The 50,887-nt window shown below is 35.0% G+C and overlaps 5 protein-coding genes across 6 annotated transcripts; all 5 read left to right on the top strand.

The window, feature by feature from the left end:
- Nucleotides 1-11,307: 11,307 nt before the first annotated feature.
- Nucleotides 11,308-14,877, top strand: LOC141700506 (exocyst complex component EXO70E2-like). Its single transcript, XM_074504252.1, has 2 exons — nt 11,308-14,273; nt 14,491-14,877. Exon 1 carries the CDS (start codon nt 12,314-12,316, stop codon nt 14,264-14,266), a length of 1,953 nt encoding a protein of 650 aa, XP_074360353.1. The 5' UTR covers nt 11,308-12,313; the 3' UTR covers nt 14,267-14,273; nt 14,491-14,877.
- A 1,163-nt stretch (nt 14,878-16,040) lies between these two features.
- LOC141700507 (uncharacterized) lies at nt 16,041-20,562 on the top strand. The gene is made up of 5 exons (XM_074504253.1): nt 16,041-16,150; nt 16,946-17,086; nt 17,169-17,237; nt 18,638-18,744; nt 19,777-20,562. Exons 2-5 carry the CDS (start codon nt 16,954-16,956, stop codon nt 20,302-20,304), a joined length of 837 nt encoding a protein of 278 aa, XP_074360354.1. The 5' UTR covers nt 16,041-16,150; nt 16,946-16,953; the 3' UTR covers nt 20,305-20,562.
- Nucleotides 20,563-21,719: 1,157 nt separating this feature from the next.
- LOC141700504 (uncharacterized) lies at nt 21,720-34,294 on the top strand. Of its 2 annotated transcripts, none has more exons than XM_074504249.1 (14): nt 21,720-21,813; nt 22,835-23,088; nt 23,341-24,847; nt 24,933-24,964; nt 25,350-25,482; nt 25,678-25,775; nt 26,429-26,473; nt 27,750-27,855; nt 28,743-28,869; nt 29,968-30,083; nt 30,684-30,760; nt 31,319-31,453; nt 32,526-32,594; nt 33,758-34,294. In XM_074504249.1, the coding sequence occupies exons 1-14, from the start codon at nt 21,798-21,800 to the stop codon at nt 34,028-34,030; spliced, it is 2,988 nt and encodes a 995-aa protein (XP_074360350.1). In that variant the 5' UTR covers nt 21,720-21,797; the 3' UTR covers nt 34,031-34,294. The 2 variants fall into 2 exon arrangements, with proteins under 2 accessions (XP_074360350.1, XP_074360351.1); XM_074504250.1 differs by lacking the exon at nt 21,720-21,813 and adding an exon at nt 21,828-21,965.
- Nucleotides 34,295-40,634: 6,340 nt separating this feature from the next.
- Nucleotides 40,635-44,196, top strand: LOC141700505 (uncharacterized). Its single transcript, XM_074504251.1, has 9 exons — nt 40,635-40,982; nt 41,066-41,430; nt 41,537-41,641; nt 41,735-41,856; nt 42,118-42,352; nt 42,672-43,103; nt 43,204-43,819; nt 43,953-44,001; nt 44,122-44,196. The coding sequence occupies exons 1-7, from the start codon at nt 40,895-40,897 to the stop codon at nt 43,735-43,737; spliced, it is 1,881 nt and encodes a 626-aa protein (XP_074360352.1). The 5' UTR covers nt 40,635-40,894; the 3' UTR covers nt 43,738-43,819; nt 43,953-44,001; nt 44,122-44,196.
- A 2-nt stretch (nt 44,197-44,198) lies between these two features.
- LOC141700508 (uncharacterized) lies at nt 44,199-45,297 on the top strand. Its single transcript, XM_074504254.1, has 3 exons — nt 44,199-44,355; nt 44,516-44,623; nt 44,842-45,297. Exons 1-3 carry the CDS (start codon nt 44,201-44,203, stop codon nt 45,062-45,064), a joined length of 486 nt encoding a protein of 161 aa, XP_074360355.1. The 5' UTR covers nt 44,199-44,200; the 3' UTR covers nt 45,065-45,297.
- The last annotated feature ends 5,590 nt before the right edge of the window (nt 45,298-50,887 follow it).

Below are 50,887 nucleotides of genomic sequence, written 5' to 3'. Positions count from 1 at the left end.
TAGTGATGTATCCCGCATGTTAGTTCCATAGGTTACTCTCTTAACTCTGCTAATTTAGGGGGTATTAGACGAAAAGGCCTTAGGAAAGACTGGAGTTTTCTTGGGGATGCCTTCATAAAGGTTTTCTCTGGGAAAATTAGTAATTTTTGATGCCATAACTTCATCTCTTGTTAATATGTTCTATATGCTTGTTTTCTGATAGGTACTTTTACTTAGCAACTATGTGATGCTAGAATTAGGTTACTAGATTAGGTAACAAAGCTAATAGACCTAATAACATCTATTATGCTAGATTCTTTATGTTATTGGCTAACCATGTTGCTGAAGGTTTAGTCATTATCAATGAGAATAATAACCTCAAGTGCTGGGCACAAAGAGAAAAGAGTTCTTGCAGACTTATTGAGAATGATCTCAACAGCAGTGTGCAATTGGTATATTTACCAATCATGAATGCACCCCAGGTAGGTGAGGTAATTGCTTCTACAACTCCTACTTCTTCCAACCCCTCTATTTCTTTATCTTCTAGTGTGGCCATGAAATCTGTGTCAATGCCCCAACAGATTTCTACCAAGGTCACCAAATCTAAACTTTCAAAATCCAAGACAAAGAAAACCACCTCTGTTGTTTCTCAAAAGACAACAGTTGTAACAACAACCATTAACCCTGAGGGAAGTGATCAGGGTGTGAGTGGTGAGGGGAGGGGTGAACATCAAAGAAACCCCCAGGATAAGGAAGGAGAGTTGAGTGCTTCCCAAGCTAGCCAAGCCCCAGTTTCTCAAAAAGCTGTGGTGGTTGAAAAGGTTTCTAGCACATCCCTAGTAGCATCCTCCCAAAAGGATGTTACTATTGAAAAGAGTTCCCAACCAGGAACACAGAACAAAAGAGGGAGGGACACTAAAGCCAAACACTCACCTACAAAAGCTTTTATTAGAAGAAAGAAGGCTAGAACCCAATCTTCTACACAGGGTGCACACACTGCACAGATACATCCATCTGTCTCTGTGCCTTCTCAAACTCAGTTTGATGTGACTCCAATAAATGTGGAGTCACAGCCCCATTCTCTCACAATAACTACACATCAATCACCAAATACTTCTTCACCATCTCTGGATGTGGATATGTTATTCCCATCAATTCCTGATTCTCCCTCTTTACAACTCAGGGAGGAGCCCCACTCAAATACAGGTGATCATCATCTTTTAGATGATTTGTTGGATCACCCGCAAATTCTTTCAGATATAATTGAAGGATCTGTATCAACACATATCAAATCAATCTATACTGATTCAACAGTTATATCACTTTCAATTTCATCTTCTTTTCCTTCTTCAACGGATATCACTCATCCGTTGACAAGTGGTTGCTCTTCAACGGATAAGCTTAACAGCAGTTATCCGTTGATAACAACAGTTTCAACTTCAACGGATATTCCACATCCGTTGATAGTCTCTACACAAATAACTGAAATGATTAAGGGTGAAACCAGCCATTGCTCATGAGTCAATGATTGTGGATGATGCTGAAAAGGAAAGACAATTTCAGCAACATTACAAAGCTGTAATTGATAACATTTCCTTGGATGCTGACACTTTTACTCATCCTGTGACAGCCTATCAAATGTTGGCTGCTCAGGGCAATGAGGAGGCAGAAAGGACACTACATCTAGTGCACACAACAGAATCTCTTCAAAGGGATAAAGCTGCTATTAACAGGATGCCTTCTACAGCTGGTGAGCCATCTGAGGAATTTGGAGTAAATTCTGATGATGATGACTCTATTTCTTCTGATGGAAGCATGAACATAGGGGGAGATGAAGACCCTAGTTCCATTCCTAATCTACCTGAATGGGCCCTGACTAAGGAGCATAGAACAGGTGAATTCAATGTCCACTTGGTCAAACAAATCATCACTATTCAACAGGCCATTCAGAACACTTCAAATGCAAATATCAAGGCTATCCTCCAAGCTCACCTGGACTCACTGCATCTCATGAAGTTGCAGAAAGTAAAGCAAAATATGAGTCTAGATGATCTCAGGAAAGATATTGCTGACTTGAAATCCTTCACTTCAGAAAAATTGGATTCAGTCATGCCCTATGGTACTTTGCAGGACTTGGTTTCGAGATTGAAAAAGGAATCAGTTACTGAACAAAGGCTGGCCAAGTTGGAAGACAGAGTTCAAGGAATTGAAGACTCTGTGGCCACCCTTCTTCTCAACCAACAATCTCAAACCAATCTCCTAATGCAGCTGGCAAAAGCACAAGGCTTGACCCCTCTCCTTGATGATAACAAAAAGGGGGAGAATAAAAGGGAAGGGGAAGGAGAGCCCTCTACAAAGATTCAGATATCTAAAGTGCTAGTTCCTGCCATCACTACCTCTCCAATCATTCAAATCAAGGGAAAACCTGATGGAATTGATTTGATTCAGCTAGCAGCAGCTGAAATACAAATGAAAGAACAATGGAGGAAAATTGATGAAAGGTTACAATTGGTGTTTGGTTCTACACAAAATAAATCAACATCTGTGAAATTTAGCACAAAGATTGAACCAATCAACATGGAGCTCAAGCCAGTAGGGAGAAATAAGGTTGGAGAGACTTCTTTCAAGAATTTAAAACCTATGGTTCTAAAGCCTAACACTAGATCCAGTATGGACTCCACAAAGAATCCCCTAGACTTTGCTCAGATAAAGGAAGTAGACTTTCCTCTTCCAAAACCTGATGGAGACAAAGTTCTAAGTGCAAGCATCATAAAGAAGAAGGAGACCAAGGACAAGGGTGAGAGAATGAACATGGCCTTTATCTATAGAGAGGGAAAGAGTATCTGTGTGATGCAAGGACATCCCAAATTTCTAAAGGCTAAAAGGGAAGAAACCAGAAGGTTGAAGAAAGAAGCTGTAAAACTCAAGGCTGACAAAAGAGCACAAGCAAAGCTTGAAAAACAGCTAAAGTCAAGCCAAGTTGAAGAAATGAAAGGAATTGAAGTCAGGGGTGAAGAAAAGATTGCTAACTTAGATGAGGTTCTTGGGAGCATATTTGGTGAAAATATGGAGGAAAGAGAGGAATGGCAGAAGGGAAACAGAAGAAAGGCCAAGGCACACAGAAGGAGTGAAGATAACCCTGAAGATACCAAATCTATATCTAAACCACTACCTTCCATACCTGAACCTTTTGTTGCTGATCCCTCTATAAATATCCATGGTGAACCAATCATTCCAAAAGAGGAACCTATTGATTGGGACAACATCACATTGCCTACCTTTGTAACCAATATACCACTACCAAAGAAACAGAAAAGAAAATCTAAATCTACACCTCCCCTAACCTCTAAGAAATTCACTCAAAAACAAAAACCTAACCCTAAGCCACCCATTTCTAAAGATGATTATGTTCACATCTGTGACATAAAAGAAGCTTCAGACATTAATCTCTATCTGGATGAGCTGGAGGAAGTAAGGGGAATAGCTGCCTACAGACAGCTACCAGAGAGATTGGTTTTCAGATATAAGGGAGCTGGGGAAAGAACATGGCCTCTCTACAGGATTCTAAATGAAGGCTACTCTACCTTGATCAGAGTCTTTTCAGCCATCAAAAAGGATTCTGGCTTTACCAGAACAGCCAAGACTGAAATTCTCAACAAGATTGCCAACATAAGGAAGACTTGGAGGGAACCAAATGCTTTGCCCAGAACCTTACTCATACAAGAAAGGGGAACTAAAATTCACAAATCACCTCATTGGTTGATGGAATTTAGAGATGACAAAGGAGTCAGAAGATTTTTCAGACTTGAAGACCAACTCAAGATTGCCAGCAATGAAACTCTCAAGGAAATGCAATCTAAGTTGGATATCAGTGATGAAGATGAAGCTGAATTCTTCAGACAACTCCAACTCCAAATTGAGGAAAATGACAAAGGGCTAGGAAAGAAAACCAGGGAACAAAGAAGAAAATGATGATTTGCTCAGGCTAGAGGAGCACCCTTGGAAATACTGTAAATCTTCAATTACCTCCTAGTACATACACTTTTGCAGCACTTTTTATATTTCTACTTAGTTTCAATTCAAATATTTGTTAAGTGTTTTGTTATCATCAAGTTAACCCGGAATTTATGCCTACAGTTCTTATAGACATAAATAGGGGGAGATTGTTAGGAATATATGTGCATTAGTTTGATGATATGTTTAACAAAACACTTAAGTAGAAATTTAGTGTCTGTAGCCTCAACGGATAAGACCACTTTGGCTATCCGTTGATGGTGTAGCTTTACTTAGAAATAAGTCTAGTATTGTAGCATATTTCAGTCTCTGTATTTAAAATGTAATTCTTAGAAGTTGAGAGAAACTATGAGTCATGTTGACTACTAGATGATATGCAGATAGGAAGGCCAATTGTAAATATTTCATGCCTTGTAATTTTGTATAAATGAAGTGGTATCAACGGATGACTTAAAGACCTTCAACGGATGAGAAGCTAAGCTTCAACGGATGTCTCTAAAGCTTCAACGGATAACATCCTTCAACGGATGAGAGCATCAACGGATAAATGCATCAACGGATGAAAGCTTCAACGGATAACATCCTTCAACGGATGAAGTCATCAACGGATGAAAGCTTCAACGGATGTTCTGCTAATTAGCCGTTGATAAGTGGTAGTTGTACCTACAAACAGAGGCACATGGGTTGTCAGAGAAAACTGAGATGTGGTAGCCGAATTTCAGGATCAACAGAAAAAGCAGCCGTTCTTCTTTAGTACAAAGATGCAATAGTCAACAAAGTACTTGAGTGAACAGGAAAAGAAGCAAGTGAAGAACTTATTTTACTATTGTAATTTAATATTGTTTTTCACTTGTACACTTGGTAATATATAAACCAAGAAGAAGCTAGTAATTAGAGAGAGATTTTCCAGAGCTGTTAAGAAATATCTTGAGAGAAAATTCATCTAGTTTGTACTAGGATGCAGCTGTGATCAACATAGTTGAACACAGATTTTCTAATATACCATCTCTGGTGGAACAACAAATCCACCAGAAAAGTTTTTAAAGTTTGTTGTGTTCTTTACATTTTGTGTTTGAATATATATCTGTCTGCATTAGCTCAAAGCAATTCATACACTTGTTCATCTAGAACACACTGCTTTAATAAACTTCTCAAAACCTGAAAAAGTTTTGAGATTTACATTCAACCCCCCTTCTGTAAATCTCATTGTTAGTCCTCTAGGAATAACAGTTGTGTTTGTTAATCCCTACCTTCCCATTTCTATTAGATTTTCTTTTAGTTTCCTTTTTATCCTCAACCAATTTAAGCCTATTTTTCAACTGATCTAAAGTCATGTGTCATATATTCACCTTACTGGCATCTTTGGATGTGCTAGCTCCTTCTTTGACAAAGTTCTTGGAAGTTGAACCAAACTTCTTATTGAGATTTTTCTTTTTAGAATCAGTTGCCTGTTTTATTTGATGAGCCTTCAACGGATGCTCTTTTTCTTCCTTCAACGGATAACTTTCATCATCCGTCGATTCCACATCCGTTGACAATCCATCAATTAATTTTATCTTCTTTTTGTTTTTCTTCCAGGCATTCTCACATAATGATTCAATTTCCTGAACCTTGACAATCTGAGCACTAACATCCCTAGATGTTTTCCAGGTCTTGATTACCTCTTGCTCACTTTCTAACTGTTTAGAAAGAATTTCTACTTTCTTAACAACTTCTTCTAGTTCACTCTCAACAGTCAAACATTTAATTTTAATCTTTTCAAGCTCAATTACCTGATCCTCTAACACAGCATTCCTATCACTTAAAAACAAATTATTTTCTTTGATTCTTGTGTTTTCTTTAGCTAGTGATTTAAGGAAAACACGCAAATGATATAATTCATTGGACATATCATTTATGGCTTCATTATATTCAATCTTAGAAAGCTGAGAGAGATCAGTAGTAATTGCCTGGTTGCTTGATGAACTAGTTTCATTTTCATCAGAATTAGCCATCAGGGCTAGGTTGACATATTCCATATCATCATCTTCATTGGCTCCATCTGCTGCCCAATCATCTTGAGTCAGAAAAGCTCTTTCCTTTTGTTTGAGCAAATCGAAATATTTCTTTTTGTAATCAACTTGCTCAAATTTCTTCTTATCAGAGGATGGCTTTCTGCACTCATTTGCAAAGTATCCACTTAAGCCACAGTTATAACATTTGAACTTAGATTTGTCCACCATGTTCTTGTTTGACTTAGTGAATTTTGTATTTTTCCTGAATTTCATCTTTGCAAACCTCCTGGACAGAAAAGCCAGATGTTCATCAACATCATCAGAGTCATCTTGACTGGAATTGTCTTCATCCTCAGCTACTTGCTCCTTTCCCTTGCTTGATTCTAATTTGCTTGTGCCAATTTTGAGACTTGGCATTGTCTTTTCCTCATTCATGGCTTCAATCTTCTCATTGTCAGCTACAAGTGCAACTGATCCTCCTTTTCTCTTTCCCTTTTCCAACAACTCATCTTGCTCCATCTCAAATTCATAGGTCTTCAAAATTCCATATAATCTTTCAAGTGTGAAGTCCTTATAATCTTGAGAATTTCTTAGAGAAACAGTCATAGGCTTCCATTCCTTTGGTAGAGACCTCAAAAATTTTAAATTGGAGTCATTGACTTGGTACACTCTACCATACAGCTTTAATCCATTCAACAGTTTCTGAAATCTGTTGAAGGTATCATTCAATGATTCTCCTTCTTCAGAATGAAAATATTCATACTGTTGAATGAGAAGATGCATTTTGTTCTCTCTAACCTGCTCAGTACCTTCACAGATGAGTTGCACAGTATCCCAAACTTCCTTTGCAGTTTGGCTATTAATGACATTGTCAAACATATCTTGATCTAAGCCATTAAACAGAATGTTCATGGCTTTCTTGTCCTTGCGAATCTCTTCAATATCTTCAATAGTCCATTCTGCTTTTGGCTTGGGAATGAACTGTCCAACAACAACTGTTGCAGTAGCAGCTGTGGCCACCTTGTGAGGGATGTGAGGGTCATTTTCAATGCAGTTGATGTAGCTTTCATCTTGAGAGAGTAGATGTAAATGCATCTTCACTTTCCAGTGATGATAGTTATCTGTTTCCAGGACTGGAATCTTTATACCAATATTCTTCCTACTTATGATGGTAGCAGGGGGAGTCTTCTGTACACTCATGATGTTAGCAGAATAGATCTTTAAACTCTTTGTAAGTTAAGAGCTTGCTCTGATACCAATTGTTATTTCCAGTGGACTAACAATGAGATTTACAGAAGGGGGGTTATATGTAAATCTTAAAACTTTTTCAAGTTTTGAGCAGTTTCTAAGGCTAAGTGTTTTAGTGAACAAATGTGTGTGAATTGCTTTAAGCTAATACAGACAGATATATATTCAAACACAAATGTAAAGAACACAAAGAACTTAAAAACTTTTCTGATGGATTTGTTGTTCCACCAGAGATGTGTTATTTCGGAAAATCTGTGATTCAAATAATTAAATCACAGCTGCGTCCTAGTACAAACTAGATGATTTTCTCTCTGGATTTTTCTAAACAGTTCTGGAAAATTCACACTCTAATTACTAGCTGCTACTTGGTTTATATATCACCAAGTTTACAAGTGAAGACAAAACTGTAAAATATAAATAAAAGATTCTTCACATGTTTCTTCCTCATTTCTCTATCCAATGCAATTTAGGTTTAGCTGTGAATCTTTGAATACTTCCTTGTTTGCACCAGAATGGAAATGCTGCATTTTTTTGATTCCTCCTAGAGGCTGCTACATTCCAGTTTGTCTCTGTCAACCCATGTGCCTCTGTCAGCTCATGAATTATCACTATCAACTGCTATTGAACTAAGCATCCGTTGAAGCTTTCATCCGTTGATGGATTTATCCGTTGAAGCTTTATCCGTTGATGCATTAGCAGTTGAAGCTTTATTCGTTGAAGCACTCATCCGTTGATGGATGTTATCCGTTGAAGTTTTAGAGACATCCGTTGAAGCTTTGTTTCTCATCCGTTGAAGGCCTTTAATATCAGTTGATACTACTTCACTTATACAAAATTACAATGCATGAAATATTTATAATTAGTCCTCCTATTTGCATATCCACTAGTAGTCAACATGACTGATAATTTCCCACAACATCCAAGAATTACAACTTAAATACAGAGAATGAAATGTGCTACAATACTAAACTTATTTCTAAGTAAAGCTACTCCTTTCACGGATAGCCAGAATGGTCTTATCCGTTGAGGCTACAAACACTAGATTTCTACTTAAGTGTTTTGTTTAACTTATCATCAAACTAATACACATATTCCTAACAAGCTATCAATTTCACTATCAGATCTTCTCAAAAATATTATTTTTATATATTATATCTCAAAATATGTATAAATTAAAAAAAATTACCAAACCGTTATCTAATTTTCCTGACGACACTTTTTTCCAGCATATCAGTTTTATCGGCACTCCCAAATAGAGCAACACAAACACAAGTACCTCAAACCGTGTTCTAGAGAACATACGATTCAACATAGGGGTGAGCAAAAATCCGACAAAACCGAAACCGAAACCGAAAACCGCTAAAAAACGAACCGTATAAATCCAAACCGAAACCGGACCCTAAAAATTAAAAATCGGAACCGATTGCGCGGTTTTGGTTATACCTTAAAACCGAACCGAAAAGAACCGAAACCGATCCGACTATTAAAATAAATTAATAAATTAATAAATAAATTATATAATTTTTAAATTTAATAAATAGATAAATTTTATTATGAATACAAGTAATAAAAACTGAAGGTTTATTAGTATTTGAGTACTTGGGCTTCTAAGTATAACTAGCTCTATAACCCGTGCAATGCACGGACATGTTCTATATTACGTGAATTGATATTATTTTGACTGTAATTATTGACGATTTATTCCTATTGCTTCCTTATGGATCAATTAACTAAATATCTCTTTTTATAAAATTGAGGATGAAGGGGTACTTAACGTGTTTTCTCTCAAAATAAATTGAAAGTGCGGCAATGAAACCAAAATATACGAACAAAATATAATGCAAATAAAATCACAAATTTCTCATGAAAATAATTACACAAACTCATAAGAATGAAATATTACGAAGTTAATAAAGAGTTGCTACAGTTGTTTACATAGTACAATTAGTGATACAAAATACAGTGAATATGAGATAATTCTTAAGTTTCTTAGCAAAAAATGAAATGATTGGATATGTAAGTCGACATATTGAATATAATATTGTACAATTGACAATATGAATACATTTTTCAATATACTTCAATTTTTATGATAAATATATTAATTATTAGGTCAGTAATCCATGGTTATAGAAATTAGAAATTGGACTAAATTGGTTGAACTACCGATTTGCGATTTATAAAAAATCAGGAATTTATTGAAATGTTAAATCGGAATAAACCGGACAAATTTTTATATTCTTTTTAAAATATATAAGTAAAATAATTATACTTGAGATTTGTAAAATTGCAATGTTGTCATTTGTACATCCATATCAAGTTATAAAATTATTTTGTGTGTATTATTCATTAAAATAATAAGAGTATTAATCATCTTTACGCCTCTCTCTTCTTCTTCTTCACTTATCTTTCCGGTTTCCATTCGGCGGTTGTCTGGTTTATTCAGTTAAAATAGTTGTTCTTCACCAACTCAAGGCTGAGTATATTTCTTCTTCCTTTTTTTCTCTGTAGAGCCTCAAATCGTGTGTTTGATTCGTCGAATTTTTACCGAAAAATTGTCGATTTTGACCGAAAATGGCAAAAAAAAATTATACTCTGATTTTGCTCTATAATATCGTTTAGTTGCCTTCCGGCGAATTATCAACGAAATTGCCGGTTTCTGTAACACTGCAGTAATCTTATAAATCTTTTACTTAAAATAAAATCTTTAAACTGATTAATGTAAGAAAAATGATTCACCTTACTATTGTAAAACATTTCTGTAACCGCAATGAACTTGAAATTTTAATATTTTATCATATATATTCAAAATCTTGAAACTAATATTAGTTTATATTTGATTTAGTCATTAATAAAAATCTCAACTTTATTATAAAACCTTCTCATAACCCACTATTTTATTATTATACAAACAAAATATCTTTTATATTTCTTGGGTTTACCGCTCGATACACTAATATTGTAGTTTTCAGATTAGCTAACATATTAAATTTATTTGCTGAAAATAAATTTATTTTATATAGAGTCTTCAAAAAAAATAAGAATTTAATATATATATAGGCAAATATTATTAAATTTAAGATATCTAATTATATCTTTTTAATATTCAACAATAAATGGTAACATATATAAATTATTAATATTAATGAGTTAAGTGTAATTAACATTTGTTATTAAATATGACAATTATTTGTATTTATTAATAAGGAGTAATACTCCCTCTGTTTTTTTTTATTTGTCGCTTTGACTTTTGCACGTATTTCAATGTGATTTGACCGGCTAGTTAGAAATATGTTTTTAAAAATTTTCTTTTTGTGAATTAAAATATAAGTTGTCTACTTTTATTTACAAAATTTTTTTTTTATAAATGATAATTCTAATTAGCCGGTCAAAACACATTGAAATGTGTGCAAAAGTCAAAGCGACAAATAAAAAAAACAGAGGGAGTAATAACTTAGATGTAATTAATACGTGGTATTACATTTGACAATTAATTGTATTTATTAATGAGGAGTAAATTGATAATTTTAAAGTTGAATAAAATGTCTCATCAAACCCCTATTTGCTCTATTATATATATAATAATAGATGCTAACTGATCATAAGACTTCCATTTTTTTTAAGAGTTTACACGATGATTTAATAAGTAGAAAAATGATCTCTACTCTCCGTACATACATGAGTTTACTAAATTATACTCCCTCTGTCCCTTCCAAATGTTTACATTTGGGTGGGGCGCGGAGTTTAAGAAAAATGATAAAGTAGTGGAGAAAAGTTGAAAAAATGAGTAAAGTAGTGATACCGATTAATATTATATGTATAAAGTGGTTATAGTGGAGGAAAATAGTGGATGTAGTTAATTTAAAAATTATAAAAACTTTACTATTTTTGGAAAGTTTTGAAATGTAAACAATTGGATGGGACATCTCAAAAAGGAAAGTGTAAACAAATGGGAGAGACAGAGGGAGTATTGATTAGTAATTCTATAACCAAATCATTGTAAGTTAGCCGACCAGTGATATTTGATCCTAATATATAGGGTGAGGATAAATTGTTGTTTTTGTGTCAACACATGTGCCTTGCTTAGCAGTTCTTCTCTCTGTTTTTAATACAAATCATATTAATTTTGTTAAATTTATGTGATGCGGTTTTAAATTCGAAACCGAACCGAGATTTTCTAAATCGAAACCGAACCGATGGTTTCGGTTGCGATTTCGGTTTTAAATTTTAAAAACCGAGGACATGCGGTTTCGGTTTTATTTAAAAACCGCCCCGATCTCTCCCCTAATTCAACATACTAAAGAGGTACGCAGTCTCTCCACTGTAACTAAAAACCCTAGCTTTTAATCTTAAAAATATGTTATCACGTGTCTTTGTATATTTATGTACATCTGTTTTTATATGTAAATGTTTTTTAAGGGTTTTGGGTTTTTCATTTTATAGTGATCTGATTTACTTTTTAGGTTGTGGGTTTTTCATTTTAGATGTGTAATATAAAGTTGTAATCTTTATGCTTGTAATTTTAGTTATTTATTGTTTTTGCTGTCTATGATTGGTTTTGAGATGTGTTATGTTGTTTTGTAGTATTAATATTCTAAAAATTTCAAGACTCCAAAAAGATGCAGAAATCCTCATAATCTTCAAAAGGGTCAGTTTGTTTTTCTATTTTCTTCTTCTTTTACTTGTTCTTGTATGTTTTTACCTGTAAAGATCTTAACTTTATTGGGTATTTATCAATCTGTGCTTCTATTCAACTTGTTTTCAGTATCTTTAAGTTAGATTTTATGCTAGTTTTGTGATTTGTTCATTCAATTCTCCTTGTCTATTATTGGGTGTTTTACTTGAACACCCTCCAAGAATCTTGGGTTGTGTGCCATAAGCCTAATTTTTTAATTTTTTTTTCTTGAACTTTTTTTGATTGAATTTGCTTGATTGGTTGTTTTTTCTTGGGGGGTTAAACATTTTTGAGTTAATTTTTGGACTTGGGGTTTGAAAGATTAAAATTTGTTGTGAGGTTTTTTAATTCTTGAGTTGGGGTGTGATTGCAACCTACTTGTGGGTTTTGAATTGTTTATGATATGGAGGAGAATAGATCTGTGGTTCCATCTTTAGAAGGAGATGAGAATTTGATTGCTGCGGCGCAACATATTGTGAAGGCCTTGGAGACAAATAAGAACTTGACAAATGATGCTAGGAAGCCTTCGGTTGAGCTTGGTACTCAATTGTCTAGCATATCGAAAGCTCCGGAAAACAAAGAAGAGGACTTGAGTGATATTAAAAAGCGGCTTAATTTGATTCATGACAAAGTTATGAATTGGGAGGTAGATGGTAAACAGATGATGATATGGGATTGTGGACCTGATGAGGCTAATGATCATGTGAAGGCTGTGGATGAAGCACGTAGGTTGGCTGAAAGTTTGGAGAGCTTGAGTTTGAATAAAGATAGTGAAGAGAATGCACTTGCGAGGAAGGCTCATGAAGTTCTTCAGACAGCTATGACTAGACTTGAGAAGGAACTTAAGCACATACTTTTTCAGAATAAGCAGTCTGTTGAGTTTCGTTCAAGTGAAGAAGATACTTTGGATGATGTCTCAATTATCTCATTTGGAGATGATTCTGTTGATGATGAGCTTCAGAGAGACAGTGTCAGTAGAGGTGCAGAAGAATACATTATTAACTTGATTCATCGTGATGTTATTCCTGATCTTAGATGCATTGTGAATTTAATGTTTGATTCAAAATATGGCCGGGAGTGCTCGCAGGCATTTATCAGCGTCCGGAAAGATGCTTTGGATGACTGCCTCTTCATTCTTGAAGTAGAGAAATTTAGCATTGATGATATCTTGAGGATGGAATGGGGCACCTGTAACTCCAAAATTAGGAGATGGATTCAAGCTATAAAGATATTCGTGAGGGTCTACCTTGCTAGTGAAAAATGGCTAGTGGATCAGGTATTTGGGGAGCTCGAATCAGTTAGTGCTATATGTTTTGCAGAGTCATCAAAAGCCTCTATGATGCAGCTTCTAAATTTTGCTGAAGCTATTGCTGTAAGTCCTCATCAACCAGAAAAGTTACATCGGATTTTTGACATGTATGAAGTTCTAGCAGACCTTATTCCAGATATTGATACTTTATACAGTGATGAAACTGGATTAAATATCAAAAGTGAGTGCCAGGATGTTCTCAAGAGGTTGGGAGATTGTGCAAAGGCCACTTTTCTTGATTTCAAGAGTGCTGTGGCATCAAATGTGTCAACTAGCGCATTTGCTGGTGGCGGGATTCATCATCTCACGAGATATGTGATGAATTACTTAAGGACACTGACAGATTATAGTAATTCTCTTAGTTCTCTCCTCAGGGACAATGACACGGACGACCCCGCTTCATCTTCTCCAGACTCGAATCAAGCTACCGAAGAGGATAATAGCGTAAACTCCCCACACTATCTTTCTCCAATTGCCGTACACTTCAGATCCCTTACTTCAATCTTGGAACGCAATCTCATTGACAACTCCAAATTGTACAAGGACAATTCCCTGGGGTGCTTGTTCTTGATGAATAATATACATTACATGGCTGAGAAGGCAAAGAACTCCGAGCTAAGAACAATTTTAGGGGATGATTGGATATGCAAGCATAACTGGAAATTCCAACACCATGCAATGGATTATGAGCGAGGTACATGGAGTTCTATTCTCTCCTTACTCAAGGACGAGGGTCTCTATAATTCTCGTTCAAATTCCATTTCGAAAACTCTTCTGAAGGAAAGGCTGCAGAGCTTTAATCTTGCGTTTGAGGACGTGTACAAGAATCAAACTGGATGGACAATCCCCGATATTCAGCTACGCGATGATCTTCGAATCTCAACATCTCTCAAGGTGATTCAGGCTTACCGTACTTTTGTAGGAAGACACACAAACCACATTAGTGACAAGCACATTAAGTACACAGCTGACGATCTCGAGAATCACCTCATGGATCTCTTTGAAGGTTTCCCAAGATCACTACAACACAGTTTCCATAGGAAGTGATCTCAAAGTAATGTCATGTATTCAATTATCTTGTTATAATTTTTTTGCATGTGCTTAACAGTATTTATAGTACTATAGATCCTTTGCTGTAAAACTTATGGTTAATTAGAATCATAATAAGATTTATTTGGCTGGCATTACAGCAAATCTTTGTAATGTATGTGTCATAATTTTTGCACCATATCAGTGTGTTTAACCTGACTCAAGACTCGTTCTTACATCAGGTCATCTGATATACATTTTCCTCGAGTACCAAGGTTATTCTGTTAACAAACGGAACAAATTGCTTATGTCTGGCCAGAGCGGGTAGTTTTCGGTTCCTTTTGTCTAGTCATGATCACATTTCTTATGGTCAGGGAGGATAGTTTTTCATGCCTTTTGTCAAGCTATGTGATGAAGACTGTGTCAAGTTGTTTGGGATGTTTTTTTATGTAGTCTGCTTAGAATAGTTCTTAATGAATTGTCCAAGTGCTTGTAATGTGAGTTGTCTGGTACACCAATCTGCCATTCTTCTTGCAGATAGATTGTGTTTTTTTTGCTACATTCAGATAGATTGTGTTACAAAGGTGTTTTCAGTAGTCTTATTTGTTTAGATTAGTTTTGTAACTAGTTTCTGTGTGGACAAGACTAATTCACCAGTTGGTCTTTACTTTTGCTTCCATCTTTGAAGACTTTTTCACAGGCTTTTTAATAAAACGGTATTTCTAATACACATTAGTCACTAACTTCAATAAAAATGGGCTATTTTTATTGGTGAAATTGATGTGAATGCATGTGGCCCATTAACATTTATTATTCAACCAACAATAAGAAGAGCCCATTTATATGAGAGTTATGTGCCCTTGGGTACACCATAGAAAATCCCTTAATAAAATTTAACAATGGGCCGTCCCTGCTTATCTTTTTAAAAATGCAGGTCTTGGGTTTTTTTATTCAAACCAATGACCACAGGAACATGTTTACAAATAGTGTAATATATTATCACCTGCAGGATACATTTTTAAAATCCTTATGCAAGAATATTGTTTTTTAGTCTAATTTTTCATAATTTGTCAGGTAAAACATTACGCGATTTTAGTCGGACAAAAACAGTTCACCCGTTCGAACTCACGATATCTTATAATTAGTAAAACATTACGAAATCTTAGTCGGACAAAAACCATTCACCTGTTCGAACTCACGATAACTTATAATTGGTACCGCTATTTCCTTAATCGAAATACAAAGTGAAATATAAAGGCCCTTTTTGACAATTAGCGGTTATCTCTAATTGAGTTAGTTGTTTTAACTAGTTGATTTAGTGAGCAGTTTTAACACCCTATCAAAATGACAAGGTTAGCTATAGCCTATAGCCGATTTAATTATCTATTTTGACTTGCTAATTTATTGAGCAATTTAACTAACAGATTGAAGTTAACTGCTTTAAATGAAACAGTTTGATAAATAGATGTTTTATTTAGACTTTTGCATATATTTATAAAGATTTTTTGTATACAAGTGAAAAAGCTCTTCCAAGTAATTTTTTCAAAATCAGTTTTTTGAGAACAAATCACTATTTCTAAAAATTAACTACCAAACACTAATATAAGAAGTTTCATTCGGTCAAATACCAAATATTTTCCTCTACCCTAAAACTAGTATTTTAAATTTTTTCAATAAACTTCCTTAGGAAAAAATACTTATTTGTTGTTACTAAAATAAAATAATCTTAATCATTTCTTCGCAACCATAAATATTTTGAAATTAAAATATGGTCTGTGATAAACATTAAGTGAAAGGGTAGCACGCGCTTGTCACGTGCACCTCGTATCTGTAGTACTTAAACACAAACACAAGTACTATAAACCGTGTTCTAGAGAACATACGATACAACATACTAAAGAGGTACGCAGTCTCTCCACTGTAACTAAATATTATGTTCTGTTCTTATTTATATGTTATACACGTGTCTTTGTATGTATATGTGCATCTGTTTATATGTAATTGATTTGATTCATTTTTTAAGTTTTTTTTTCATTTTAGAGTGATCTGATTTATTTTTTAGGTTGTGGGTTTTTCAATTTTAGATGTTTTGTGATATAAAGTTGTAATCTTTATGCTTGTAATTGTAGTTATTTATTTTTTTTAGTGTTTATGATTGGTTTTGAGATGTGTTATGTTGTTTGTAGTGCTTGATTTTACTGGTGAATGGGGGGGTTAAGATTTTTGGGTCGAAAGTCGGAATCTTTAAGAGTTGTTGAAGTAATTCTAGATAAAAAGATCATATGCTTGACAATGGCAGTACTGATTATTGATGTTTATCAGTTTAAGTATAGGTTTTGTTTAAATAAAGACCTTGAATGAAAAATACTAAAATTCAACAACTAGACGTTATATTTACTCACTTTCTTAATGTCATATTTTTGTTAGGGGGTTAATTGTTGTATGTATTTACCTTGCTATATAAAGGGTTTTAACATGCTATGCTTATGTAAATTTGAAATTTTCAGTTTGTTGGTATTTTTGGTTCTTATATAAGGTTAGAGCCAGAACGATGGTATTGCAAAGCATGGTCGTGTTTATATTTATGCTTGTTATATGGCTGGAGGATGACAGTTTATTATGTGGAATTTTACTTTTGGTATATAACTTTAGGTTAGTGTGAGGTTTGAAATTGATACTTCTTTTCCTGTCGATTAGGTTGCAAAATGGCTTTGGTTAGTAGAATTGGAAATATGCTTAAACAGGCTAGCTCCAAGAATGTCAACATAGAATCGTCTCTTTCGAATTTGTCACTTTACCAGGCAGTAAGAAGCATGTCTTCCAAGCTATTTGTTGGAGGTGGGCAACATTTTCTGTTTCTTATGCTTATTATTGGCTTTCAATTACACTGTGCTTGTTTTGAATTTCTATTTTGCCGCAGGTCTTCCATATAGTATTGATGACGGAAGTTTAAGAGAAGCATTTGCACAACACGGGGATGTCACAGAAGGTATGAGTTTGTTTTTTCTTTTACCAAACATATTCTGATAATTTGTTATCAGACTGGTTACTACTCTCTTCATATAAGTATGTAAATTTTTGTTACCTAACCTTGCATGCTCAGTAGTTATATATATTTGTTGGTTTTTTCTTAGCGTTAGTCGTCCTGTAGCATTATCCAACGGGAACTTTCAGGAAATTATAAATGGGAGCAGTTCTTTGTAGGAAATTATAATTATTATAATAATTCAAATATCACTGTTTCCCCCAACTGCTTTACTTTAATTAATTAAACAATGCACCAGGACTCAATAGAGACGAATATAACCCATCATGGTAAGACTAAGAAGTAAGAACACATGTATTTAGGATAAACCAGATAACCCTAAGTTTTTAGATTTGTGCACTTCTATGGTCTATGGATTTTTTAGTTTCAACACGTCGACACTCATATGTTGGTTATAGCTCTGCTGTTTATATTTTCCACAGTTTGCTTTATGAACTTATAAAACCACAAGCGAATACTTCTTTCTCTAGGCTTCTTGCCACTGAATTGGTTAATATATTTAAGTAGGCAAAAAGATGTCAAAACTTAAAACCTGCAAGATGGTGAGACTAAATCTGGTTCCTGGATTTATCCCAAGTTTCTTTCACGAGGTAAAGAATAATGATCTCCTGTATTGTTAGAGGTGGATATGGAGGTTTTTATACAACTTTCTGAAACCGAGTCATTTTCTTTTGTGAACGATTGGTCATAGAACCCTTTGTAAGTGTTGGGGTGCTCAAGCCATTACCTACTCGCGTAATCTCACATTATGATAATAATTAAGCAGCAGCTAATGAGTACAAGTTATTTTCAAATTCATATTTTAATTAATAAATGTAAAATATATTTGTGTAAGATCATACAAATGAAATGTTTATATATAATTCAAAAATATAGTATTCTCAAAAATATGATTTTAATTTGCTAGAAAAATATCATCAAACTTTTATCAAAGTGTATAAATGTATAGAATTAAAAATTCAATTAAGAAACCAAAACAACCTAGCTGATTAATGTTTAGCCTAAGCCTCATTATTTAGTTGGTCAACTGATTATCCTCTATGTTAAATATATTCTAGAATATTTACATGTACACCCTTTAAGTTACCTTTGTATATTTATGGAATTTTAAATTCGAGCATCTCTTTGTGCTGGCTTCCATAATCTTTTGTAGTTGTTCTAAGTAATTTTTGCAGGGCACTATATTTTATTTTAACTATTAGAGTTTAGTTGAACTTTGTGTACAATGTATGCCTACTGTTTGAACTTAAACAAAATATTGAGTATCTTGTTATTATGCCAAATGAAGCTTATGTGTATATTCTATAACATTCTCTTTGTTTCATAATTGTATTATTTTGCAGCAAGGGTCATCATTGATCACTCGACTGGTAGGTCCAGAGGGTTTGGTTTTGTTACTTATACTTCGAGTGAAGATGCGGCAATTGCAAAAAACGCTATGGACGGCCAGGTATATGCATATATTTTCAAGACAACACTGTTTTTCTTGGTGATAATTATTTTTCAACCTGTATTCTATAAAATTGTACACAGATATGTTTACATTTCTGAAGTAAAGTTTAAAAATCTTTTCTGTAGTTAAAGAAAATTATGGTAACCTGTAATTTCTCTAATATATATGTCCAGCTGGTAACCTGTAATATCTTAAATATATATGTCCAGCAGTGTAAGAAAACTCTATATGTGAAAAATTAGAAATAACAAATGAACCTGTACAATTCTAGAATAACTAATATTTATGTTCAACCCTATTTCAGTAATGTTAACCAGGAAGCAGTGAATTATTGAAGGCCAGGGTAATATGAAATTTAAAGTAATTGAGCTGCTATAATTAAATTTGTAGTACTTGTCTCCTTTCAGAGTTAACATTAGATTATATTGATAATATTTGTTATGACATACCTTTGGTATATATCTGGGTTGCATTCTAGTGAAAACGTCCTTAAATAAAAAACTAGAGAGAACGCTACCGCTATCCTTTGTTTTTTTATAATAAGCGGATGGTTAACAGGTTGTAATTATACTGAAAAAGTTAAACAACAATTAAGTTATACATCATTTATTATTTACTCTGAAGGTCAGTAATTGTCTTCCTGGATAGTATCATTATAGATCAAATACATTGAGCAGTCTTTCTTTGTGCAGCAGTAAAAGGACAAAATTAGATTAAAAGAGCTGAAATTGTGACATCCGCTAGCATGGAAAACATATATCATAAAACATGATCCTTTACTTTTGCTTTAATCATTTTGCTAAAGGATGGATGAATATATAGCATTGGTAGCTTTGCACCAGTAGGTTAGCGGAATAGATTGAAAATTGGTAACACAGGGTTGTGAAGAACTACTTGATCAGGATATGTATTGTTGTTTGCAAATTTCTATTTACATTGGGGTGCACGCTACAGTACTAGATCTTCCTAAATCATGCAGTTTTCTGTGATATTATTCCATCTAAACTTCAAATCTACCAATGATATTAGGATTTACAAGGCCGATTTGTAAAGGTCGATTTTGCAACAGAAAGGGCTCCTCGTCAAGGAGGATATGGTGGTGGTAACAGATATGGTGGAGGGGGTAACAACTATGGTGGAGGTTATGGAAATAATGGCGGCGGCGGTGGTGGTTATGGAGGGGGTAGCAACTATGGTGGAGGATATGGAAATAGTGGCGGTTACGGTGGTGGAAATAGTGGCGGTTATGGTGGAAACAGTGGCGGTTATGGTGGAAACAGTGGCGGTTATGGTGGTGGAAATAGTGGCGGCTATGGTGGTGGAAATAGTGGCGGTTACGATGGTGGAAATAGTGGCGGTTACGATGGTGGAAATAGTGGCGGTTACGGCGTTGCCGGTAACGGTGATGGATCGTCTGCAGCGGGAGGTTCCAGCGGAGAATTTGGTGACACTGGCTTTTCAGGAACTGAATATGGTGGTACTACTGGTAATGAAAATTTCAGCCTCGATGGCGATGATGGTGGTCAGCCTAGTGCCGTTGAGAACACCAGGAGCTGATGGTTGTTCCTTGTTCCCTTTCCTTGTTCCCTTTCATTTGAAAATTTACATTCTGGCCTGCAATCCCTTAGAGAGTCATAAGGAGTAATTACAATAAATGATGACTATTTTATCTCTGTCATTAAGTAAGTTTAGAGGTCAGCGAGCTTTTGAAACCCTTCCCGAGACGTGACAAGAAATATAATCTTGCATCCAGTTTGTGTACGGTCTTCCATTTTTTACTTGGCATTTTATATTTGCATGAATCTTGTTTGCACATGTTTTTGTAGTACCTGATTTTCCAGCTTATAAGTTATATTTCGTTGCTGTAGAAAGTGAAAATTTTATCCCTGCCGGGTTTTCATCAAAGTAGAAGGAAGTTTTTAATGACAAAACTATGAGGAGGTTCCTCCCAATTTCTCCGCCGAAAAAGTTTCCGGCAGAAATCAATCTTTGTTTCTTCCCTCAACTCGGGACACCGTGCTACGGGTCGGTGCATTGTCGGATATTGTAGGAAAAATTCTTGTATGTCTCGAGGTCATCTCCAACATTTTTGATCCAAAAATTCAAAGAATATAGTGACCCGTAGTGCAGTGTCCTAAATTTGGATATTTGGATCACTGTCGTCGGAGATGTTCTTAGTTTCGCTGTTGCTTGTTTTATCATGGTTACCAAATAAAAACAAACTTAGCTAAACTAAAATAAAGACTGAATGCTGAGGTGACGCTCTTTCATTTATCAATTCAAAATTAAAAACATTTTTGGCTACTTTATTTTGTTTCGACATTTTGAAAAATATACATGACGAGAAACAGAAAAAGAAGATTAAAGGCAAAAGCACACCGATTATGATTTATATTGGTAAAAGTAAAGATCTCAAAAGTTTAGAAGCTTTCTTACAACTTTCGCATTTACGTCAACTGCAAGGGCCCCGTGACTGCCTGTACTTTGTACAATATATGAATATATCTAATATATAAAAGTACTATTATATTATTAATCTGATCTTTGCGTCTTTTTTTTTTATTTTTTTTTAATGAAGTTCCTCCTCATTCTAATTTCTAATTATAAGAAATAATAAAACAATAATGTACCCAGAAATAATCTTATGATTTAAAAAATTGAATAATTTATCAACGATTTATCGTTAATCGGTAAAATCAGACAAGATATTTTGACCAAATTTGGAGCGTTTTATCATAAATTTTGAAAAATCGACCGATTTTTATAATCATGTGTTTTGTCATTCTTTATAGTTAAATATTTCCTTTTTAATAATTTTGCTTTTACGCTTTATAAACAAGGGTATATTTTAATAAAAATATCGAGATAAACGAGAACCGAAACCTGTACCTCCTCTCGTGGACAATGAGTTGTGAGGTGGATATGATAAGGGGTAAATTTTATATTAAATGAACTATATAAACACATAAATCCAACCATGTGTTAATTCCTCAAAAAGCATTAAAATTTGGATAATTAGCCAATTTGGGTATTTTTAATTTACTACGAAAATGGCAGAGTTTCCATGTGAGCTTCCTCTACTCACTCCAATGTAGTCCACTCTCTACTCTTTCAACACACACAATACACACAACAATACATACAAAATATTCATGAACTTCACTGGATCAAATCAATACTATGTTTAGTTTAGCATCTTGATCACCACTTCAGTTCAGGTTAATTAATATATATATGCATGAAGCTTTAGTTTTAATAGTGAATTTAAGGATTGTATGTAACTCTGTTCTAATCAGTTTGTAGTGTTGTTTGTGTTTTATGTGATATATATTGTTGTTATGTTTACAAGCTCTTTTTTTTGCTAATTAATTACGCACGCACACGGTAGAGATCGAACTCTTGACTCGGGTACAAGAGCTCAACCAGTGCACCAACACTTATTTGACTTTACAAGCTCTTCTGCTCAATTATTTAAGTAGTTCGTTGAATTTACAAGCTCTTGTGTTAAATTATTTATGTAGTTTTATAGTTAACTAATATCTATAGCTGTTAGGTGTTAATATATTTGTTTGCAATTGTGGTAATAGTTTACTGAATTCTATTTGTCCAGGCAGTTTTAGCCATAATAGAGATTTAGGTTCCGTTGTTTCTCGATTTTATTTGATTTCCAGGTGTTTGTTAATATGTGGGGAACATTTCCAGTTTTTTTATTGTGTTTGTTTGGTTTAAGGATAATGTAGTTGTAGTTCTTTCCAGAGAAGGAAAGTACTTTTAAAATGTGTTGTGATTTTAGGAAACTAAAATTTTCCAAATAATTCGAACATTTCAGTCACCGCTATGATGAGAATTGAGAGCATTGTCTTCCTGGTAAATTTCAAATAAAGAAAAATAATTCATTTTCCCGAAGAATGTATCCAAATTCAAGTTATTTTCCTGAAGAACAAACAGAGCTGTAGTTTACTTATTAGAATTTAGATGCTACTGTACTCACTAGCAACATCTTTGTATGCTTCTTGACTTTATGATTCACCTTAAACTTTTTGTATATTAAGCATTAGTGTATGATGATGTTTGTTTTTGTTGACAGATAAAATGAATGCAATCTCGTTATCTGATTCAACAATTTGGAACCATTCTTGTCTTGGCTACCCTTTTAATTCTTTACCCCTGAGTTGCGACCACAACTTGTATTTTGGTTTTAAGTATCATTCTTTGACACACAGAAGTTATTTTAATGGGACGAGGTTCTCGAAGACTTCATGTTCGATACCCGTTCACAAGGGTTTTCGATGCACAGGAGATCTGCTTAGCAAATCGAGCACCACTTTCTTCTCTAGCAGGGTATGTGAGCAGTTATAAATGTTTTGAGCTAAGAGGTACATGATTTTTTTTACAGATTATTATGAAATCGGGGCAGATGACTTTACATTTGCAAATAGCTGTCCAAATATTATAAATGTAGAAAGTTGATTACTAATGCTGCCTGTACTTATGTAAATTACAGTTAAGAAAGTAAAAATTTAAGTATTTCAACAACTATATTAGGGTGGCTATGTGTATTTCTATTTGATTTCTGCATACTTTCTGCGACAGGGAGATTCCTTGTTGACCCGTGCTCTTGATGAGGGAGACGGTAATCCTTCAGAAAATGATGAAATATTAGAATTTAGTGAATTTGAGTTATCAACAGTTAGTGAAGAACATTACGAAGAAAAACCTAGAAAGAAAACTGTTGAGAGTGAGCGAGATGAGCTTTTGGAAGACTTGGCTCTATCCAACGCTAAACAACAGGAATATATGGCCACCATAATGCACGATAAAGAACGAGCAATCGCAGAACTCGAGGCAGCCAAAGCTTTGTTCAACAAGAATTTGCAGGAGTCAATCGAAGAGAAATTTAACTTGGAAACCAAATTGGTTCTTGCGAAACAAGATGCCGTTGAACTGGCAGTGCAAGTTGAAAGGTTGGCAGAGATTTCTTTTCAGCAGGCCACTGATCACATATTAGAAGATGCCCAGTTGAGGGTTTCTGCGGCTGAAACTTCTGCTGCTGAGGCAGCTTACCAGATTGAAGAACGAGTACGGAATTCCATTGAAGGCACCATAATATCTATTGTAGAGAAGTCTAAGAAGGCCATAGAGAAGGCTCTGGCTCTTGCAGAAACAGCTAGCGAACATACAGCAAAAGCAATGTCTATGTTTACAGATAGTGCAAGTCCTGTTGGTGAAATTGCTTCCATCCAGACACAGAATATCAAGTTACAAACTACCATCGATGATCTAAACTCTAAATTATTACTTTCACGGAGCGAGATTGATCTGTTAAAGCTGGAACTGGAACAAGCTCAAGAACGGGTAAATGCAATTGAACTCCGTGCAAGTGATACAGCAGAAGCATTGGCAGAATATCAGGAGTCAAGCAAGGTTAAATCTCTTCAGCAGGAGGAGGAACTTAAAGTATTAATGGAAAAAATGAAGAAGGAGGCAGGTGATAGAAAAAAGGCTGTTTCTAAGGTTATTAAGACTGAACTGGAGGCAATGAGGGCAGCAGTTGACTCTGCTAAAGAAGCAGCACAATGCAAGGAGGAGGCATACTTGAAAAGGTGCGAAGCTCTACAGAGATCTTTAAAAGCATCTGAAGTTGCTTCAAATATGTGGAAACAAAGAGCAGAGTTGGGAGAGTCATTGTTGTTGAGGGGAAGTCCACTAGGTCAAGGGGAAGAGGATGAAATTTTTGTTCTAAATGGTGGACGCATTGACCTGCTAATGGATGGTGATTCACAAAAGTGGAAACTACTCAGTGATGGTCCTCGTAGAGAGATACCTGACTGGATGGCACGAAGGATATGCTCTATCTTCCCCAAGTTTCCTCCAAGAAAGAAGGATATTTCTGAAGCTGTTACATCTAAATTTAAATCTTTGAAATTGCCCCTTCCTGATGAAGTTTGGTCTATTGCTGATGAAAAGCCAAAGGTAGGGGATACACTTATTGAACATGTGATTGAGAAAGAAATTATTGAAAAGAAGCGGAAGGCTTTAGAACGGGCACTTCATCGAAAGACCATTCAGTGGCAGAGGACCCCTGAACAAATAAAATTAGGTGAATATCTGCATCTTCAGCAAATTATATAATGTCCATGAAGAACTGATTTCTCAATATTAATTTAAATGATTTTACCATGCAGAGCCAGGAACTGGTACCGGAAGAGAGATTGTGGTTAGTTTACCTCTTGATACTAACTTAATATGTGGTGGATCTATTTTCGAAGTTCCTTTACCAGTTTCATACTTATCTTCAAACTTATTGAACGTTATATGCTCTTCTGCTAGAACTGCACATGAGTATGCTGATGTCAGAGCTACTCAAATGTATCTCTCCTACTAGCATCATGAAGGACCTGTACCTTCATTAATGACTTTAATTTTTAAGTTCATTAACAAATGTGTAATTTATCAAATTCATAAGCTGATTATTGTGAAAAAGGAAGTGTTTGTCCTTATACATCAATATCCTCTACAGCTTAATACATGGTTTTACCTTCTCTTTTTTTTCCTCTTTTTTTTTGCCTAAATACCCTTGATTTTTTTGTTTTTGTTTCAAGTTCCAAGGATTCAATTGGGAAAGCTGTAGAAAAAAGTGGTACCTTGAGCTGGCTCCAAAAGCTTCTGATTTATCCAGGTGTGGCATTACAGCTGTGTGGCTCCCACCGCCAACTGAATCTGTTGCTCCACAAGGTCTTTCACCACTTTTAAAGATCTATCTAAAATCTTGTTATCAATCTAGATGCTTGAAGAAAAGCACATCAATATGACTTTCTGATGAGATTCTATGGGGGAATATCATGATATTTCTTGATTGATACTGTACTAGTATCTTGTGGATGAGGAGTTAAATAATTTTCATTTTATCGAATTCTGAATGTCATGCAGGGTATATGCCTTCGGACCTGTACAACTTAAACTCGGCTTATGGTTCTAGAGACGAGCTGAAATATTGTATAGAGGAAATGCATAATCAAGATCTTCTGGTATGCTTTTATTTATAAGGATAATAATGGACAATACATATGAAGATAAAACCTTTTTGTAGAACCTTCGCTAATGGTTACTTGTGTCCTCTAGAAGGACACAGAAGACTTGGGGGAGTTATTATGTTACAATAACAATTTTTATAATTAAATAGCAGTTTCCACTTCAACCACCTATTGAATGGGCTAAAAGTGTAACCGTAATCTACAATTATCATACTTTTGTAATAGATGGTTCATCATTTTCAGATAATTATGTATGAAGTGTGTTCTTTATTAGTCAAGATACAGAGGAACACATGTGCAACAAGCTACCCATTCTTCCATGAAATTGGTTATATAACATTTTCAACATTTTTTATCCCCTAAAGCCTTCACAGTTTTAATTTTTGACTTCGCTTTAAAATGAGAGTTCGTGTCCTACGGATGCTGCCTTGCATATGTTGATTGTGTGGGGTAGATTTATTTGGATTTCCAAGGTTTGTTGTCCTCTTTCATGTTCTCAAGCTAAATTTGAAAGGCCTGGACCAGTCCAATTTCATGTTTAATCTGTTAGGCGACCATCTCTCCCAAAATTTTAAGGTGTCCAGAGAGGACCACTAATAGAATCTTATAATATATATTGCTTACAAATAATGCTAGTTCATCCACAGGCCTTGGGAGATGTTGTACTAAACCATCGGTGCGCTCATAAGCAGGTATTTCATTATTTCTTGTTCAATTCAGTGTTGTTTGCAATGTATAATCGTGTGACATACTTGTATGATAGTAGCACCTTTTTCTTTGTTTAAGATATCTGGCTGGCTGGTCAACAATCAGTGCTTCAGTTGACATACTTGTATGACTCATGCACAAGCAGATATAACTTCTTTTTGTATCCCGACATTGGTATTAGATTTAAATTGTATATGGAAGGCCAGAATTCAGAGCACCCTTGTATTTTCAGTAACTTATTCAGAGCAATTAAATAAGGATTTTGTTAAAAAAATGGAGTAACTTGTATTTGGATGCTATCTAGATATTAATTTTAATCATCCAGACTACGATATATCTCTGCCAAAAGGTGCGAACTATCAGTCTTTGCAATATTTACTTTTTTAAACCTAACAATTGGGAGGCTTGTAGGGTACATTTATTTGAAAAGTAATTGCTCTGGATCCTGATAACCTTTTGAGTTATGTAACAGAAATCTTTCATGATAAAAGTTCTGCAAGCCTCATACACATTCTGCGGTTTCATAAGAAATAGAGCTTTCGGTTATTAATTTGCCTAATTTCATCTCCTAGCTTAGAATTAATTACTTTTATGCGGGCTTACCATCATAGGTTGCTTACCAGTTTATATTAGACATAAAAATCTTCAATTTTATCATGTGCTGATATCGCAGGCATGTTATGATTTGACTTTAGCATGATCAAACTAATATTAGTTTTCCACAAATGGAATACCTGCAATCTCAACACCGTATATGTGGCTGACTAGAGTACTAGACTTGTGCGGCAATCCAAAAAAATTAAATTTCATTTCCTGTCCTCTACGGAATACTCCTTGTCTTTTGGCGTATCTAGTGAGATGCAAGCTGCTGTTACTGGTGAAGCTACGTGAGGAACAGGGCCCTACCCCTACTTGATCAATATAATTTTTTTTTTGAAGTACTCCACCTGATTTTGTCATTAGTTATGTGTAGATATATTTGTAAAAGAAGGCAGATGATATTTATTGATGATTATTAGGTAAATGGTCATTTAGTGAGATATGTCTCTAAAACATTCGAGAATGAGTATATAATGAAAACATCTCAAGACATGAAAAAGTTTGTTGTAACTAGATAATATATCTCTTGTTTTTGGTGTAAAGACACTTCGTGTTTACACAGTAGGTTTTTCTTACTTTATTTACCCCCACTATATGCCTCTCCTGGCTACACCACAGACTGTTATATTCTATTAGTAAATTACTTTCACATATTTGCAGAGTCCAAATGGTGTGTGGAATATTTTTGGTGGCAAGCTTGCATGGGGACCAGAGGCTATTGTGTGTGATGATCCAAATTTTCAAGGGCGTGGAAATCCTTCGAGCGGTATGAAATTTCGATCTGGTACACTTGTGTTGTATGTTATCACTTTTAACATGCATCTGGTACCTGCTGGAAATTAATGTTTCTGATTGTTAGATTTTCAAGTCACATTCTGTACACCAGGCTGACCTTTGATTAGCCACAAATTCTCAATAATTCTCTCAAAATTTAGCAATCTACATGGGGATAACTGATAACATTTTGCACTTTACCAGAAAGAAGGCCTATATTGTCACATAAGATTCTCAACAAGCTTGCAAGCTTTTTTCTTACATAACTACTAGTGACCTGAATTTTTAATCCCGATTCTTGAGGTTTAAAGAAAAAGGAGCAACTCTATAGTTACATGTACTAAAAACCTAAATGTAGATAGGAACATGAACATACTTGCTCTCACCAATTTGAACATTAATGGAACAATGGTTATGTGCAAGTTTTGCTTCCATGAGAGTGGAAAATTCCTTACGATTTTTTTTACTATTAATATTATTCTTGAAGTGCCGTGAAAGGAAAAGTGAAAAAAGTTGTTCCCAGGTTACCCACTTGTTCTGCTTCTTATTGGCTTGTTTTATGCTGCTAATTACCTTCTACCTTTAGAAGATTTCTCTATATTTGTAACATATATTTAGCAAGTGCCAAGTAGCATGGCTTAAATAAAATCTGCTCGAAACAGAAGGCTATCTTTTTTATAATAATTGTTCACTACAAGTCATAGAATACCCTCATAAAGGTATATTTCTGTGGTCTGTACAAATTAAGATGTATATCTTTTTTAAGAAATGCTCTAACATAAATGAAAAGTAGATCAGGTTCACGAGAATGAATTGTTAATAGTCAGGCAGCAATTGTATGAATGTGCTCTACTTGTCTGCTTCTGTTTTGAGCTGCAGGCGATATCTTTCACGCAGCACCGAACATTGATCACTCCCAGGATTTTGTGCGAAGAGATGTTAAAGAATGGTTAAATTGGCTGCGCAATGATACTGGTTTCGATGGATGGCGACTGGACTTTGTAAGGTAAGGTTTCATTTTAATAATAAATCAACATCTTTTATTTTATATTTTGACTCATTTTTTATTTTCTTTATCTTCTATTTTTATTTTTACAAAAACTTATGCCCAAATGGTTTTATCTGGTTGAGGTATTTAGCATCCAGTCATTTGTGTATTGACAAAACACTATTAACAGAAAACAAAAGGTTATTTTGGTGTATAACCTGAATGCTGTCTTAATTCAGTTATAATCTCCTTGTTTTAACTTGTGATTAACACCAAACCTGTATGTGAGAAATGGCGTGCAATCATAAAAGTCACCCATCCAAGGATAAGATAAACCAGAACCTACTTCAAGATTATTCGATAGCCTTTCAGTTGATGATTAAGTAATGAACAACCTTATATGAAAGAGTAACTTGTAGAACTTCTCTTCCCCCTATAAGAAACTGTTAGTGCAAGTTACTAACTGATGTAGGACGGTTGGGGAAAGGGGTTAAAACAGGTGATAAAAAACTATATCCGCAGTGAATCGGTGGAGTCACAAATAATCCTCAGATTTATCCAATAGAATTTAATTCATAATGTTCATCTCTATTCAATAAAGGAGATTACAATTGTTTATATAGAGCTCCTATGGTGAACACGAAACTTGTAGATAGGGGAATCATCATTAAATGAAACAAATCCTTTTATTATTAACTATTACCTATTACTGATTTACTACCATATATCTATTATCCATCATACTCTTAAGTAGATAATATAACTAATCTATATAATAGTAATATATTAACAAACAATTTAATTATTATACTAACAGTAATATTAATATATTAACAATCAGTTTAATTATTTTATGTTAAGAGAAGCCCAGTATGTATATCAATTATATGTGCTAACATTCCCCTCCCTCGAGAATCGACTTTGGATTTGAAGAGTGGAGCAGCGGATATGTTCGGTGTCCCAGATGTCCCAGATTTTTTCCGTCCATATTTGTAATGTAATTTCATGAGGTGTTGGGGTTCCTAGGACTCAAACTTGAGACTGCTAGGTCAAATGTGGAACTGAATCTCACCAATTTATTGCTGTGTACTAATACAAGATATTGGTTGCATGCAGAGGATTTTCAGGTAGTTATGTGAAAGAGTACATAGAAGCTTCAAATCCTTCATTTGCTATTGGGGAATATTGGGATAGTCTGGCTTATGAGGGCGGTAATTTATGCTACAATCAAGGTAATTGTTGACTGCACCATCTATCTACCATTTGAAAATTCCTAGATCTGTTTACAGTGAAAATCAGATAAACTCAAGCACAATTTACATCCCATAACTTGTTTAATGAAAGTATCCACTCTTACCATATTTCTTTCAAATGATAGAACATCTAACATCTAATAGAGGGAACATGTTTTTTTCAAACTTAAGCTATTTCATATACCTTAGTGATACTGATAACTTTATTTTCTTGCTTGAAATTGAATTGCATGGACTTCCACAGTCTCTGATCCAGTCAACCTATGACGTTTTTTTTCCAACTTAAGCCATTCTAAATACCCTAGAAATTTCCATGGTGGACTAGAATCTCATCTAATCAGTGATATTGTCTCAATTATTGTAGTACATTGTCATACTTTGTACATTATTTCCAGCTTTCCTATTATTGTTTTGAAACATTAAAGGCTTATATTGGTAATCAGGATTAGATGATTAAGAAATTAATTTGTACTCTTTTGTTTTAAGAAATATAGGGGAGACTTTTGTCAATTGTTTAGACATATCATCATCTGATGGCTTTATTGTTCCTCTTAACTATGATTTTGATTATGTCACTAGATGCTCATCGTCAAAGGATCGTCAATTGGATTAACGCCACAGGGGGCACCTCTTCAGCATTTGATGTCACAACAAAGGTACTTTCTGTGATATACTGATATCTATCTGCTCATACTGCTTCTTTATGGAGTAAAATGAGCATTATGAAACGTCATGATGCTTGTCTTTGTTAACTTGTCACTGATGGCAACTACACCAACTGTAACTGTGTTTAACTGCCTCAAAAGGACTTTTCCTGGATGCAACTCTTACCTATTCAGAGGTGAAAGGTTATCAAAAGCTGCACAATATCTTGCACTAAATAGTTCAGAGCACCTCTGGCCATTTAATTAAATACTCTAATGATAAACTAAAACTGTGCATGATTCTTGAAGCTTCCATCTTTGGTCGATTGTGCCACATCTTTTGACAAAATTATAACTATTTATGAAAGTTACCATCTATTAAATGTCTGGTTGGCCTTTGGTACTAGACTGCTCTGGTACTTTACCACCACCTATCTGTTTTTAATGGGTAAACAGTAACTTCCGTTGCCCTTCACTTCTTCTACTGCAAATTTGAGTCCATAAAAAGGTGCACCAACTGATCATCACTGTAAAGCAAACTTGCATCATTATGTTATGATTCCTCTGCAGGGTATACTCCACTCAGCTCTCCATAATGAATACTGGAGATTAATAGATCCTCAGGGAAAACCAACCGGAGTATTGGGATGGTGGCCTTCACGTGCTGTCACATTTTTGGAGAACCATGACACTGGATCAACTCAGGTCTTTCCCCACTCTCTTCCCTTTACCTTATTCTTTTGTGGGCTTCAGGTTAGGTAATTCACCTGTTTCTGCAAGTCAAATTGGTCTATTTTTTCTTATAATATACTGGCATTTAAAGTAGATAACTTTTGGAAAGATAATGAGTCCCTTTCCAGTTTGCAGTTCCAAATATATTGTTAGACTATTGTTACCTTTCACATTATATTTATTGGTGTTTCTTCACCATATTATCTACGTGGAAGGGGGTTGAGGGTTTGTATGTAGAGTGCTGGTGTTTTGACACCTTTAACAACCTAAATCAATCGTTAATATTTCCATTGGTCAGTGAGGACATATCTATTTTTATTATACTACTGAAGCGGAACTATTAAATCTCTGGTAGACTGGTAGTTGGCCAGTCGACCATTAGGCTGGGTTAAAATAATAAAAATGTGGATTGATTGGTCGTTTGGGTCACACCAAAATTATAAAAATACGGTCTTCTAAAAAATAAGATCTGATAGTGCATCCAGTGGCTGAGGGATTTACATTGAGGTCACGCGAAATTGTAAAGATGTTAACAGGGCATATCCCTCAACCCTATGTTGCTCGGACTCTTCATTTTACCTTTGAGTACCTGTGTCAGACACTCGGCACTTGGACTCGGACACTAATTTTAGGCCAAAAATATGTATATTTTTCAAAATATTGCCGAGTCCGATAATTGGACCTGTGTCCATGTCGGACACTTCTAGCCGAGTCCGGGTAACATAGCCTCAAGCTTGCTTAGCAAACACGGATTATTTGGGTATCTAATTTTGTAACTGTATTGTATATAGAAGCTTTTCCCACGTGTCTTCATCATTTTGATTGCTTATTGACCTGAAGGCTACCTTTTGCGCCACGACGTATAATTTAAAATCATATGTAACACAATTTTTAGCTAAAACCATTTGTTTCATCATCTGCATCCTACTTAATGAAGCAAGAGAAACAGAAAACATATTTTATTATATTTAAAAAAATTAAACTTGTAAGTTTGCCCCTCTTCTTTTTAGATAAATAACTTTGTCTCTTTGCCTCTGAATTACAGGGTCACTGGCCGTTTCCACGAGATAAGCTTACACAGGGATATGCATATATATTAACTCATCCTGGAACGGTAATTTGATAAGCAAGACATAACTTGCCACTATTCTTGTGCTTCTTACTGCTTAACAACTAGAGTTAATATTTAAGAAATTTGAAGGTACCTATTATAATTTTTAACTACATTTTTAGAACCTTTTTTAGCTTCTATATCTAATTGGACAAAATTTATTGAGGCTTGGTCATTCTCCGGCTTGCGCACTCCCATCAACTAAAGATACTAGATTCCTTATTATTAAAAGATGCCATTTCTGAGTATGAACTTTTCGGGTATTGAATATTTATGCAACGGGTATTGAATATTTATGCAATACACAGTTGTGTTACGTTCACTCAGTTGACTTGAAAAACCTTTAAGATGTTTCCTCCTAAGTCTAGGGTCTTCGACTTGATATTTTTTTGCCTAGATTAGGAACAAAACTTCTATCCGAATTCAAGATTAACTCTGTCTTGTAATGTCAATCTGATATTTTTCAGATCTATCAAAGATTATACATATGACTTCATATGTATCTCTTGCAGTTAGTAGTACTTGTGACGAAAATCATCCATATCCTTGGTGCAATTTCTAATTCTTATAATGCTTGAGCTGTTCAGTCTTTATGCATTGAAATGTATAATTAAATGCTCCCCAAGTTTAATTATCATAGGATGTGGTTATGTATGCAGTCACATAAATCGTTGAGAAGGTAATCAAAAAATTTGTTCAAGCAGTGTGAGTGCTCATGAAATTTTTGTACTTGATTACACTTTATTTGAAGGTTTAACTTTTAGCTAGAATACGATTTCTCAGTAGGAATAGCACTGTTTTTGGGCCTAGGGTTTCTTCCTACATTTTAAAACTTGATGAACGAAAAATAGCATTTTTGTGATCCTGATTTTTTTGGTTGATATCTCATACAAAAAGTGTTGTATTTTAAATTTATTGTTCATTTTTAAATACAACTTCAATGTAATTATTCAAATGCGATCTGTTGATGAGATCAATACAGTCTGTCACGAGAGAGAAATTTGTTTACTTGTGGCTAGCATTATTGACAGGGTGACGCGATACTATAGTAGCCAGGAATTTTTATTTGAGACTGATCCTTGAGAGCCCTGGCTAATGAGTAAAAACATTGTTTCTTCTTTACTGTTGATCTCAACATCATTTTCACATATATTGATTTTGTGCAGCCTGTTGTGTTTTACGACCATTTCTATGATTTTGGCATCCATGACACAATTACGGAGTTGATTGAGGCCCGGAAACGTGCTTCTATCCATTGTAGAAGTCCGGTGAAGATATTACATGCTGTCAGTGAGGGTTATGCTGCACAAATCGGAGATTCACTTGTGATGAAGCTTGGTCAATTCGACTGGAATCCTGCTAAGGAAGTGAATTTGGATGGTAGCTGGCAAATGTTTGTCAATAAAGGATCAGATTATCAGCTGTGGCTGCGAAAGTAATGTAACCACATCATTCGATATAAAATCACGAGAACAGTCACATTCATTTGATTGCGAAAACAAGATATGTAAACTCGCAATGTACTCAAATCATACAGTTCTGAACTTCAACTGCCCCCTTGTATCTCCTTCTAAATAACCGTGTACTCTGTCCACAACTCGATCTGTAATTTACCCCTTGAAAGGTGAACGAATCTAGAGCAAGGTATGTAATAAATCTTACAGATTCATGAAAACAAAATTAACAAGTTTCACATTCTATCAGTTGCTCAAAGTTTGCAAGCAATAAGCAATGTTAAACGTCCAAAATTCGATTTTGGAGTACTATTTTGTTGAGTCACCTGTGTCCCTAGCTGAGTGAACACTGTATCATATGCCAGCTTGAGTTATGATACCCATTTTATATCAGACATTCGAAGAAAACGAGTTTTCCTCATTATTATTATCGTAAACATGCAGGGCCGACCTTTAGATTTGAGGAACCCTAGTCGAAATCAGTTTATAGGCCCAATATACATATATCATGAAAATTCATATATATTTATTTTAAAAAGTTAAATTTTTTGGGGATCTTGAGTGTCGTGGGCCCTAGTCCCAAATTTTGCTCGCCTATAGTGAGGGTCATCCCTGTAAACATGAACGTTAAAATTTCTATTTTTAATTTAAAATTACACGAAACACTACACAAAAGAAGGTATACGAAACGAATCCTTAACAGGTCGGATTTAAACTAGTCGGTCACTACACGAAATATGAAATGAAATACGAAAGCACACGTAACGAACAAAGATCCACGATAAATCAGCCTTCATTGGTTTGATATTACGCTTTATTATCAACAAAAGAAGGCGACTTTTTAAACAAGGAAACTTCCTAAAGCAACTGCTCAAAGGCTCTCTTACAAAATTGCTTTCATCACAAGTGCAAGTCAAAAGTGTCACATTTTATCCTTCTTCTTTCCTACCAACACTTTATATTTACACACACACGCACTACGCACACACTGTGTGTTGTCTCTGTCTAAACATATGATTGAATAAACGTGGCTTAGTTTTATATATAATAAACAGAATAATAGACTTCCAACAACCTCGGAGATTTTACTAAATAAAGCCATGACGTTAAGCATAAAAGTTCGTTTTATTAGACATGTGAGTTGTTTAGACTTTTGAGATACGACACACATATAATTTAGTCACTGCGCACAGAAATTTTAATCACTGAGTGTATAACGTGTCTGTTTAATAGTCAGTAGTTGCGTTTTCTGGTGTTTAATAAGTTTAACTTATAAGTTATTTATAAGTCAGAAATATATATATTTTTTAAAATTATTAGTTACTTTCGAGTTAGTTGTAAGATATTTCAAATGAGTTATATTTTATATTATAGGATTATTATTATATGTATATTTAACAAATTTAAAAATACAAGTAGATTTAATCTTTTATATATTTATGGAGGTTTTAAATTTAAATGATTTGTAAATGATTTAAGAATAAATTATTAACACGATTTGTAGATGATGCTAACACAAAAATAATTGGAAAATTTAAGTAGATTAGTTTGGAAGTTCTATTATTATATAATTATTATAGAAATTGGTCCATTTTCAAAAATTATTAATAAATCGGTCAAAAATATATTGATCGGTTCGATAAAATATCGATAAATTATTCGATTTTCAAAAATCGTCGATAAATTAAAATTCGGTACCCCACCAATAAGTTCCGATCCTGAAATCACTAATAAATTAGTTAAAAATATATATTGACCGATTCAATAAATTTCCGATAAAATATCAATATATTATTTGATTTTTTAAAAGTCTCCAACAAATCAAAATTTGGTACCCAACTGATAAATCCCGATTTCCGAAGATCCGTAATCATGGTAGTGCCTGGCTCGTGATTGTGCCCTATCTTAATACTTAAGAAGTACAGAAGATAATGATATAGGTTGTTTCAGAACAGTACATGTACTGATGTACATCCCAAGATCAGTTATTCATCAGTTAAATGGTGTGCACACAGAAGAAAGAAAGAATATGGGATCATTTATGCAACATACTTTCATGGTTGTTTGTGTTCTCTTACAGGAACAAGATGCCACAATTGTTCCATTTTGCGTGACAAGAATTGTCCAAATTCGTACATTGATAGTTTTGAGAATTACCTAAAATCTAGTTATACATATATTGTAATATACAATTCTTACAACTAAAGATATACTCTCGGTAATAAACAATTCTTACAACTATATTTTAGACAAAATCATTTGTTAAATTGGTGTAACATCTCATATCGATAAGAATAACAATTTTTGGAATCTTTATATATGAATTTTAAGAACTACAATAAAATAAAGGACTCCATAGATACTAACCCTCTATATATATATATATAAATTAACAACTAATATATATCAAATTACTAGCTTTTTTGGACTGATATATCATGAGTTGTTAGATCCGGTACGCATTCAGTTGCGGTATTGGATGTTATAATTGGTCTAAGGCTTGTCTACTTCACAATTTATATGTAGTTGAGGATTTGATATATCATGAGTTGTTAGATCCGGTACGCATTCGGTTGTGGTATTGGATGTTATAATTGGTCTAAGGCTTGTCTACTTCACAATTTATATGTAGTTGAGGATTTGTACGACAACTATGAAAAGATAATTTGAGAACTAAATTTGTATTTCTAATATTTTTTCCGCTTTATGATGTGGTTGATAATTTAAAATTTTTTTATTTTTTGTTGTCTATATTTTCCTAGTATTCGTTTTCTTTATTAAAGAAATTCTAAGATTTCTGAGGTTGGGGTTTTATACCGCAATAATCAATCCTAAAACTTAATAAATTAAATTGTCATAAAAGTTGTATTATAGATTTTTCTTTAAGAGTATATACAACACATTAATGAGAGGCGGTGACTTGTATAACGAATTTTATATGAAAGAACGTTGATCAGCTACTGACGAACACAAAATTCTTTGTACAACGAATTTTATATGAAAGAACGTCGATCAGCGACCGATTAACATAAAATTCAACATTAAATATTAATAGTCCATGTCAATAAAATTCAAATGTAAACGTGATTGAGTCACCGTTATCAATAAAAGCACTATAAACTTCACTATTAAGTCACCGTTATTAATAAAAGCACTATAAACTCCAACTGTTAACACTCCAACTACTATCCGTTATATTTAAATAATCTATCTTCTGTTATCCGAAATTTTTTCTAACTCCTTCGTTGACATATCCAATAACTTCATTGTTCTTGGATAATAATTTTTCGAATCATTTCAATATAATATTATCTATTCAACTATAAATAATGACAAATCATTGTTTTTATGATTGTAATAACTAAACCCATTCACAATTTCACCAAATAAAAATAATGTACATCAAATTTCCCAAATTGTGATGTCTAACATGCAATCATACCAACCCTAATTCCCAAATATTGAAATAAACCCACGCCGTTAAATCTCCGTTATCATCTCCCCAACATGAAAAGCCTCACCAAAAATAAAAAAAAAATACAAAATTCCATGCACAAAAAGGTTGTCACAAATTCTCAAAAAAGCACTGTCTGAACCCCACGCTCCTCAAAGCGCGTGACCAAAACCCCCACCTACACTTTAACTCCATTTGCACCGAAACAACTCCCCCGCGAATACACAAACTCTCTACTCGCCATCACAACCGTCCATTCCACAAAATATCAACATCAACGGTCCAAAATCAACAAGTGAACCACACCCAAAATACGCCGACATTTCTCTCACCTATCTCACCTTCACCAACCCGAACCAAAACCCGAACCCCAGGTTCGGGTCATACCCGGTGGCTCCGACCCGACCCGAAAATCTTGCTTAAGTTTCTTGAAAATGTATGAAATTACACTGTTTCGATCGCTTTATCTTCGGGGGTGTCTGAAAAATTTAATCTTTCTTCATTCTCATTAACACCCAGAAATAGAAAGCTGAGTTTTCATAAATACATACAACAAAATTGTGTCTATATATTATTGTAGAAGAGATAAAAAAGAAGCATCTTCAAGTGGTAGCTGAAACAATTGATCGCCATTAAAGAGCAAAAAGAGCTTAAAGGTGACTTCTTTTACTCTAAACAACACTAATTAATCATACCCAGATCATCTTTTTGGCTTGTAGCTCATAAAGTTTGCATCTTTTTGCATCTTGGTTAGCTAAAATTAGCTGATTTAAGTCATTTTTGTGTTGATTGTTGGTTTGTTTTTGTGGGTTTTGAGTAATTTTGGTTTTGTTTGATGTTGGTTATGTGATTTTTAGGGTTTTTTAGTGGGGGGCTTTTGGATTTGCCCCAATTTGTTGTTTTGGTTTGTTTTGTAATTTTTGATTTTGAGGGTTTTGTGGTTGATTTGGAGAATTGGAGCTCACATTACTAGGAAGGAGGGTGTGTATAGCGAGAATTGTTCGATTTTGGTTAGTTTGAGTATTTTTGTTTTGATCTGTTAATTTTATGTAGTTTTTAAGTTGATGATTTTGAGGCATGTAATTGTTTCGAGTATGGGAGTTGTGGAGTATTTTGAATAGATTTGTTACTAATTGAAGAGTCGAAGAAGAGATTAAAAAGATTTTAATATGTTTTCTGTCTTGTTCTGTTGAGTTAGATTTAGGAAGTTAGATAAGTTAGAGTGGGATTGTTTAAGTTGAATGTCATTTATTAAGTTATTTCTGGCATTGAAGGTCTTGTCTATCATTTATCTTTATGTTGAATTTTGCTAGTTTTGCCGGTGTGTCTCGTGTTTTGTAATATTGCCAGCAACTGAATTCATAGTAAAAGAGAACACACGTTCATAATATTTTGAGCATATACCATATAATAGATCTTTTTGGAATTGGTGAACAAAGCTGTTAGTTTCAAATGAATTTTTTGAATTTACTGTAGCTATTACTATAACTTTATGCAATGTGGCACTCATAGGTCAATTTTGTAGATGCAGAAACAACTGCATCAAAGTTACTAGAACTTTGAAATCATTTGTTAGTCTTAATGGCCCAAGACACTTCTATAAAATTGATATAGTGAGAAGGGTTTCTATGTAATCGACTGAATTCGTTCCAGCATCTGAAAGCTCCATTTCTGGCTCATAACGATGCATCTTGTTTTAATGTTTTGTTTGCAGCTTTGGAAGTGTCGCACATATCTTTTCTTGCTCTTTGTGCATGCATCTCTTGTTAAAGGAACAGAATTAAAGGCTTTATTGATGGGTAAATATGATTTGGTAGAAGAAAAAGGCAATTGGGGTTTGTAGGAGCAAATTGATTCTCCAGCCGAAATGATATAGTATTTAAATTCACTTTCCATTCTGAGTAACAGTCGGGACACTGGGTTGAGGCTTGTGATAACAATTGTAAAATTCTTGTAAAAGCTGTTGGAGGTTTGAGAAGAAGGTATACGTAGGATCATAATCCGAATAGACCATCAACTTGGTATGCCCCAACCCCAACCGAGGCACCAGTCTCGGTTAAATGACATTCAGATGTTGCAGCGACAAATCATGATCAAGAAGCTTCAAGAACTGCAGAGGCAGCAACAAATTCAGGAGTTGGGTGATGCTAGGCAACACAATTACATAAACCAGCAATACGCATTAAATAAACAAATTTCCGCCGAACAATTTCCTCCTCTGATTAATGGCACGCCTATTGGTGATGCGTCACAGAGGTTTATGATGGGAAACATTAACTTAATGCATCCTGGTGCACCACCAATAGTTCAAGGATTCTCAAATGGAACTGGCTTTCCTCAAAACCAGGGTCAGGCATTAAGTTCAACGAGTCTTGTGCCTCCACAACTTGATGTATCTTTATATGGGACACCTGTTCCAGGGGTAGGAAATAATCTGGGTCGGTACTCTCAGCTCCTAGGGGCATCTCAAGGTTCAGAAAATACATTCGGGAAAGGCAATAATAACCAACAAGATGAACCCATAACACAATCTTCTACCTACAGTAACTCGTTGGGTACTTACAATTGTGATGCTTCTTCCAATCAGATTGGCATGCAGGAACGAGCTCTGGTATCCGTAGGAGATTTTCAGGAGAAAAATCTGTTTGGGCAAGTTCCTGCTCAAGCTCTACACGGGAACTTCCAGCAAATGAATACACTTCGAAGATCTTCATCACCAATGGAAGTTGGCGGGAGGCAAGAACAAGCTGGCTGGCCAGGACAATTTCCAGGGAAGGCAACAAACATGGGCCCTTCTCAAGATTTATGTTCTCTGGATCCACTAGAACAGAAAATTCTATTTAATACAGATGATAACAATTGGGATGCTTCTTTTGGAAGCTCGTGTAACATTAGCTCGGAATTCCTCAAAAACACATCAGAAAACACCGACCGCACGAGTGCTTTTCCTTCTCTTCAAAGTGGAAGCTGGAGTGCACTTATGCAATCTGCTGTTGCGGAAACTTCAAGTAGCGATGCTGGGATACAAGAAGAATGGAGTGGCTTGAGCTTTCAAAATTCAAACTTTCAACTAATAACCACTCTTCTAAGTTCAGCGAGAGTGGTAAACAACATCCTGATTGGGTTGAAAATGGCTTGCAGACTGATTCCCGCGTTAAACTCAAAATCACAACCCAACTTTAATAATCTGAGTATGGCCTCTAGCTTCCCAGGTTTTCAGCAACCAGGCATCCAATTTTCTTCGAAGCAGAAGGATGAATTGCACTTGGAAACCTCTAGAGAATCCAGTGAGCAGAATTCCCCTAAAGTTAACAAGCAATGGTTGGACTGCAATTCTTTACAGAAGCAAACAAATGAGGTAAATCAACAGAGTGGGAGACACCCATCTTTGCAAAATGCTTGGTCTGACCCCCAATTATGAACACCCAAAAAGCAACGCATATCAGGAAAGCATACCCATGTACACCAAAGGAATGCAAACAGGTATGGTCAAAACTTTCTTGTCACTGGGTGGAAATGCTAATATGAAACTTAAGTGTGACGAGAGTACTTCTATGTTTTTGCAGGTGATATGAGTGGATTAGAACAGGCAAGATCCGGCAATGTTAATACTAACCGTCTTTTCTCAGAGAGTAATAAGCTTCCCTACGGAAATGATACTGATGGTTCTGTAGAAGATGCAAGAAGGGAGTATGTAAGGAATAATCAGTATCATCGAAGTAGTAGTCCTCAAATATGTGACAATGCTTACAATGGGGCAAGTAGAACATATGAGAAGCAGCAATGTTTTGAAAGAGAGAATTCCAATGATAGCTATCACTCTAATGCATCACAGCATACCATCTCTGGACATGAATTGAAACAGAATGTGTGGCAACATAGAAGTGATGCTAGCCATTTTGCAGATAGCAGTCAAAGACCATCTGATCAGGTTGGATATTGAATTTAGTTCTGCAACGTTGTCTTCTCACCATGCAAGTAGAGACCAAGGTGTACATTTGTAATATGTTGACTGTAAAATTAATTTGCTTTTACAGGTCATGTACCAACAGATTCCTCAAGGATCACGTGGTAATGAATTAGGGTATGCTGAGCAGTTCAAGTATAGTAATGTTTTTAGTAGTGACTCGGACTTGGCAAAGGTAAACACCAAAGCTTGTTACAGTTCTGCTGACCATCTAGTTGCAGGTTCTTTAATTTTTCAAATAATTAATGTCAATTATCTTCTTTTACAGAGACACTTGCTGAGTAATCAAAGAAACTCAGCAGAGCATGTTTCTCCTCGAAATCCTGAAAATACGGCCGCTTTCTTTGACACATCTGTTACTCATGAGCCCAATATGACTGCACAGACAAGGTACTTCTGGGCTAAAAACACCACCTCGACATCTATTAATTATTACAAGAAACCGAATCTATCTGCATAGTATATATGTCTTTGCTAATTCCTTAGCTTTTTTTTTCAATAGTGATTACAGGAGGTTACTGGTTACCTGTTCTCTATCTTTTTCATATATTGCGCTGTTAAAATTATCATAAAATTTGTGTATTGTTATCTCTCCCTCTACCTTTGATCTTATATCATTGCTGGCAAAATATGACCATCTTTTTTCTGTAGCAGTCAACATATGCTTGAGCTTCTTTACAAGGTGGACAAGTCCAAGGATTATCAACCTGCCATGCATGGTGGATCAAGAGATTCAAGTCCATTCTCCGAGGTGCCGCAAGCAGGAAGTACTGATGCATTTGCTACTCAGTCATACAATAAACCTATGCCTTCTTCACAAACCTTTGGCTTAAGGTTGTCCCCTCCATCTCAACAGACTCCAGCATCTCATAGCTCTCTGAAAATGGTTAGTTTTAAAAAAGTAGGCACTTCATGTAGAATTAGAGAATAAGTGTCGCAGCTTTGTGCCATATTCATCCCATAAAGTTTTTTCCATAAAACATTTACAGCACACTGATTTGATAATTCTATCATGCAGGCCCTAACAGTGATACAGTTTCATTAGGTCCTTCTTTTGTAAGAAATCAGCTTCAAATTCAACATCAACATCAACATCAACCAATGCCTGGCGTGCGCATCAATCAGGATACGCACTCCAGTTCTTATAGCCGACAAACTCTCACTGTTGGAGGACAATTCAGTCACTCAGCCTTTTGTGAAACCAGGAACGTCTCAATATGCTGGTTCCCCTATGTTTATGGAAAAATGCACCAGTTCAACAAAATCTATCTAATGTAGATCCTCGTAAGGGGCCACCATCACCAGAGTTGAACAATAATGACTTTGTAGCTGCTTCAGTAGCTCCACATGTACTACATAATGAGAGTAACTATAAAGGACAAAATGAAACTAGCAAAAGCTCTATGAGCTCGGAAGATTTAGGATTTCAGGGAGAGCAAGCTCCAAAAGAAGCATACAGTCAACTAGATTCTTCCGGGACACTTGGTACCGTTCCACAGAAAGGCAAATCAACGTATGGGCAAGTATCAAAGGGTTACTCAGAAACAAATTATGTGGACCCTGGTTCTTCAATGCCTAATTCAAATAGGCAGGCATTTGTCAATCAATCACAAAACCTTTCTGATCTTGAAGTCTTGGTCGTTCGTTAGAACCATCTCATATTTCCTCTCAAAATTACTCCATCATGCAGCAGCAAGTACATTTGGCAAACAAAAGTGGGTGCGACTCTGATCATAGTGTCAGCAGTCAAATGCTAATACTGGGCAACAATTATATGGAAATTCTTCAGGGATTCGAGATGCAGCTAATAATGAACTGATATCCTTGTCGCAGAGTAGTTTTCATCCAAACGAGGAACGCAAATTACACAACCAGTCGTCTGAAATAAGAGAAATCCAGTTAGCGAAAACTTTTTCTCAGCCTCTTATACGAGATGCTAATCAGGAGACCGTCGCATTTGGTCAGTATAGCTCCCCTAATGCAAGTGATGCAGCTGAGCAGCCTCAGATTAGCTTGCAGATGGCACCCTCCTGGTTTAAGCATTACGGCACATTAAGAAATGGGCAGATGTTGCCGATGTTCGATCCAAGGGCTGCACATCAGTTCAGTACTGGGAACATGCTCGAAAAACTGCGCATGGGTGTTCCTGGTGCTGGTCATGAAAGCAGTGTGTGGCCTGCTACAACAGATAACAACTTGGTAGCTGTTCAAAGCTTAACACCTTCATATGTGTTGCCTCCAGATGCCCTCCCTCAAAATCCAGAAATATAAGACCAAAAAAGCGGAAGGCATTTGAGCTTCTACCATGGCATAAAGAAATATCTCAATGTTCTCAAAAGCTTTATAATGCCAGGTGTTCTCCATAATCCTTGCTTTGAACTGAATTTCTGCATGATTTTTGTGTACATTAAATTTGGAAAATTGTTTCATTTTCATTTGTAGCACAGTTTATTATAACTTCCTAACCTTATTATCTATTTACACAGCTTGTCAGATCTGGAATGGGCAGAAGCCACCAATCGGCTTATTGAAAAGGTGCCTTCTTGAGTTTCTGAGAGGATGATCACAGAGCATGTTGCCTTAAGATTTCATGTTGTATAAAAACCGGAACATACAAGATAAGATTTGGACTAAATACTTTGTTTCTATTTCCAGGTTGAAGACGAGGTTGCAACTATTGAAGATTCAACATTCCTACGACCAAAAAAAAGACTTGCGTCTACTACCCCAGCTTATGCAACAGTTATTTCGACCTCCACCAGCTGTCATTTTTGGTGGAAATGCCACTTTAAACTGTGAGATTGTGGCATACTTTGCTGCTAGACTAGCATTAGGCCATTCATGCTGCTTGAAAAATAGTCCTCAATTGTTCTGTGACATGTCTGACAAGTAAGCGTTACTTTTAGTCTCGACTCTGCTACGTAATGAATTATAATTTGTAAGAAACAGTGGTAAAAGGATTATGCCATTATTGCACGACTACATCTTTGTTGGCTTATTATCTTTTTTAGTTTGTTTCAGCAGTAGTTTTGTGCTGTAATTTATGCAGGTCACAAGAGAAGCTCAGAACTCCCAAGCAAATTGGTGAGCAAGAATCTGCAAAAGTTGTAGAAGACTTCCTTACCAGGTCAACAAAGCTGGAAGCCAACTTCTTAAAGTATGACCTGAACTCTTTAAATCATGAACGCGTTTCAAATTTATAAAAAGTTAGTTTTGCCTTGTAATTCGTCCAAAAGAGGTGTCATTTTGAATTTGAAAAGAAAGAAAAGGCATTGAATAACTTGACAAAAAACGATATTGTATTAAATTTGCGCCGTACATTCTTTCTGATGATTTGGATGGACAATTTTAATGCCAGTTGATGTGATGATGCAGGTTGGAAAAAAGTGTGTCAATAGCAGATGTAAGGGTGGAATCTCAAGAGTTGGAAAAGTTTTCCATGATCAATCATTTTGCCAAGTTTCACACCAGGGGGGCAGCAGGAGCAGCTGAGACATCAACGTCCTCTGGTACAAAAAGAATGTTCCTTCAAAGATATGTTAGACCAGTTCCAATGCCGAGGACAGTACCAGAGGATGCACAATGTCTTTCCTTATAGTCATGAACAATCTTTTCTCTTGCCATACTCATGCTACTCTATATGCTCACACACAAAATGTGAGGTATATATCTTAAATGAGGGCAGGACTGAATTAGCTACAAAACTGAGCCAGATGGTGTTATTGAAGGTCAAATGTTATAGATTATCAGGAAATGCAACTTAACTTTTGTATATGTACATGACAATGATGACACATGGTAGTAGGAACTTAATTATCTTTTCAAAAGCAAGCGCAAACGTCTCACTCTCTCTAACTCTTCTAACTTGTTACATATGGTTGATAAAGGTCTTTCGGATACAGTTATCTTTCCCTTATCAGGTTAATACCGGAGCAGGAGCAGGCATGTAGAAGATCAAACAGGTTTCCAGGTAAAGAAACATCAAATTATATGTTAAGTTGTATATACAGGATTTGCAGCACTCCTCCCTACAGTTGGTTTCCAATGTAGGCAGTGACAACATGTAGGGACAATTTTAGGCCTTGAAAATATTCCATGTGTTTCCAGCAATTATAGTAAACAACCCCCTGTCCTGGTCATGTGGATCATGTATTGAAAAGTACAGTTAGCAGTTATGGTGGGGAATCTAAGAAGATACTTGATCCTCATATGACACTATACTTATTACCTAAGTTGGGTATGGAAAGTAGGTCCACGTCATCCCGACATTGATTCTTGTGGACCTCACAAAACACAATCTTAACATGAGTAAAAAGGCAAGAGTAGACTTTTTTGCAGAGCACAAGGAGACACAGAGAAAAGGGCATGTTAGTTATTCTGTGACTGGTACCAGGTTGTCTCCCATTCTGCAATCACAATTTGATACAAACAGAAATGCTGCAGCTAAGTAAAAAAACATTGTACTCCAAGTGGTCAGTCATTGAGTCAGCAGAATCTGAATGCATGTCTTGTCTTTGCAATGATGATGAAAGGGGAATCTGTCAGAATGAGTCAGCTGCAGTATCTGAAAGGGACCACACAAACACACACAATTAGTTGACATTCTGTTAATTATAAAATGTTGCAATAACCAATGAGTAAAAGGAGGAAACTGGTGACAAGATTTGCTGACAACATTGATGATACTACTTAAAAAAGGAGTCAAATTCAAAGTAGAGGTCATGCACACATGACACAGCACACACTCTTTGCAGTTCTTGTGAGTTGTGCTGGTAGATTTGGTAGGGCCTCTTGAATTACTTGACGGCCTTAACGATAGTTTGACGCCCTGGCTTGATAAATTATTTATTACTATCAATTCTATATTCACGTTATAATGTCGGGTTGAAGTTGCATGGCCGACTGGACTCTATCAAAATATATCAAAATATATAATCCCTCCGTTCAGTTAAATTGTATACGTTTGGTTGGGTATAAGAAAAGAAAAATGGATAAAGTGGTGAGATAATATTTATAAAATTAGTGTAGTGTAAGAAAGCACGATGTAGGTGGGTGTATTTAAATTTTATATTATAAAATTTTTAATATTTTTGATAAGTTTTAAAATGTATAAAATTGAATGATACATCCCGAAAAGAAAGTGTATGGGAGTAATATTTATTCAAAACTACTGCAAAATGCATTTCCTAATCTCGTGAAATTATTTAATATATAAAATTAGATATATCCTTAAAGGTATAAATCTATGTTTAAATGACTATTTTTTTAAATGATACAATTATATGTTTTGTCTTATGAGTGATACTCTTATATTTTAATGTATAGTGATATCATTCCATTAATACAAGGCTAATCAAATATTATACGATTAAAAAGTTGTGTTTATTTTGATGGAATGAAATTGAAAAATAATGTAATGTGGCAAAAGTGTTTATTAAGCTAAAGTTTTAAGGGAATTTGACAAATATACTAATTCTTGGATATTTATTTGCAACTCTACTACCCTACTTAAAATCTTGTAAATTTATTATCTTTTTAAACATACAAATAATTAAATTGTAAAGATATCATCTTCATCTTCACATTCATTTTTTTAACTTCTCCATCCTCTCTCTCACTCTCATCTCACTGCCTCTCTCTCCTTCCTCAACTAAATTATGCAACACAGCCTCGTATCAAGCTGCATCAACATAATTCCCCGGATTACCGACATAATCAGGACCACCGTGTAATCGAAATTCAATAGAGTGATCTTCGAATCGCAGTTCGTGCTCGTGATTCGAATCAACTATCTCATCGTCATTCTCATCATCATCGTCTTCTTCTTTATACTTCTTTTTCTTCTTCCCAATCGTCAAGCTCAATCCTCAAATAATCACCGTCCATGCGTTCAGGAGGGGGAGAAGGGGGCGCGTTATCAACACGCACGACCTGAGCAAGTAAATTCAAAACCTGAATAAACTGATTACCTAGATTCGGATCGGACGGCGGATCGATCGAAATTCCGACATGCGCCGAAATTGATGAAGATTGCGGAGACGTCGTAGCAGATGGAGGTGGAGAAATGGATGATGGGGAGTTGGTGAGTGGGATTGATTATTTCGGGGTTGTTTTAGTTTGTATTAGTATTAGCCCCGCAGGGGAATTCATTTTTCGCCATTTGCAACCACTTGCAACTTATTTTGCAACTAAATGTAATTTTCAACAGATTTTTTCAAATTTGAATTTGTGGTTGCATATATGGTTGCTAGCGGCTGCCCTTTTCCGAAAGCTCTGCGGGACCACCAGATATGGTTGCAAATGCAACCTCCGTATTTTTGCAAATATTTTTTGAAAAATTATGTTTTTGTAATTTATTTCAAAAAATGACAGTTTTTAAAATTTGAATATTTGTGATAAAAGCCCAAGTTTTAATTCATGTGTTTTGAGGAAACGTTTCATTCTTGACTATTATCATTTTTTATACAATCATACAAAATTCATATTCCCGCATCTTCATTCGCTATACTCAGGTATATGTTTTTTTTCTCCGTGTATATCTTATCTTGTTAACGAATTTTCATTACATTTTCATCAAGTAGACACTTTTTAAATAATTGACTTTATTTCCGGTTTAATTTTTATTTTTTCACACTTTCAACAACATTAATAATCTATTAAATATGTTTGACTTTTAGGTAACAAAATGAAAGAATGTTTGAGATTGAACCGACTATACCTAAATTAACCGCTCAATACTCATATCTAACATGTGCATTCATTTTTTTTAAAACTAACAAATACACATCTACCTTTTAATTTTATAAGTAAACACGTTTTCAGTAAGTATTCACTATAAGACAAAAGTGGATATGTGTTCTCTAGATGTGTGTGCTTTGTTATTTTTTTAAAAGAGTGAATATTCTTTTCGATAGAATATCATGCATAGAGATATTTTGGAAAATTGAGCTTCAAAAGCGAATATTTTGATATGACATAGTATTGTATTTTATATAAAGATGTAGAAAAGGCCCACCGGATCTTAAAAACCCCGGGTTTTGACTGGATCTTAAAAAACCCCTTTTAATTCTTCTTATTCATATGTCACTCGTAAATTAAAAGGGGCATTACCAATCCAAAAAGTGAAAAGTGAGAATTATTAAATTTAGAATATTTCATAAAATTATAAAATTTTCCGTTATACGCGGGGGGTTTTAATGAATTTTGTTTCTCTGTTTTATTTTGTCTATTTTTACTTTTTATTACCAAGGAATAATATATTTATGCTGCTGCTCACGCGTATGTGAGCGTGACATCAATGAAAGTGGGCCACACTTTTAAACTTTTTAGTTTTTTTCTTTTCTTTAAAGAACAATTCAGCCCATTCTCTCTTTCTTTGCCAATTGATCCGGCCCATTTTTAACTGGTGTCTTATATATCAACTTGCCCCCACCAAATCATGCCTTGCGTTCAAAAAATGGGAGGCCCATTTTGATTATGATTCAAAAAAAAAATTATTCTTAACCTCTCTCGAAAGAATAAGAGATCAACCACCGCATGAACACGTTGATGAGGTAATATTGTATTATTGATTAATTTTAATGACACGGACATTTGTCATATTATTGATGTTGAATTCGAATCAGCGGTTACAGTTCCGATTTTATTCGAAAATCAAGCTGAATCGAGCTAGAGTAGTGCTAGAGGTACAAAAAATTGTACAAAAAATTGTTACAAAATGATGTGTCATGGTTGATGTGGCATGATTGATGTGGCAGTTTGGAATGATTTAAATGGTATTTTTGATGTAAATGCAGGGGGTCCATTTTCATTTAGCCAATAAAAATTTGACACTTGACATTTTATAACTTTTTTGGGAACCAATTTGATACCCTTAACATTTTCCATCGGACTATACTCTCCCGAATAATATCATATCATTGATTAAATTTTAATTACAACTACATTTGTCTTGTCTCGTAGTCATGTTAACATGTGTGTACCGAGTAATCCAAGTGCGTAATTTTTTCTCAGAAATTAATTTCCGAATTATATATGACATGTTTTTTTATCGGCATATTAATGTGTACCGAACAATGTGTATGGATGATTATCGTCTCCCACATTAAAGTAGTCAAAATCTTATGAAGCTTAATGTCGTTAGTATATGACATGTTTTTATCGGCATATTAATGTGTACCGAACAATGTGTATGGATGATTATGAAGCTTAATGTCGTTAGTATACTATGTTCAGTAACCAGCTCAATCTAAAATCTTAAGGTGTTAATGATCATATATTTAACACTCTCCCTCACTCGAAAGCCCATTTATGGGTCGAAGAGTGAAACACCGGCGCCTATCTTTGGGACATTAATCGCCTTTAGTGTCCACAATAAATTTTGAGAATGTTGGGGGTGACCGAGAATTAAAAATTAGGAACAAGCATTTTGCAGCATGATATTGAATCGTGTACGGAATAAATTAGCTCTGCATTAAGTGTTTATACAATGATTGATATATGACCAAGAGCTAATACATTGATAAGAAAGGAAGGTACAGACAACCATTCCTTATGACCAGACCAAGAACTAGCTTCTCTGGCTAAGGAGTGAGATGTTTTAGTGTTGAGTAACCGGCTTATCTAAAATCTTAAGGTGTTAGAGGAAGGCCATTGGGGATTATATAGTTAAGCTCTGATACCGTATTGAGTAACCAGCTCATCTAAAATCTTAAGGTGTTAGAGGAAGGCCCCAATAGGATCATATAGTTAACATTTACTGTAATAAACCGTTACGATCGAATGACAATGAGTAATTATAAATTATTACTAAAATCGTATATTTCTCAAAGTGTTAGAGAAAGACCAGTGTTAGAGAAAGACTCGTTGCAAGATAAAGAGGTTGCATATTGGCAAACCTTGTAGCTAATCTTGATGAGTTGATGTAAAGGTGGTGACTGCACATCTAATCCTGCAGATTATGACTGCTCGATCTTATAAGCTGGGGTAGATTCTTCAATACCTATAATCGAAAAACACTCACGTCTTTAATCTTCGCAACCACCAAGCGAAGATGACATTCAGATATGGCTTTTGCAAGGAAATTCAAGCTCAGAGGGAACTAAAACACACGTAAATTGAATTTATGGCTGCTAGAGTTCCAGTACAATTTGTGTGGTTGGCTGGTTGCCAGAGAGTTAGTATAACTGATTTGAAGAAAAGACATCCACTGAGATGGCCACTATCAATCTTTTCAGACCAGTAGTGCACATGGATTGGTCCACCGCGATAATTATTGATGAGAGGTGTGGCCTTAGTCGAAGTTCTCTTCTATAAATCTACTAATGTATCATCCCAAGTCTTAAGATCACAATGAGTAGTGTGTTAGGAGATGAGTTTCGCGCATATATTAGCTGTACCTTATCCAGCACAAGGTCATGTA

This window comes from Apium graveolens, unplaced genomic scaffold (genome assembly GCF_009905375.1).
Source record: "Apium graveolens cultivar Ventura unplaced genomic scaffold, ASM990537v1 ctg2460, whole genome shotgun sequence".
Classification (NCBI taxonomy): domain Eukaryota; kingdom Viridiplantae; phylum Streptophyta; class Magnoliopsida; order Apiales; family Apiaceae; genus Apium; species Apium graveolens.
This window is presented reverse-complemented; position numbering and strand designations above follow the sequence as displayed.

Coding starts and splice junctions, on each gene's coding strand:
- LOC141700507 (XM_074504253.1), top strand. CDS start 16,954: ATGGCTTTGGTTAGTAGAATTGGAAATATGCTTAAACAGGCTAGCTCC. Junction 17,238..18,637: donor ACACGGGGATGTCACAGAAG/GTATGAGTTTGT, acceptor ATTATTTTGCAG/CAAGGGTCATCATTGATCAC. Junction 18,745..19,776: donor AAAACGCTATGGACGGCCAG/GTATATGCATAT, acceptor CAATGATATTAG/GATTTACAAGGCCGATTTGT.
- LOC141700506 (XM_074504252.1), top strand. CDS start 12,314: ATGGAGGAGAATAGATCTGTGGTTCCATCTTTAGAAGGAGATGAGAAT.
- LOC141700508 (XM_074504254.1), top strand. CDS start 44,201: ATGCAACAGTTATTTCGACCTCCACCAGCTGTCATTTTTGGTGGAAAT. Junction 44,356..44,515: donor TTCTGTGACATGTCTGACAA/GTAAGCGTTACT, acceptor TAATTTATGCAG/GTCACAAGAGAAGCTCAGAA. Junction 44,624..44,841: donor CTGGAAGCCAACTTCTTAAA/GTATGACCTGAA, acceptor GTGATGATGCAG/GTTGGAAAAAAGTGTGTCAA.
- LOC141700504 (XM_074504249.1), top strand. Junction 24,848..24,932: donor CCCTGAACAAATAAAATTAG/GTGAATATCTGC, acceptor TTTACCATGCAG/AGCCAGGAACTGGTACCGGA. Junction 27,856..28,742: donor GCGTGGAAATCCTTCGAGCG/GTATGAAATTTC, acceptor TTTGAGCTGCAG/GCGATATCTTTCACGCAGCA.
- LOC141700505 (XM_074504251.1), top strand. CDS start 40,895: ATGCTTGGTCTGACCCCCAATTATGAACACCCAAAAAGCAACGCATAT. Junction 41,857..42,117: donor AATATGACTGCACAGACAAG/GTACTTCTGGGC, acceptor TTTTTTCTGTAG/CAGTCAACATATGCTTGAGC. Junction 43,104..43,203: donor TTTCTGATCTTGAAGTCTTG/GTCGTTCGTTAG, acceptor CTCTGATCATAG/TGTCAGCAGTCAAATGCTAA.